This window comes from Carassius gibelio, chromosome A1 (genome assembly GCF_023724105.1).
Source record: "Carassius gibelio isolate Cgi1373 ecotype wild population from Czech Republic chromosome A1, carGib1.2-hapl.c, whole genome shotgun sequence".
Taxonomy (NCBI): domain Eukaryota; kingdom Metazoa; phylum Chordata; class Actinopteri; order Cypriniformes; family Cyprinidae; genus Carassius; species Carassius gibelio.
This window is the reverse complement of record NC_068371.1, coordinates 2,429,719-2,499,814: the sequence shown is the minus strand read 5'-3', so window position 1 is coordinate 2,499,814 and position 70,096 is coordinate 2,429,719. Positions and strand designations below refer to the sequence as shown.

General features: G+C 36.8%; 7 protein-coding genes across 19 annotated transcripts in view; 3 read left to right on the top strand and 4 right to left on the bottom strand.

Moving 5' to 3' along the window:
- The window catches only part of LOC127952187 (guanylate cyclase soluble subunit beta-1), a 17,612-nt gene extending 13,689 nt beyond the window's left edge, over nucleotides 1-3,923 (top strand). The window contains exons 11-13 of the mRNA XM_052550624.1: nucleotides 237-377; nucleotides 2,022-2,176; nucleotides 2,935-3,923. Coding sequence (XP_052406584.1) covers nucleotides 237-377; nucleotides 2,022-2,176; nucleotides 2,935-3,052 — 414 coding nt within the window. The 3' untranslated portion in view covers nucleotides 3,053-3,923. The remainder of the gene's footprint in view (nucleotides 1-236; nucleotides 378-2,021; nucleotides 2,177-2,934) is intronic.
- An 895-nt stretch (nucleotides 3,924-4,818) lies between these two features.
- On the top strand, nucleotides 4,819-6,239 carry LOC127952255 (fatty acid-binding protein, intestinal). The gene is made up of 4 exons (XM_052550672.1): nucleotides 4,819-4,986; nucleotides 5,071-5,243; nucleotides 5,840-5,947; nucleotides 6,030-6,239. Exons 1-4 carry the CDS (start codon nucleotides 4,920-4,922, stop codon nucleotides 6,078-6,080), a joined length of 399 nt encoding a protein of 132 aa, XP_052406632.1. The 5' UTR covers nucleotides 4,819-4,919; the 3' UTR covers nucleotides 6,081-6,239.
- A 4,219-nt stretch (nucleotides 6,240-10,458) lies between these two features.
- LOC127952145 (Kv channel-interacting protein 4) lies at nucleotides 10,459-16,953 on the bottom strand. Its single transcript, XM_052550502.1, has 8 exons — nucleotides 16,754-16,953; nucleotides 13,944-14,068; nucleotides 13,779-13,848; nucleotides 13,392-13,462; nucleotides 13,068-13,175; nucleotides 12,872-12,976; nucleotides 12,094-12,156; nucleotides 10,459-12,017 (listed from the first exon to the last, which is right to left on the bottom strand). Exons 1-8 carry the CDS (start codon nucleotides 16,845-16,847, stop codon nucleotides 11,970-11,972), a joined length of 684 nt encoding a protein of 227 aa, XP_052406462.1. The 5' UTR covers nucleotides 16,848-16,953; the 3' UTR covers nucleotides 10,459-11,969.
- Nucleotides 16,954-19,382: 2,429 nt separating this feature from the next.
- si:ch211-145b13.6 (GPI-linked NAD(P)(+)--arginine ADP-ribosyltransferase 1) lies at nucleotides 19,383-37,612 on the bottom strand. Of its 9 annotated transcripts, none has more exons than XR_008152779.1 (5): nucleotides 31,594-31,690; nucleotides 31,277-31,351; nucleotides 30,418-31,142; nucleotides 30,096-30,296; nucleotides 19,383-19,427 (listed from the first exon to the last, which is right to left on the bottom strand). XR_008152779.1 is itself a non-coding variant. In XM_052549870.1 (5 exons), exons 2-5 carry the CDS (start codon nucleotides 31,322-31,324, stop codon nucleotides 19,520-19,522), a joined length of 882 nt encoding a protein of 293 aa, XP_052405830.1. In that variant the 5' UTR covers nucleotides 31,325-31,351; nucleotides 37,301-37,612; the 3' UTR covers nucleotides 19,383-19,519. The 9 variants fall into 9 exon arrangements, 8 of the variants coding, with proteins under 8 accessions (XP_052405830.1, XP_052405757.1, XP_052406271.1 ...); XM_052549870.1 differs by lacking the exons at nucleotides 30,096-30,296; nucleotides 31,594-31,690 and adding exons at nucleotides 19,756-19,975; nucleotides 37,301-37,612 and having other exon boundaries at nucleotides 19,383-19,628; nucleotides 30,638-31,142; XM_052549797.1 differs by lacking the exon at nucleotides 30,096-30,296 and adding an exon at nucleotides 19,756-19,975 and having other exon boundaries at nucleotides 19,383-19,628; nucleotides 30,638-31,142; nucleotides 31,594-31,688.
- Nucleotides 37,613-38,870: 1,258 nt separating this feature from the next.
- gpank1 (G patch domain and ankyrin repeats 1) lies at nucleotides 38,871-43,479 on the bottom strand. Of its 4 annotated transcripts, none has more exons than XM_052549628.1 (5): nucleotides 43,337-43,479; nucleotides 42,237-42,440; nucleotides 40,900-41,162; nucleotides 39,850-39,965; nucleotides 38,871-39,768 (listed from the first exon to the last, which is right to left on the bottom strand). In XM_052549628.1, exons 2-5 carry the CDS (start codon nucleotides 42,433-42,435, stop codon nucleotides 39,318-39,320), a joined length of 1,029 nt encoding a protein of 342 aa, XP_052405588.1. In that variant the 5' UTR covers nucleotides 42,436-42,440; nucleotides 43,337-43,479; the 3' UTR covers nucleotides 38,871-39,317. The 4 variants fall into 4 exon arrangements, with proteins under 4 accessions (XP_052405588.1, XP_052405516.1, XP_052405431.1 ...); XM_052549556.1 differs by having other exon boundaries at nucleotides 42,237-42,437; nucleotides 43,337-43,474; XM_052549471.1 differs by having other exon boundaries at nucleotides 42,237-42,484; nucleotides 43,337-43,473.
- A 380-nt stretch (nucleotides 43,480-43,859) lies between these two features.
- On the bottom strand, nucleotides 43,860-52,975 carry LOC127951444 (programmed cell death protein 4). The gene is made up of 12 exons (XM_052549352.1): nucleotides 52,760-52,975; nucleotides 52,521-52,595; nucleotides 49,097-49,384; nucleotides 48,911-49,008; nucleotides 47,370-47,483; nucleotides 47,074-47,295; nucleotides 46,780-46,877; nucleotides 46,529-46,643; nucleotides 46,288-46,395; nucleotides 46,098-46,208; nucleotides 44,994-45,133; nucleotides 43,860-44,913 (listed from the first exon to the last, which is right to left on the bottom strand). The coding sequence occupies exons 2-12, from the start codon at nucleotides 52,564-52,566 to the stop codon at nucleotides 44,862-44,864; spliced, it is 1,392 nt and encodes a 463-aa protein (XP_052405312.1). The 5' UTR covers nucleotides 52,567-52,595; nucleotides 52,760-52,975; the 3' UTR covers nucleotides 43,860-44,861.
- Nucleotides 52,976-57,684: 4,709 nt separating this feature from the next.
- Nucleotides 57,685-67,937, top strand: LOC127951317 (max dimerization protein 4). 2 transcript variants are annotated; one of them, XM_052549192.1, is made up of 6 exons: nucleotides 57,685-57,962; nucleotides 58,337-58,436; nucleotides 60,280-60,309; nucleotides 62,431-62,545; nucleotides 63,620-63,779; nucleotides 64,172-67,937. In XM_052549192.1, exons 1-6 carry the CDS (start codon nucleotides 57,899-57,901, stop codon nucleotides 64,327-64,329), a joined length of 627 nt encoding a protein of 208 aa, XP_052405152.1. In that variant the 5' UTR covers nucleotides 57,685-57,898; the 3' UTR covers nucleotides 64,330-67,937. The 2 variants fall into 2 exon arrangements, with proteins under 2 accessions (XP_052405152.1, XP_052405228.1); XM_052549268.1 differs by having other exon boundaries at nucleotides 57,720-57,962; nucleotides 58,340-58,436.
- The last annotated feature ends 2,159 nt before the right edge of the window (nucleotides 67,938-70,096 follow it).

The following is a 70,096-nucleotide window of genomic DNA, read 5'->3' as shown; positions in this document are numbered from 1 at the left end:
TAAATGTTTGCAGATATTTAGGAAACATGCTAAGTTCACATAATTGTTGTGCGTTCCGTGTCATGAATGTTTGTTTTTGTTTTGGTCTGTGTGACTCCGCCCACTGCCAGTTTAACCAATAGGATTTGCATACACCGGGTTGCCAGTTTGTGTAAAAATCAACAGGTTCTTCCAACCCACAGGCACATTAGTTATTTGTAGCGGTCTGTGATCTGAATCTCTGTGTTGTCTGACAGGTGGAGACTGTTGGTGATAAGTACATGACCGTGAGTGGTCTTCCGGAGCCCTGCACCCATCATGCAAAATCCATCGGTCACCTGGCCCTGGACATGATGGAGATCGCCGGACAGGTGAAAGTGGACGAGGATCCTGTGAAGGTGATCACTCTTCTTGACCCAGATACAAGTTTAAACAAATAAGTTTTTGCATGAGGATCTTTTGCTCCAGAATTTTGGTCACAAAATTAGAAAAGTGTTCGCTCAACTCTTATCTTAGCCTGATGACTGTGAGATTGAGTATATGTTACAGAGAACATTACAGCATCGTCACATGAACAAGAATATCCAGTGCTGCTTTACTCATTATCAGGACTGTTATTATGTTAGTTATTATGCACTCAGTTATAAATACACAATTACCAGTATATAATTGAGTATTATATAGAATTCCACACACTGAATTCTGACTGAAACATAAAGGTCTTCACAGCAACCCGTCAAAATAAAAGTCAGTTTAACTTGAAGAAATTTTGACAGAAATGAATGTACATCAGAAAATTTAATTAATGCATTTAGCAGAAGCTTTTCTCCAAAGCAACCTAAAATGCATTCAGGGTAAAAAACATTTCCTAACATGTTCCCCTGGGAATTGAACCCACAACCTTTTGCGCTTCTAACACAATGCTCTACCACTGAGTCACAGTTATTTTTTTCTGGATTTATGATTTAATACAAATTTATTATCCAAAATGGTGTTAATCAGATGAAGGCATAAAACATTAACGTTTAAAATATAATCAAATGAATTGTTAACATTTTAAAACAAATGTAAAAATGGTGTGATTATTATTTTAAAAATAAACAAAGTTTTAATAATTGTATTATTAATAATGAATGAATAATTATTAAATATTAATAAAATAAAATAATATAAAATATATTTTTATTTTTAAATTTAAATTAAAATGTATAATTGTATTGTTATTATTATTATTATTATTATTACTTTAAAATGTACATTCATTTCTGTCAAAGTTTCTTCAAGTTAAACTGACTTTTATTTTGACGGGTTGTTGTGAAGACCTTTAAGTTTCAGTCAGAATTCAGTGTGTGTGTATATATATATATATATATATATATATATATAATGTATATATACTGGTCATTGTGTATTTAAAACTAGATGCATAAATAAATCCTGAATGTTTAGACTTGTTTAATGTGCTGCCTCGTAGCATCAATTAAACAACATATCTTGCATATTTTGTGCACCCACCCACCGTGCTATCCTTCATGAAACACCTCCATCATAAAACACGCTGGTGTGCTTCAGCTGGTGTATTAAAGATGCTTTATGATCTCTAAGAATAGCTCTAGGATGCATCTCAGAGGTGTTCGACGTGACTGCGGTCAGGTCTCAGTAAAGGCTCTTTTGTTTATCCAGACGGCACAGGTGTGTTATTATATGAGCGGATGATGAAGATGTGCCTCTGGAACACTAAGAGCATCTTAAATAGACAGAAGTGACTGTATGGGGTGAATGATATGGACACTTTTACACCAACGCACACACACACACACACACATGTAAAAGTAAGCACAGTCTGGCAAAGGGTTTGCTCTGCTCTGGCACGCACACACGGTGTCATTCAGGGGAGGAATGCTGGAAACACAAATTCAATGAAACAAGAAATAAAAGAAAGACAGATATGATTTGTCTGAATTGTTTAAAACTATATGAATATTAATGGGTTATGTGTGAATGTGTTTCATTGCCCATGTATCTGTTATGTTTTGGAGCAGATCACTATTGGAATCCACACAGGGGAGGTGGTCACAGGGGTCATAGGTCAAAGAATGCCCCGTTACTGCCTGTTTGGAAACACTGTCAACCTGACAAGTCGTACAGAGACCACAGGAGAGAAGGGAAAGATAAATGTGTCAGAGTACACATACAGGTGAGAGGAACCCCAATGATACAAATCTGCACTGAAAAAATACATTTATATATATATATATATATATATATATATATATATATATATATATATATATAAAATAAAAAAAAGGTTATTGGGCTATGTTTTACAAGATATTATTATTCCAGTTTTGCTATTTCAACATTTTACATTTAATTAAATGATCTTCTTAATTGTTTGAAAAGTATACTAGTGATTTCTGAGTGAAAATTATTTCTATACTATTTTTTCCACTCTGTTTGTATTGTGTTTAATTAATATACTGTACTTTTGAAAGGTTACCAGAACACTGTAAAAAAAGTAACCAATAAAAAACTGAAATAAATAATTAAATAAAAATAAAAAATAACATTACAGAGTATTTTTTTAATTATTTATTTATTTTTACCTGATTTAACACATAAAAAATAATTTTGTTGGTATATATATATATATATATATATATATATATATATATATATATATATATATATAGCCAAAGGATATACATTTCAAATTAGAAATACACATTCATAAAAATGTATTTAGATTTTAGATTTAAAAATCTTAGAAGTGCATGATACAACGTCACATTCTTACACTTCTTTATCAACCAAAATGACTATAATATAATATAATATAATATAATATAATATAATATAATATAATATAATATAATATAATATAATATAATATAATATAATATAATATAATATAATATAATATAATACTGTTGTTATTGTGTTGTTTGGGTTCAGGTGTTTGCAGACGGTGGAAAACGCTGATCCTCAGTTTGATTTGGAGTACAGAGGACCTGTGACCATGAAAGGAAAGAAAGAGCCGATGAAAGTGTGGTTTCTGTCACGTAAGACCTGATGGACGCGCCGTCTGCCGTCTCTAGTGCGTTCATGCACTAATGTGTGTTCTCTCTGACATCTCTGAATAGAAACATACTTTGCTTTCTTCATATTCTTCCGCTCTCAGATTAAGGATGTTCTTTAGTGACCCCTGCATATTTAAAATGCCAATTACCTCTGAATCACAGATAATGATAAAAGGGTATTACACAGCTGATGGGAAACAAGCTCTGCACATTTCACACAGAAATATGAAAATGACGGTACATTTGATATTAACGATACTACTCTTGAGAGCCAACTATTGAATTGATTTAATACAGAAACTAATACAGAATAAATACTTCTGGAACATGCTACAGATACTCTATGCAACATGTTTATTTCCATTATTTTTATATTTTATAGCAGAGAATGGGACAGTGTTTCATCACTGAGCAAAAACAGTTATTTCACTTTGTCTGTATTTATTCCTGAAACACCGTTTTAGTTTTAATTGTGCGCATTAATTGAGATTAATAAACGTGCAGATGTTCAGAATCACATGTATTATATTGGAAATAACACTCTATGATTAATTTTGATAGTCGGATGCATGCTGTAAATAATAAAAACACATATATTTACACTCTTACCGTACATCAGAGAATTTGCCAAACATTTACATATAAGCTATTTTATGATCACAATTTAGTATTTGTTATTGTGTTGCTATGATGAGTCGTAAACGACCAGTTTCTGAATATTAACCCTTTGTGGATGGGTTTGTATTGGTGTTTGTCGGTTCATGTGGATCTCACTGATAGAGCTCTGTATTGTAAACCTGTCATGTCACCATGCCTTTATCACAGGTCCTCTGTCATTAAATTAATAAAACATCATAGAAACAATGGGTCTGAGCTACACTTCAGTGGGAAGATAGTTGATATTGATATCACAACCTTTCATGGTTCATAGAAGAACAGTTTTTAGAATCATATTAGAAAAAACATCAGCATCTTAGAATGATTTCTGAAGATCATGTGACACTGAAGACTGGAGGAATGATGCTGAAAATACAGCGGAGCATCACAGAAATACTTACACTTTAACACAGATTCACACAGAAAACAGATGTTTTACATTAGAATAATATTTCACAATTTTAACTGTATTTTTTATAAAATAAATGCAGCATTGATGAGCAGAAGAGACTCTTATTAAATAACTCTTGTTAAGAATTTTAACAAACAGCATCACTCCTAGTTTTGTTAAAATAATTAACATTTGGCATACTCTTCAAAGGCGTGACCACAGCTTTTTGAACGTTTCTAATCCACACATATCATAAACTAGTTTTCAGTATAAATCTCCTCTTATCTTTGCTTTCAATGGGACGATACCAAAGGTCTTCAGAGGTCTCATTATATAGCTCTGTAACGATCAAATAAAGCATTATCAGACATTATCATGTCGCTTTGATGGAAATTTGGCAGGCTTTGTACAGTCATTGGTTTAAATGTTCATTATTAGTGTAATGCATCATCGCTTCTCTCAGTATTTGAGTCAGTGTAAGCAGAAAGAGTGAAAGCTGGTGAGACTTGCAACTAGAGTACAACAGAAGTCAAATTACGCTTGATAAAATGCATGGTTCACACACACCCTGCACACCTCACACAGCAAACCATCAAGAGACCTGAAGCCTCAGTTAATGAAGAAGCGAGGGATGTTGTGATGAACAGGGATGGTCTGGAGGGACGGAAGGAGGGAGGGAGAGATTTATACTCCGTGAGCTTTACTCAGCCACATCAGCATGAAGATAATACTCCGATAAGAGACTCGCACAGGTATAAAAGTCAGACGCGGGGTGAAGTTAGGCCACCGTCAGATCTCAGCAGTCTGTCATCATGGCCTTCAACGGGACCTGGAAAGTGGACCGCAATGAAAACTACGAGAAGTTCATGGAGCAAATGGGTGAGTCCCAGGCATCTTCCTCTCTTTCTGACGCTGTTGAGTGATTCAGAGGGACAGTGTTTATATACTGCATCTCTTCTACAGGCATCAACATGGTTAAGAGGAAGCTAGCGTCTCATGATAACCTGAAGATCACTCTGGAACAGACCGGAGACCAGTTCCACGTGAAAGAATCCAGCACTTTCCGCTCGCTGGAGATTAACTTTACTCTCGGCGTCAACTTTGATTATTCTCAGGCCGACGGCACTGAGCTCACGGTGAGCACAATCCCATCAGATTCCAGAGGCGTTTATATTCTATTATGAACCAATGCAGAACGATTGTAAATATAGTTCTTTTGAGAACTAAATTCCAGATTCTTTGGAGAACCCAGAATGGTTCACTGCTGCAAAAAGCTCTTTTGAGATTCTTTTATTTTTAAGCATGTACACTCTCAGAAAAAAAAAAAAGGTGTAGAAGCTGTCACTGGGGTGATAACCTTTCAAAATGTACACCTTTGTGCCTTGTTAACCCTTTAAGGTACCTTGTACAGTATGTGTAGTTTAAAAGTGCATACTGTTTTTGTAAAGTGCACCACCTCAAACGGTACAATTGTGCACCGTTGAGATACTTTTAAGTTTAAATCAGAAACAAATGTCTTTTGAAAAGATTCTGCCCTAGTCATTGCTTTTGGACCTTTTGTTCTGAGCGTGACGTGAGCAGGTGCAAAGGTTGAGGTGCATGCTCTGAATGATGATACACATTAAGATGTTGTACATTGAATCTTTTGTGTTGAATCGAACTACTTTAGTAACAGCTTGTGTATGAGCCTCGTAAATAAACATCCACCTGACCTTTGACCTTCTGATTGCAGGGGTCCTGGGTCATGGAGGGTGACATGCTAAAGGGGACGTTCACACGCAAGGACAACGGAAAGTCGCTAATAACCACCAGGAAGATCGTCGGTGAAGAGCTTGTACAGGTGAGCTGCTGTGAAGACACATCCTGCAGTAAATGCTGTGAACTTGTATTGCATTTTGATTTTTTTTATTATTTGCTTCCAGACTTATACCTACGAAGGAGTCGAGGCCAAGAGGATTTTCAAGAGGGCTTAAAATAACATCAGCATTCCCAAAAATTACTGAATCTATTGTGTGTTGCAACCGTGGATATTCAACCTTTTAACAGCTGACGGCCCTAAGGTTTACAAAGCATGTACGTATTGCACTGTGAATTTTGATATTTATGGTAATAAAGCCATTTTTACATCCTTTTGCGAACCGTTTCATTTTTATGCAATAAAAATAGGAATTTTCTGAAGTAATAAACACATAGAAGCAGGTTGCATCAGGGACTGAACACTCAAGGTTTATTAAAAAAAAGAGTTAAAAATAACTGCAGAGACATCTCTATAAATATATAGCAGATATAATTTTACATTACTCAGTATTTTGCATGAAAATAAATAGCAGAAAGGCACTCCACATTCTAGGGAGCATGTACAACGGTGCATTTGCAATGAAATTAAAGTCGAGGACACAGTTGCGATCTTTCTCTTCAAGACTAGGAAAACTATTTCTTTAGATCAATATTCAGCATAAAATGGTCATTCCTGTTCACAAGCAGCTAGTGATTCAAGCTAAAGTCTATACTGCCCCCCTGTGGATGGCTCTTAGAAGATACTTGAACATCACAGATACAGAAAGCTTCATCTGAGTCTCAAATACTAGTACACTGGAAATAATACAAGTAATCAACTACTTTAGTTAGTTAACATGAAACAAGCATGAACAATACTTCTAAGGCATTTATTAATCTCAGTTAATTTCAGCCTTTACTAATGCATTATTAAAATCAAAAGTTGTGCTTGTTAACATTATAGTTAATGCACTGTGAATTCCAACCTGTCCTCCAACCAATACGCTTGTATAGGTCGTTTGTCCAAGTCCCTGAAATACGACCCATCAGAGCGTATACTACAATTGCGCTCCTATAGGCAAAAGGTCGTTTTCATATTAATGTTTTGTACTCTTATATTTGCCCTCTGGTTTGCGTTTCGTGTAGCTCAGTTAGTAGATTATTGCGTTATACCTTGATATGTCATCATGCTATCGTGGGTTCGATCCCAGGAATGGACGTGCACGAAAATGTATATGCTCAATAAATCATAATTTAGCATGATTTCTGTGAGGGTTAGGTTTAGGGGTGGGGTTAGGTGTGGTCATTCGAACGAATAAGCCACCTACAGTAGTAAAATATGAAGGAAATACTGTGAGATCGGTGTAAAACGCCCACACATTGAATTTAAATAAACGTGCGTTTTGATTGGTAATGACGTTATACGTCAATTCATGACGACAGACGCAACGCGATACTGTCATTATTTTTAGGCCCGCTAGAGGGCGCTTAACTTTAAAACGTAAATATAGGTCGTAATAAGGTGCTTGCACAAACGACCTATATGGTCGTTTTTTGTTGGAGGACAGGCTCGTGAATTCACATGAACTAACTACTAACACTAACACAAATGAATAAATACTGCAGTAAATGTACTGTTCATTGTTTGTTTACATTCTTTCTCTAAATATGTTTATTGCTACTGTGTGTTATTTAATGCAATAACAGAAACACTTTATTTTAAGGTGTCCTTGTGACACATCCACTAATATAATAATAATTAATTATGCATAATTATATGCAAATAACTTTAAGCCAAACCCTAACCATATAATAAATGCATGTAGTTAATTAATATAACTCAGCACTTGAAATGTATAACTACATTGTAACAAGGACACCTTCAAATAAAATGTAACAGCAATAACTAATAAATGTCATTAGTTAATAGTTGTTACAAAAATGTGCAGTATTACTTAAAAATTGTGCTTTTATAATAAATCATCATATTTTCATGATTTCTGAAGATCATGTGACACTGAAGACTGGAGGAATGATGCTGAAAATACAGCGGAGCATCACAGAAATACATTATATTTTAACACAGATTCACACAGAAAACAAATGCAATGTTGCTCTGCTGAAGTGTGTGTTTCTCTGCGTCGCACTACAGGACGAGTATCTCAGCTTCCTTCTGTGAACCATCAACATACGAGACCCTGAACCGGTCATAAGGGTCAGTTAAAAAAAAAATTAGGTTTATGCATCATCTGAAGGCTGTATAAACAAGCTTTCTGTTGATGCATGGGACAATATTCGGCCGAGAGATGCAACTATTTGAAAATCTGGAATCTGATGGAGCAAGAAAATCTAAATATTGAGAAAATCATCTTTAAAGTTGTTCAAATGAATTCTTAGCAATGCATATTACTAATCAGAAATTAAGTTTTGATATATTTACGGTAGGAAATTTACAAAATATCTTCATGGAACATGATCTTTACTTAATATCCTAATGATTTTTGGCATAAAATAAAAATGTATAATTTTGACCCATACTATATATTTTTGCCTATTGCTACAAATATTCCCCAGAGTTTTTCTGCATCTCTGACACGTGTGTGTGTATGACGGAGGAAAAGACCTGCCAGAATCGCTCAGGCTGCATGCTGTGGGCACATACACACTCACTAAAACACATCCTACTCACTTATTTATAGACATTCATCTCTTTCCTCCCAACCTGCTGAGCTCCATTGTGAGGAGAAAGCCACAGGATACGACACACGCTCGAAGTCTAAGATTATAGAATACATTTGAAAATTATCAATGTTTTTTTTTTTGTGTTTTTTTTCCATTACTTCTGGGAAACAGACATGGATCTGAAATACATGCAGATTTGAAGGACAGGGATATCAAGGACACAATGCCGATCGACTGCAGTGTAATTGAAGCTTCATAAAGCATTGCTTTTCCTCTCTAATCTCTGTGTTTTTGGATGTAATCAGTCTTTAGTGAGGCTAAGTGTTTTAAGCTGCTTCTGTCTCTTTCTCGTACAGGGCTTTTCTCGTGCAGTTTTTGGCATGCTACCGTGGAATTAGTGAGGATTACAGTTACAAAAAACATGACAAACTGTAGATGAATCAGTCTTTGGGAACGATTCCGAACGTCTGTCTCTCTTTTGGGCTTTGATGGAGACTGGTTTCATATGTAGCTGAAACTAAAAGATTATATTTTAAGTTCATGCTACACAGAGCGAAGACAGATGTGATCTCAAATGCTCATCTGTGAAAGGGATATGCATTTCAATTAAAGACAATATGTCCTCTTCAGAATTAGCATTTTGTTCACGAAAGGTGTTATCACGTTTCTTTTCGTCCAGTAATTTTGTGCACCAAATGAAGCACTGACAAACATTCAAACACTGGTCAAGCATTATATTTTGATTTAATATTAAGCAAAAAACATTTATTTCCCCATGACTAAAGCTTTCATACTAAGTAAAAAGATAGTTTATTTATAAAGACTAAATACTTAAATAATATATTTTCTTCAGACATAAACAGAAATGTTACTTATATGAATAGTTTACCCAAAAATGAAAACAAAAGTTCAAAAAGCTCAAGTCCATAGTTTAATGTCTAATGAGACAAAAAGCTGCATGTCTGTAATAAAATTTGCTTCTGGCTTAATCCATAATTCTTAATAACACTTCCTCCAGTATTAAGAATATATGTTTTGTTTATATATAAATATGAACATTTATATATAAAAAAATATTTATGAAATATATATATATACACACACACACACACACGTTAATATATTTAAAATATGTACATGTATGTTTGTGTATTTATATATACATCAGAAATATACACAGCACACACACACATTATAACAAAAACTTTTATTTTGGATGCGATTCATTATTTGACAGAACTTATATATCACAACTATATATATATATATATATAACCAAAAGTACAAGAGGTTATATTCTGGATTCCTGTGTAAGAAACACATTCTATGAAAGGTAACATGACAAATCCTTCAACCTTAATAGAAACTGGCCAATTCATAATTAAAAGGTTAATTATGATGGTTATGAATGTTTAATAAAGGGAAATTATATAAGGTGCATGTCACACTGTTGCTGCAGAAGCTTTGTGACGTTTTTGACGTTTAGACTGCCCTCTTCTGGACGATGCCTGTAAATGCTGTTTAGAGACATTGCCACTTTTGGTTTATGGGAGATCAGGGTTGGTTGATTGGCACAGGATTAATTCTGGGTCATAATTAGATATGATTTAAAAGAAAATTGGAGTAGTTTCACTCTTCAAACTTCTTGATGCTATCTCTGTTATAAAGCGTTAACCCAATGTGTATTTTAATTATACTGACGGAAAATATGCTGCATTTTTCCACGTATGGACTGGTCTTTGTAGGACTTTACCAGAGAGAGAGTAAGGAAGAGTAGCTTGAGTAACATACAAGAAATAAAACTGTGGTGCAAAATACAGGGAAGATACAGAAGAGCAATAAGAGAGACAGAGCTGATGGAAATATTTATTAAAGAGAAGTGCAATAGTTTCTAAATGACAAGAGGAGAGAAGAACAGAAGTAGCAAAGTTCAGAAATATATAAGAACGAGTACAAATAAAAACACTAGGAGTTTTCTGTACACCGGTCCTCTTATGCATTGATCTGCAATAAACACATTTTCTTTTGATCTTTTGATATATTAGTGTTGATTGTGTTCAAAATTCATCCTAACTCCAAAACAAAACACTTTTTCCATCTGCCAAAACAACCCGTTCTGTATATACTGGAGTTTGTAAGTGAATCTCTAGATTAGTGAACACTATTTGCTGTTAACTCATTGTTTATAGCATGCATATCGACTGTTTATTAATACTGTTAAAGCACATATTAATACATGACCACAGATCCACCATACCTACATATAACTACTACAACAACTAACTTAATTACTATCAATAAGCAGCAAATGATGCTGAAAATATAGCTGTGCATCACAGAAATAAATTACACTTTAACAGAGATTGACACAGAAAACAGATGTTTTCGATTGTAAAAATATTTCAGAATTTTACTGTGTTTAATACTTGTTTCTTATTGTTGGAATATAAGTTTGATATCATACAGTAACTGGTTTGTAGTCTGACTTTATCCCCTGAATCTTTCTAAAACTGAGCTGAATTTAAAGAAGAAATTGTGTTTCTGACAGAAATGATAAACATTTGCTTAAATCAAGGCTGATGGCATCTATTATTTTATTATGACACTTACAATAAACAATAATAAACTGCATTAAAAATACTTACAAACTTACAAATGACCGCTATAATTGACAAGAGTTACATCATTCAAATATTGATAGTCACACATAAAATTACCTTCTTGACATTAAAACAGATTTGTTAATCATATATATGTATAATTACTTATTAGCATTCATTAATGCTCATTACTGACCTAGTATTATATCAGTTGTTCAAGCATACTGTAAATCCTAATCTAGAGTTTAGGAAAAGACACTGAGGATTTAATGAATCAAAGAAAGTATGTATTTAGAGAACAGAAATTAGCACCACAAATTATATTTGGGAGTTGTGAAAAGAAGCAAAACTTCATCATCTTTGTTCATGATTAGAGCAGCTTTAGAGGAAAAGCATCTGTGCATCATGCAATTTTATCATTTTTCTGATATTCAGTATAAGCAACATTATTAGGTCGATGCATTAAATGGTGAAATACAAACTAGATTCTTTCTTCCAGCAGCTTTTGAAATAAATACATAAATAATATTTATTTTAACTTTTTTTTAAATGTCAATAAATAAATAAATAAATGCTGGTTGTTGGACAGTGTTGAATGAATACATTATGAATTAAAAGAACACTTTTGCACCATGCATGATAAAAAAATAAAATAAAAAAAGATGTTACTGTACCACTTTAACACTGGATTCACAGTTGCATCACACAATGTCTCCAAATGTCTATCAGGGTTCTACATTCAGCAGTCAGTCCACAAACACAGGTCTGGACAGTCCAGAGGTGTCCGGTGAGAATAAGTGCTGACTAAACAGCATTGTCAAAAATCTTAAGAGACTGCATTATATCCTCATCCTGCAAAACAAAGGAATACTTTATGCATATCCACTTTAGGTAATAACGGTTTCGATTAAGATAAAGTAAGCCTTACTTTTTGGCAGCAGTCCATGAATTCCTCAATAGTTACTACACCATCCTGATTTATGTCCATTTTCTTAGGAGAGAAAAAAAAGTGATTCATCTTTGCTTTCTAATGTATCATGAGGCAATGCATGTAGAAACAGATAGCGATTTTAATGATTTTAATACTGCATTACAAGCCTGATCTTATAACAAATGTGCATAATCAACAATTGGAGAAATGTCCACTGGGTGGCGCCAAAATGCAGGTTTTCAAATTAATGTTTTTTTTTTTGTTTGTTTGTTTTTTGTTTTTAATTAGGTCTAATCCTTAATCAATTCAAATTTAATTCAAATTTACAAATGTAATTTATTTAAGGAACTCATAATGCAGTTTGTGTGTTTCCTGCCATCGGAAGCCATGTTGAAAGTAGAGCTAAATTACACTTTATATATTAGATGATTAACGAAATCATAGAACTGACATGAAAGTAAAACATCTTTTATAAGGCTGCTGTTTTTTTTTAAATAAACTGTGCACAACATAAGTGTTATGACACCATGCAAAAAAAGTTTGCATGGCATTGTGATATTAAAGCTGCTATTAAAAAAAAAAAAATCTAATCAAACAGTTTTGGTCACCAGTTTCCAGTAAAAATCAAGATGCTTCTAGCGACACCCTGTGGACATTTTCACCTGGAAGCTGCTATAATATGATGCAAACAGCAGCTTCTACATATTTTCAAAAAAAAAAAAAACATGCATACACACATTTTCCCATTATAATAAATAGTGCATAAAAGCATTACTTGGAAGAACATTCTGACGTGTTGCCTCACTGCCTCCTCTTTCAGTCGAGGATGGACAGATTTCCCCATCAGATCATAAATAGACTTCAATATATCCAACATCTCCTGAAACAAAAACAGCATTTACAGTGTTTGCATTCAATACATTACAGACTTGTAAATGTAGCTCATCTTGTAGATTAAAATGCTTCCAGACCTCTTTAGTGATCTGTCCGTCGCTGTTGATGTCGTATAGATTGAAAGCCCAGTTCAGCTTCTCTTCAGTAGTGCCTCTCAACAAAACAGAGAGATCACAGACTAACTCCTGCAAAAAAAAAAAAAAAAAATCTAAGTCTTCATACTTACATCGACACTCAATAGATACTGTCATGATCAATTGTTTTATATAAAGGAATCAACATCTGAAAACATTATCTAATGCAAAAGTTTGGATCACATTCACATAATTAATAACACAAACACTATGTGACTTTTTTTCTAATTTTTATCCCAAAACAATTAAGTTAATAAAAATCCTTACCTCAAAACTAAGAGAGCCGTTCTTATCTTTATCAAATGCATTGAAAAGAAACTGAGCATACTTTGATGAATCTAAAAAAAACAATAAATATAATATTATCACTGTTTCTGTGATGTGTAAACATCTAAACATTTTCAAAGCAATATTATGATGGAAGGCTGTTTTATTATGCATTTAAATTGTGCTTTTATTGAATTCTCCCATAACAAAATCAGGATTCAAAATCAGGATTAAATTTTTACACTGGTGGTTTCATCATTATTTTAATGTGATTTCAATGCATTAATTCATTAATATCCTTATGGTCACACTTTTTGGTTTCCTGTTATGAACATTTATTAATATTGTGTGGAAAAAAATGTATAAAACATGATGAAGTCGACCGACCTCCCAGTGGGAAGAACAAGGCGTAGATGTTTTTGAAAGTGTCCTCATTCACGACTCCACTCGGACAGTCCTAGCAAACACATGAGAGACAACACAGCACTGTTGAAGAGACAGGAGCATCTCGGCAGCACGACTGATGGTGTCTGGGTTTAACCGAGCGCTCACGTTCTTGAATCCTCTGAAGAGTAACTGCAGCTCTTGTCTGGAGAAGTGGGTCTGCGACTGCAGCTGCTCCAGATTTTCCGGGTGATAGCGCTCGGTCATGCTCTCTTGTTCTTCGTCCTCATTATCTGCAACACAGCACACACAGCTGCGGATAATCTGTGATTTTAATGCACCCTTCGTTTAACCGTTTTGACTGATTGAACACTATTTAGCAGCTATTATGTGTATGGGGGGTAATATGCATTGCATATACAGCTTAAAGTGTCTTCTGGCCTGTTTCTGTGAAATATTCACGACTGTGTATTAGAGGTCAGGTGAAGACACAGAGGACGTGAATAATACCTCTGTCCCAGATTCTCCTGAAGAACGTTCTGTGCATGGATCCTACAGATCTTAAAAAAGGTCACCTCTAACCTCATTTCTTAACGTCCTTGTCCATGCATGAGAAATATACCACATCTGAGGAAACGTTTTGTTTTGTTTTTGCATGAGAAGAGTAATTGGGATACTAGAATGACCCACTTAGAGATCGGTCAAGATGTTGCTAGTCCTGTGGAGTGGATCTTAAAGATGCATTTGTCTAGTTCTGCATTTATGCATGGAAACATTAATTAATTACAGAAAATACGATTAGATTAAGATTTAATTTAGCATGCATTATACACTCGAAACACTCTAGCCCAGCTGTGTTGAAACAAACACCTCCAGATGTTATCTTTTTACCTTATTGAACATTTCATTTGTTCGTATAAATTAATGTTTTATCACAAAAGCTAGGTACCCTATCATACTAGTACAGTATGTGGTAACACATGAGAATAACTTATTCTTATTCACTAGTATTAACTATGGCTTTTTCCTCAAATTGCACATAAAAAACAAGTCAAAACAACATTATTAACACAAAAACAAAACGGCTTCGGCTCAGATGAAAGAGTATATTGTAAAAGAATGCTGGGTGATTGAAGAAAGCTGTAAAAAGGAGCTATTTTAGTAATCCTTTCATAAAAAATGACCCATTTTGCTTCGTCTTCATTAGAAAACCATATCTGTTAATTTCAGCGGGGCTTATTATAGTGTGATTTCTCTCATTTTTCCACTTATTGTCATAGTGTGTGCTAGGAGAAATGAGGATCACTTTCATAAACGTCTTCTGTGGCCTGTTTCTGGAGTAGAACGAGGAAAAGACTGAATGGCTATTTTTGTCTGATGCTGTTAAGGCAAAGCAGGTGCTAGAGTACATCAATACAGACGAAGCCCAGCAGGAAAACATTAAAGATGAATTAAATAAATCAACTACGTTAAATGTAAACAGCATGCATGAGTGTTCAAGTATAGCAGATAAAACAGAAGCACAAAAACCTTCTCAAATGCAGGAAAAATGAAGCAAAAAATCCAGCAGAGATGTGTCCGACAAAATTACCCGAAAAAGATACCAGTGTCTGCAATACTTAATTCATGGCATTATTAAGGGATCATCAGTGTCTTATGGTCGGCGAAGGATGATGGAGTGTGTAATTATATTTAGTCCCACAAGGATATGAAGCATAGCCAAGGGAAAGATGAAATTAATTAGAAGTCTCATCCACAAAGTTAAGACCATTAATGATTAGCACTGTAATTTCAGTAATAACTCAGACAGAGTGTGGTAAGAGATTCTTTATATTATTATCATTATTATTATCACACCTAAATAATAGAGACAGTGATGACTGAATACAAACACAATCTAATTTACTTACATTGTGTCAATAAATAATGCAACTTTATTGAAGAACAGTGTGTTAAAACTTTGATAGATGGACATTTGTTGTGTTGTGTATGCCTGGATTTCAGTAAAATGTGTAATTAGAGCCGAAGAAGAAAAAGAGGTGTATTTATAATCACAAGACTGTCTGAAAGGGGTTCAAACATCAAACATGTAAAACTTTCTGTGATGTTTCTCACTGCCTAATAGTAATAGTAAAAAAAAAATTAAAAAAAAAATTATATATATATATATATATATATATATATATATATATATATATATATATATATATATATATATATATATATTTTTTTTTTTTTTTTTTTTTTTTTTTTTTTTTTTTTAAGAGATACTTTCACTGCTGGTTTGAGTTGAACAAAAAAATAAATAAATGAATTAATTAATTTGCTCCTATTGTGATTCCCTAATTTAATCTGTCTAACATCATCCGTGATCAGTTTTTATTTTATTTTATTTCTTTATTTATTTTCAAATCTAGCAATATTGGAATTAGATCTGTGCCATTTAGTTATTTATTTATTTTACCATTTTTAGATGATCTATTGTAATTTAAGTGTATAATATTAGATTTTTTTATGTTGCCTGTTGTCATGGTTTTTAAAATAGAAAAATAAATTGTTGCCACTTGGAAAATTTACATTTAATATCAATGCGAAACCAAGGAGGAGTGTACAGTAAGTGATTTGTCGGGTAAGGTGTAAGTCTTACAATTAAACAAATGAAAATGGGACAAAAAACATAAATATTCAGTCACACCATGCTCTCCACAGACACTAATTTGAGAGAAACATCTTGCAATACGAATCCTATCTTTCTTTCTTTTCCCCCCTTTTTCAGAAAATTTTAAATGTAAATGTAGCAACATTTTTACAGTTTATGCTTCTCTATTAATTAATGTAACAGTTTAGGAAGAAAAGCTGCACGTGTTAAAAGATGTAATGAACTTCAGGACAACAAAGCGACAGTGGGATGATGAAAGTCTATGAAGTCATACTTGAGTCTCATCCGGAGCACTGAATCAGATCCAGAAGGACTTTACCTGAGCTCAGAGTTCCTGTGATGAATCGAGTAATGTGCTGAGTGAACTTGATCAGCTGTCGCTTGCATCGTCGCCGTCGGCTGCTCATTTTCATTGACAGAGAAGGAAGGAGATCAGAAGAGAGTTCTCTGGTTTATTATTATTCCAGTGCTCTGTCGGCTTCAGCTGCGCTTCTTCAGTTTCTGCTCAGTGATGTGGATGAAGAGAGATGTGTGAACGCGCGGCAGTTTTACACACACCTGAGAGAATCTCTCTCTCTCTCTCTCTCTCTCTCTCTCTCTCTCTCACACACACACACACACACACACACACACACACACGATTCTTTAAAATGGTTTTCTGACTTCTCTCACTTAGATTTGAGCTGTGAATCTCCATATAGAGCTCTTCCAGCTCCCTCGGGGCTTTATTGAAAGCGTTTCTGTGATATATGGAACGCCGACAGGGTCAAAAGTCTTTGAACGGATGGGATCCAATTGAACTGAAACACTTAACTGTATTTTCCCATATTTTTCAGTGAAACTGTATAATGGGTGTATTTGCAATATGACAGAAATGTTTTCAGAGATCCCAAATAATTGGATATTTTACCATGATTACTCCCTGTCCTTGGTCTTAAAAATGGTTGACATTAATTTAGTGATCAAGCATAGCACCCTTATGGAAATATGATAATATTTTGTAATAATCATTTAAATCTGAGAAAAAAAAATCTAAATATTCTTCTTTTTTTGCAATGAAACAGGATATCAATTCATTCATTCAGAAAATAGTTTAGAATCATCTTTATATAAAGTTTGGTATAAAAATGAAAATACATTTTTTTCTTAACACGAAAATCCTACTGTTTTTACCATTTCATATCTATTCATGTCTTTATTTATTCATTTATTTATTTATTTTTAAAGCTGGCATTATTAAAGTCCTGCTGACCTCTACAGAGGCATGGAAATGAAAATTAATTAAATTTAATTTATAAATTTTCTCTCTTCTATTTTCTTTTTCTATTTTCTTTTTTTATGCTCTTCACAAAAAAAAATTATATTCTGGCAGTCACCTGAAAGTAAACCTTAAAGGAACTTTTTGACGCTCTAGCGGTTAATAAACAGAACTGCTTGCGTCTTGCGGAAGAACATCGTAGCCGGAACTACTTCTCTCTGTTTATGTCTATGAAGAATCACAAAGGTACTGGGTTACTCCGCCGCGGTACCCCCGAAGCAATCTAAAATAGTCCGAATATAAACACTTATTATAGGTGCACCCTAGTGATTCAGGACAAGCTAAAAACACGGTTTGGAAAATGGATTCATGGTGTACTCGCTTATTATATACATTTTTCTACATTTTGAACACAAACAAAGTTACGGACCGCAGCTCTGATTGGTTGTTTTCTTACCAGGAGCGATGGAGTTTCTGCAAATTGCAATAGGACACTGGGAGGAGCCAGAGAAGCTTGATTTTTTCACAGATTATCTGTCTCATATTCTACTGTCAGGACATAATGACAGGTTTAATAAATATGTAAAAAAAATACAAAAGTTACCTACTGCAGCTTTAAGCATATTTCCAATATACTGTAATTTATGGGAATATTAAAATTAATTTATGGATGTTTTTTCAAAGCCTTTGCATTTTCAAGAAACACTGCAGCTTTGTTTTGCAAAAAAAATTATATAAGCCTAGTTTCACATTTTAAATTAATTGTAAATGTTTTTAGGGTTTTAAAGTGGTCTTAAATAGAAGGCCGTGAATATGAATATGAATACTAAAATGAATAAATATGACAACAGAAGGAGGATTTACTAAAAGAAGAGGAATGTAGTGTCTTGAACACGCTCACATCTTAATCTACCACACATTGTGAATAGACGCAGAATGTGAAAAAAAACTTAAAGTGCAGATACCGTGACCACACTACTCTGAAGCACAGATACCGTGACTGCAGCTGTGCTGGTGCGAATCTACCGGAGTGGAAAGTGCTACCCTTAGAAAAAGCTGTGCCACACCTGAAATATTCACAAAATAACATATAAATAAGCAGTGTTTCGTGTGCTGATGATGAAACTGACGACACATCAATCAGAATCTCAAAGAGGTTTTTTTTGTTACAGTGTTATTGATCTCAGTGTTATCTGACTCTTTATTGAGGACAATATAAAGCAGCCATTATATATTAGTAAGTAGGTCTCAAATTAATTGATTGTCCAATTTAGGGATACAGATATACAATGTATGCAACTTATGACAAGGGTGTGACATATGGAAGGCAGATGGGGCCAAAAGTCTTTAAACAGAAGGCGAGAAACTAAACTTGAACTGTAATTTTACCATATTTTTTGTGAAACTGTATCATGAATGTATTTGCATCATGAAATTACAAAGATGACTGCAAGTGATATGAGGTGTGTTGCAATAGTGTCCTCTGGTGGTGTGAGGTGCTTCATATTACACTTTGAGCATCTTTCCAATATACTTCATCATGGGCATGTAAAAATTAATTTATGGATATTTTTTCAAGAAACACTGCAATTTAGTTTTGCTTAAAAAATCTTATTTTAAATAGTCCTACGTTTGTAGGGTTTTAAATTGGTCTTAGAGGATAGATTAAAATAAGAACAGAGAGAATCCATTAAAATGAATAATAAAAGTAATTTATTATTGTGATTAATTCAACCTTATAAGTCAAGAACACTGAATGTGGTAAACATTTATTAAGAGAATGAATGTAACTTTTAATATTCATGCATTTCTGATAATAAACAGAGTTTATCTGAGAATCAGCGTGTAGAAGCACAGCATGAGAAAGGAAGCCGTCAGATTCAGGAAACTGGAACTCAGGAAACTTGACGATGATTCTTTAGATTCTTCTGGTGAGCTTTAGATAGAAAGAGAAAATTCAGATCAGCAGGTTTGTTTTAGATGTGCTCAGTTTATCACAAATTAGTATTGCATACAATCAGACAATCTTTACTGCTCTCTCTCTCTCTCTCTCTCTCTCTTACCTGACAAGGCCACTGCAGTCAGAAGAACTGTGAAAGTGAGAATGCACCAAGATGATCTCTTTAAACTCATCATCATTATTCTTAACAGTTTTGATATTCTTAACTGTGAAAACTTCAGTGGGTGATATTAGTGCATATATTTCCTCTGAACTACACCCATAATCATCAAGATTGATCACAGAACAAGAATTGATGCTGAAAACAGTCCCAGTGTCTTCACCTACACTTGCAGCTTCAGTTGCATCATCATATTCCAGTTTTGCTGGAAAAAAACTCACAAAACGTACTTTCTCTCCAATTCTGGTTATATATCCCTTCCCTGTGCCAGAGTACACTGTACGACATTCCTTGTGGTCTTTGGGATTCATGGCATCTGTCAGCAGGAAGAAAAGAGATTTGAAAGGAAACTTGTCTCTGTAAGTTGATCTGCTCTTGTTGTGGTTCTGAACCGACTTCTTGAAATTTTCATGAAATTTAGAAGAAGCTTCAACATAGTTCTGCAGCGCAGTCATGTGCTCCGGTGTACTCCCAGGAATGGCCTTTTTGCATGTTGTGTTTTCCCACATAGTTTTAAAATCCTTATTGTTGTTGAGCTCTGTCTGCAGCAGACCTCCACTCTTTGTGACCATTTGCAGCATCTCTTCCCGACAGTTGTAGAACGAGTAATCAGCAGCTTCAGGAAACAAGCCCATGTGTGTCGCTACTGCACTTATCTGCACCACAGTCTGAAAACACAATTAAGAACCAGCGGAAAATTTGAAGATAAAAGAATAAGTCAAAGACTCTAAACTTCACAAATTCCTTGAGTTGAACTTACAGTGTACAAGAGCAGCAGGAGAAATGCATGGAACCTCAAGCTTCCCATTGTTTTAGTTTAGCTTTAGACACAGGTCTGGACAAAGACAATAACGTAGTCAAAATCAGATTGGTGAAGACATGTTCATCATATATATAATCCTTTTCAGCCCAAACGGAGCACAAGCACAAATCCATTAAGAAAATTGCATGAAGCACTACAAATCTTGATATCTTAAAAATACCTGTTGTTCGTGATGTATTTAATTTTGTTAGAAACATTCGCCTAAAACAAGTGACTGAAAACTATAACTGAAAAAGGCAGCACTCACCGTCTCAAGATGTCTGGTATTTTTAGGTTCACTTAAGTGAAATGTTCAGAACTGCAGGGTGTTCACACACTGACAAAAACAAGATTACACGAAGTTTGTCACTGTGGTCACGGTATCTGCACTTTACAGTAGCGCGGTCACACTATCTGTGCTTCGAGATCATTGCACGTCTGCTCAGCGATGCGTGGAAGGTTAAGTGTGAGCGTGTTCAAGGAGCCACTGTCTTCTTCTTTTAGTAAATTCTTCAGTTGTCATATTTATTCGTATTCATATTTATTTTATTCTATTTATGTTTATAACAGTTTGTTCTACTATAATTATGTGTTATTAGCAGTTGGCAAATCTAATTAGAGCCAGTTCCAAATTTTGAGTGTATAGTGAAAAAGACAGCATTTCCATGACTTTTGCATGCAATTATTAAAAAATGATACAGTAAAATAAAATGAAAATCACCACAGTGGTACACATAGAGGATTGGGGACACATAGAACAAGAGTCTGGTGGAGATTTCATAAAACAATTTAATTTACATTTTTTATGAATTGTTTATTTTTGTTTTTGTTCTTGATTAAGGTAAATATTGAATGATCACATATGTACTTAATGTGAGGAACTGCAGGCAAAAACACTGTTTTTTCAAGCACCTGTCAATTTTGAGATTTTGGGCTTTTTGGTTTTTCATAAAGTGCTTTTTCAAACTAGTGGAAGGAAAACATCCAAATGACACTGTTAAGTGTTTCTTTTATAGCACTTTATCTGTTTGTGTCAATAGATTTAAATTACAATAGATATTTTTAAAGGCTGTTTTCTCAAAATTAGTTTTTTCTTCAACACTGACCCATAAATCACCACTTCAGTAGCACGCACACACACCAAACTTGACATTTTTATTCCTGTCTATATTCTGAAGGTTTTTACAGAGGGATTTGTTCATATATATTTTCCTTGATTATATACAACATTTTATTCCCCCCAAAATTGTGCAAATATATGGTTTTCTGGCTGTTCAATGTATTTTCTGAATTATGGAATGACAAAAAAAGATAACCAGAATTCCCTCTGTAAAAACATTTGATTCTAATATGTCAAAAAAATTAAACAAAAATTTTGAAACTGACTTCATCTAGTGTTCAGATTTTTGTACTAGACATTTATGCAAATTAGCACATATTTCATTAAATAATGCCTCATTTGCATATTTAAACATAACATTTTTGAAAACTTGTAATACAAAAAATGTTTGCAATAATCAATGTAATCAATCAACTGGGTAAATAAGGTGATAACTATTAGTTATTTTTTTTTTGCCCTATTCACCTGCAGTGTCTCACCTTGAAAAAAAAAAACATGAATCCAACCGATATAGAATAATGTTAACTGTAAGTAGAAAAGAAAACAGTTGTACAAAACATATTCCAAATTATACATTAATTCAGTAGCATTCCACATGAAAATAAATGAAAAAGTACACAGCCAAAAATAAAAAATAAATAAAATAGAAACATAATTATAGTAAAATAAATGGTGAAAACTTAAATAGAAGGCCATGAATATGAATACTAAAATGAATAAATATGACAACAGAAGGAGGATTTACTAAAAGAAGAGGAATGTAGTGTCTTGAACACGCTCACATCTGAATCTACCACTGTAATAATATGAACTTCCTGATCATCGGGAAGAAGGAGGCGGGAACCGGCGCACAATCAAAACTCATTTTAATAATCAAAAGTAAATACAAAACGGCGCACCAGCCCCTCACGGACGACTGGTGCGCACAAATAAAAACCAAAACATAAAATAATGTCCCAGGCCTGGTCCTCTCTCGTCCTTCACGGTCGTCACTCCAGTTTTATATCCTTCCATCTCCTACGTGGGACTCGATACTAGCTGTGGGGCTCAGGTGTAGCTCATCTCCAATCACTACACCTGGCCTCACTCCTCGTTCCCACGCCTCTCGGCCCCGCCCCACTCGCCACAACCACACATTGTGAATAGACGCAGAATGAACTTAAAGCACAGATACCGTGACCACACTACTCTGAATCACAGATACCGTGACTGCAGCTGTGCTGGTGCGAATCTACTGGAGTGGAAAGTGCTACCCTTAGAAAAAGCTGTGCCACACCTGAAATATTCACAAAATAACATATAAATAAGCAGTGTTTCGTGTGCTGATGATGAAACTGACGACACATCAATCAGAATCTCAAAGAGTTTTTTTTTTGTAACAGTGTTATTGATCTCAGTGTTCTCTGGGCAGGAAAGTCATCTGTGTATTTGAATTGTATGTAAGTATTTACAGGTTTTTCAACTGCTTACACACAAAATCTTTATTTGTCACACAGTTTCTGAAAGCTGACACTCAAACAGCAGAAGTACACACCAAATATGTAAAACCATACAGTAATTCTCAGCCTTTGACTCAGTTTTCAATTTCATAAAACACTTTTTGCAAAACATAACACGCAATTCTCTATAACACACACAAATCTAACAGGAATTAATCTTATGGCAAAGGTGTTTGCTAATGTATGCTTTTGAGATGTGTTTGTGTTTTGTGTTGAGATGTGTCTGAGATGTATTGTAATGCAGTGCTTCATTTTGCGAGAGATGAGAGACATTTTGCATTTTGTGTGTGCAATTCTTGAATCTGTGTGAAAAGTTTTGAAAATGTATGTAAGCAGTTAAAAACAAACTGAAAAAATGTATTAACTAGGTTGAAAAGTTTGAAAGATGTAAATGGTTTGGTCAGTTTTATGTTCTAGATATTTGCTAAAGTGTTGCTACTTGGTTGCTAGGATACTTTGGGTGGTTGCTAGGCTGTTGCTGTGCAGTTGTATATCTGATAGAGATTGTTCTGGGTGATTACAGACATTCCCACCTTTGTTAATAACAGAAAATGAAATAGTTTCAGTGCTTTAATATTACTGTATTTCTTTTTCCATTAAATAAAAAAAAAATTGTTGAATGAACATGATTTAATCGAAGCACCCATTATGCATCTAATCAAATTAAGTAAACTTGGACTGCTTTGAACGCATTAGATGAACACAATATACATTTGTAGATTAAACATGATTGAGATATGTCAGTGTAACTTCTTTTTCAACTAACTGAATCAAAATGTCTGTTTTGTGTTAGTCTGATCAAATTTATTCTTATTCACTCAATGTCAGTAAAGCACTTCAATTCAACAAAATTCTTACATCAACTAGTTAATGTCTTCTTCATGTATGGTTTTGGTAGTTTAATGAATATCCATCTTGTAGTTTCCATTAGATTTGTTTTAGATGACAGCACCAAGAAGCAAGACATTACCAGAAATTCAGTAATTTACAAAAAAAAAAAAAAAAAAAAACAGAAACCATACAAACATTTTTTTCATTAGGCTTCAACATGAACCAATATAGTTTAATCCACTTTCTTCACTTTAAGTCCCCTATCCACCAGAGTGTTTGTAACACCAAAGTATAAGAAACATTTACAATACTTTTATGACTTTAACGCCCTTTCTGTATTTAAACTTCTGAAAAATTAAGCCATTTTAACAACACCCTTTTTGGTATTTGTAAAGTGACAAAGTGATAAAAAAAGTGAAAAAGTGAGGTGACAAAGAGTCCAATATGGTGACCCATACTCAGAATTCATGCTCTGCATTTAACACATCCAAAATGCACACACACACACACACACACACACCGTGAACAAACTGTGAACACACACCCAGAGCAGTCGGCAGCCATTCATGCTGACGCGCCCAGGGAAAGATGCAATACTATAAATAAATAAAAAACGTTTTTAGCAGCTTGCTGTGACATCACATGAACATTTTGATAATTCTAAATTACCACTGTACACATGTTGCATTACATCTGAAAATAAGATAATCACTCCCAGAAACTACTCACTTGCTCCAGCACCGTTTAAAGGAACTGTGCCATGAATAACAGTTGTCTAAAAAGAGTTTCTGTCTAACTACAAATGTACCCTAATGTGTATGCTAAGGCCAGAAAACAGAAACCCACAACAAGCCGTAGTCTCCTCATTTAAAAGACTGACTTTAAAAACTGTCCCAAAGAAAATTACCACTACTTGCTGTTGCTACTAAATATCAAGTTTTTTATGTTTATAACTATAGCCTCTGAATAAACCATGCATACTGTGGCGGGGTGAAGAAGGACACGACGAGTAAGTACAGGTGAGTTCCCCAAAGGGAGGATTTTATTAATAAATAAGGTGGCAGAAGGCGGTGAGGTGAGGTGGTCCGGTGCAAGGTGCTCGGCTTCCTCTTTAATCTGTGTGCTGTGGCGGTGTGGGTCCGGTGTGCTCTCCCGTGTCCGGTGTGCTCTCCCGACTCTCGTGGAGACATCTCTCACCTCTGTGTTCGTTCGCTGTGTTTAAAAAGGCAGCACTTGATGATCCGCAGGTGTGGCCGCTCAGCCCGTGACGAGCAGGAGCAGGTGTGACTGCTCGGTTTCCAGGGCGACGCTGATGAGAGCTCAGGACAAGTGTCACACTCCCCCCCAAAGCGTCGTCCTAGTCGTGTGGAGTAGTGGGGAAACTGGGGGAGGGCGGAGAGAGGACCCTGACAGACCTGCGAAAGCAGGCCCAATTCTTGGGAGTCCGTCGGCATTGGCGTGCTCGATGTTGCACGGTGAAGTTGAAGTCCTGGAGCGCCAGGAACCACCGCGTCACTCTCGCGTTCATCTCCTTGGCCGGGGCCATCCACTGCAGGGTGGTTCCGGGTGGCGGGAGGACGTCGTGCTCCCAATTCGTGCCGACCCGACTAAACAGCAGGAAGAGTTCCTGGGCGATGGCTTTGGTAGTGGCCTTTCGGAGGGGGATGGCCTCAGGGTAGCGGGTGGCATAATCCACGATGACCAGGATGTGTTCGTGCAGCGGTCCCACTAAGTCCATCCCGATCCTCTCCGAGGGCACCTCAATGATGGGCAGCGGTATCAGCGGGCTGGGGGGAGGGGTCTGTGGTGAAGTCCGCTGGCAGGTTGGGCAGGCTTGACAGAACCGCCGGACTTCGGCCTCTAGGCCCAGCCAGTGGAACCGGTCACGGAGGCGCTGGACGGTGTTCTGTACTCCTAGGTGTCCTGTCATGGGGTGTGTGTGGGCTATCTCCATGGAAGCAACTCACCATCTCTGGGGTTGTCCGAAGCCAGCAGCACGGGGCGCCGTCGGGTCTTCTGGCTGGGCTTCCGGGATGGGCGGTTCCCGGCCGGGCCGGCAGGCTGAGTGACGGTGGCAAGCAACTAGTCAAATCCCGGCCAGTCTCGCCCGAGGAGGACCGCTACCGGCAGCTCCTTGACAAGTCCGACATCTATTGACCAGGCGCCGGGTGACGCCGCGATGGTAACCCGTCGTGCTGGTACGTCCCGGGTGTCGCCGTGCACACAGATGATGGAGAGCTTCGTTTTGGCTTCAGGCCGCAGGGGCAACACCGCTGTCCTCACGAGGGTGTCCGCACTGCCGGAGTCCAGAAGAGCGAGGATGGGGTGGCCGTTCGCCCGCGGCGCGTTCGCCGTGTGCACGGCGCAGCCTGCCAGCCAATGTCGTGGCGGAGAGCGAGGTGCTTCGGTGGGCATAGGTTCATCTCGAGGGCCGGGAACTGCCGGCCTGCTCACCAGTCGTGGCGTGCGCCGCTCCTGGACCACTCTTCGGGGAAACGGCGGCACTCTCTCCCCAACCTCCCGGTGTTGGGTGGCCTCCGCCAGCTCGATGGCCTCCACCAGCTCGTACGAGTTCGCTGGGTTCCGCATGTCGGCTGCCTGACGTAGCGGGCGGGGAAGGGCCCGCAGGAGGCGATCCACGTTGACACGTTACCTGGTGTGCGTTGGGACCCCTGGCCAGTAACCAGTGCTGCGCAAGACGGGAGAGATTGTCCGCCTGAGCTCGGGCCGGCTGTCATGGATCGAAGGCCCACTCGTTGAAGAGCTGAGCGGCGCTAATCGGTGAGAGCCCCATCCGGCCCATGATTTCCTTCTTCAACTCCTCGTAAGACTCGTTGAGCTCTGGGGGAAGTGTGAAATAAGCCCATTGGGCCTCTCCCGGCAGCAGCGGGGCGATGATCCGGGCCCACTCCGCCTTGGGCCACGCCTCCCGGGTGGCCACGGTCTCAAACATCTGGAGGTATGTGGTAATGTCATCATGGGATGTCATCCACGGCAGCAGCTGCGTGGCTTGGACACGAGGGTCACCTCTGTGTTCGTTCGCTGTGTTTAAAAAGGCAGCACTTGATGATCCGCAGGTGTGGCCGCTCAGCCCGTGACGAGCAGGAGCAGGTGTGACTGCTAGGTTTCCAGGGCGACGCTGATGAGAGCTCGGGACACGTGTCACAATACCTATTCAATCATAACTTTAACTGCAGTTTGTAAGGCCTTTTCAAATATATGGTCAACTGCATGTGCATCATAGACTTAACTTGGCAATTTTTGCATAATGCATTCAATAAGCTGGGTAGCATTTTGAAACTATGTTTTAAAAGACAGAAATGTCTAGTTATTTAACATTTAAAGGTCATGTAGTTAATAGTTTGGCATAGCAAGCATTGAATTGTGACAGAAATGCACCTATTGTTTCGGATATACTAACGAAACTCTTATCGATAAAGAAATAGTATTTAACCAAACACATGTGCTTCTAGTCTGGGAAAATAAGTCTGCTTAGAAACATTGCCACAGTGTCTAATAACTCATGTGTGATGAATCATGGCCTTCTCATGAGAAAGGCTATGTAAAGAGTCCACCCTAACCTCAGTCGCTACACAGTAGCATCGATAATAAGGACATTCTGACTGGAGAACAGGTATATCTTCAAGTTTCTACTCCAGACTGTACCTGTATGCATCACATGATTCTGTATCATATTACAGTATTACTGTACTAACTGTACTATACAAAAATGGGTAGTGCTGTGAAGTATATTTAAAGGAATGCTCTTGTGATGTTACAGTACTGTGTACAGTTTGAAAGCACAGTATGTGAAAAAGAACCTAACCAATGACATCTTATGGTGGCATTTTCTACAGAATGGTTGGACGAACTCCTCAAGGTGGAAGGGAACGGCTCTTCACTTAATAACAAGAGCTTGCCATCATTGAAATGGTGCGAGAAAATAATGCAATCCGACATTGTGAATTGCAAAAACACATAATTGCAGATAGAAATGTATTCAACAAAAGTCTTTAGAATGAAGCAGCTGTACGGAGAGCCATTTGAGAGGAACAGTGTCAGTGTAAGTGACTCTTTATTGAGGACAATATAAAGCAGCCATTATATATTAGTAAGTAGGTCTCACATGAATTGATTGTCCAATTTAGGGATACAGATATACAATGTAGGCAACTTATGGCAAGAGTGTGACATATGGAAGGCAGACAGGGCCAAAAAGTCTTTAAACTAAAGGCGAGAAATTAAACTTAAACTGTAATTTCCCATATTTTTAGTGAAACTGTATCATGAACAGTGTTGGGGGTAACAAGTTACAAAGTAACAGATTACAGTAACTATATTACTTTTTTGGGTAACGAAGTAATGCATTACATTAATAATATTGGTAACTACACTACTTTACTAGACTAAAGGAACGTGCTTTCCTGCGTTACACATGCCGTATTTGCCTGTGTGTAAAGTTCTGGGCCGGTTTTCCTGATAATGATTGATCTTAGCGCTTAAGTGTGTTTTCTACGAGTAATTTTACGATTGTTCGTTATTGTTTGACGTGTGTTTCCCAACATTGCACGTAAAGCAATCGCACAGCTGTGCTTCAAGTGCTACGTAGGAGTCGCTCTCCGTTTGTCAAGTGCTGAAATGTCATCTTACAGACGGTTTCATCGAGCGCACGCGCCTGGCCCTAAGTGAACTTCCGGTCTGTGTTGTGTATATGGATCTGGCTGCGGTGCCGTCTACAAACACAGTTAAAGTTAAGGTGATGAGTAGACTGAAGTTGGGCTCAGGTGGTTGTGATATGGGATGTGTTTCCCATTTATTTATTTATTTTTGGAGACTCGCCACGATTTTAAAACTAAACGATTTTCCAAAAGGCTTTGTTGAATAAACATGAGCAAGTATTGCACGTTTAATAATAATAATAATAATGATTCCTTACATTTATATGTTTAAATATCAAAATGAGACACAGGTGTTTATATATCACTGTATTTCTGAAGGAATGCATGTTATATGTCTGATAAAGCAGTGTTTGTGAACCCAGCGCTGCTTTGTTTACAGCTGTTACCGGGGAAACCTCTATTTCTCACACTTTAAAGCATCTCTTGATTAACATTTCTTCCATGTTTTATTTTTAATAGTAAATCCCATTTGTTTACCAAAAAATAAAGTTTGCTTAATTTTAAAAATTTAAAGGGAAATCTAAATGAATGTTTTATGCCTTCATTTGATAAACGGAAAAATTTAAATACACAACAGAATTTCTGAGGGGGAAAAAAAAATTCATGAGGCTATTTTAAGAAAAATGTAAGAAATGAAGTTGTTTTTATGCATTTAAATAATTACACATGCTAAAAAAAATCAAACATATGGCGAAGAAAAAATAAAACATTTCATAGGGCCATAAACATGTAATTTAAAAAAAAACTTTTAATAAATTGCTGTGAAAATGTATAAGTGTTATGATTTAAATTAATTAGACATGCTTTTTGATTAATGCAATTAAATTTAACCATTAAAAAGTGAAAAAATGGACCCAGAAAAATTTATACGGAATTTGGAAAGAATTCCCTAAAAGAAAATTAAAAAGTAAAGTAATAAGTCAAGTTACTTTTTAAATAAAGTAACTAGTAAAGCAATCTCATTACAATGTACACAAGTAACTAGTAAATAATTAAATTTTTTGAGTAACTACCACAACACTGATCATGAATGTATTTGCATCATGAAATTACAAAGATGACTGCAAGTGATATGAGGTGTGTTGCAATAGTGTCCTCTGGTGGTGTGAGGTGCTTCATATTACACTTTGAGCATCTTTCCAATATACTTCATCATGGGCATGTAAAAATTAATTTATGGATGTTTTTTCAAGAAACACTGAAATTTAGTTTTGCTTAAAAAAAAATCTTATTTTAAATAATCCTACATTTGTAGGGTTTTAATTTGGTTTTAGAGGATATATTAAAATAAGAACAGAGAGAATACATTGAAATTAATAATAAAAGTAATTTATTATTGTGATAAATTCAACCTTATAAGTCAAGAACACTGAATGTGGTAAACATTTATTAAGAGAATGAATGTAACTTTTACTATTCATGCATTTCTGATAATAAACAGAGTTTATCTCAGAATCAGCGTGTAGAAGCACAGCATGAGAAAGGAAGCCGTCAGATTCAGGAAACTGGAACTCAGGAAACTTGACGATGATTCTTTAGATTCTTCTGGTGAGCTTTAGACAGACAGAGAAAATTCAGATCAGCCGGTTTGTTTTAGATGTGCTCAGTTTATCACAAATTAGTATTGCATACAATCAGACAATCTTTACTGCTCTCTCTCTCTCTCTCTCTTACCTGACAAGGCTGCTGCAGTCAGAAGAACTGTGAAAGTGAGAATGCACCAAGGTGATATTTATGTAGTCATAATCATTATTCTTAACAGCTGTGATATCCTTAACTGTGAAAACTTCAGTGGGTGATATTAGTGCATCTATTTTCTCTGAACTACACCCGTAATCATCAAGATTGATCACAGAACAAGAAGTGATGCTGAAAACAGTCCCAGTGTCTTCACCTATACTTGCATCTTCAGTTGCATCAGCAGATTTCAGTTTTGCTGGAAAAAAACTCACAAAACGTACTTTCTCTCCAATTTTGGTTATATATCCCTTCCCTGTGCCAGAGTACACTGTAGGACATTCCTTGTGGTCTGTGAGATTCATGGCATCTGTCAGCAGGAAGAAAAGAGATTTGAAAGGAAACTCATCTCTGTAAGTTGATCTGCTCTTGTTGTGGTTCTGAACCGACTTCTTGAATGTTTTACGAAATTCAGAAGAAGCTTCAACATAGCTCTTCAGCGCAGTCATGTGCTCCGGTGTACTCCCAGGAATGGCCTTTTTGCATGTTGTGTTTTTCCACATAGTTTTAAAATCCTTATTGTTGTTGAGCTCTGTCTGCAGCAGACCTCCACTCTTTGTGACCATTTGCAGCATCTCTTTCCGACAGTTGTAGAACGAGTAATCAGCAGCTTCAGGAAACAAGCCCATGTGTGTCGCTACTGCACTTATCTGCACCACAGTCTGAAAACACAATTAAGAACCAGCAGAAAAATTTGGAGAGAAAAGAAAAAATCAAACACTTCTAAACTTTACAAATTTGATGAGTTCCTTAAGTTAAAAAATTCAAAGTTGTGATGATAAAAGTGAGAACTTACAGTGTACAAGAGCAGCAGGAGAAATGCATGGAACCTCAAGCTTCCCATTGTTTTAGTTTAGCTTTAGACACAGGTCTGGACAAAGACAATAACGTGGACAAAATCAGATTGGTGAAGACATGTTGCCATATATATATATATATATATAAAATCTTTTTCAGCACTCATTGAGCACAAGTATAGCACAGCCCAATTGCATGAAGCACTACATCTTGATATCTTAAAAAGACATGTTGTTCATGATGTATTTAATTTTCTTAGAAGCATTTGCCTGAAACAAGTGACAGAAAACTATAACTTAAAAAGGCAGCACTCACCGTCTCAAGATGTCTGGTATTTATTTTAGAGTCAGTGAAGCGAGAAGAAAGCAAATGGTCAGAACCGCAGTGTGTTCACAGACTGACCAAAAAAAATAAACAATTACAGGAAAGCTTTTTAATGCCAAGCCCTGACATTTCCTTCCTGAATCTGGAATGAGCAAAGCCAGACAGCAAAAGAATCTTATGGTAGAACATTTTTAAAAAGAAGAAAACTGAAACATTAAGAATGTTTGGCAACTATTTTAAATGAGGTAATTGTAATCCATGTGCAGAGATTCATTATGTTCCAGTTTTGTATTATTTGTCGCTAATTTACTGTTGTAAAACTCAGAAATTCAGTGGTCAATGCTAAAATGTGACGGGTTTATTGGAATTTTGATATGTTTACCCTTGAGATGGGTTCACATATTATGTTTGATATCATCTTGTACTACTTCCCATGACCATCAAGCTCAAAAATGCATTATTTAATCACTTTTTTTTAAAGTATGACTCATGCACTCAGAGCTTGGATGAAGAGCTGATTTTTCTAATGTTGTAAAGTGCAAACCTGCTAAACTGTGCCACTGTTAACTGATATTATAATAAAGATTATGGCAACACTACATTTTATTTGTGTGTAATCTTACATAATCAGAGTAGCTTCCCATCAACAACTTAATGTCAAAATACTACTTCAGAGAGAGTTCAGTTTTGTTTGCCAGCATGGAAAGCGGAAGCTTTGGGAGCTTAGAGATTAAAGAACCTCAGATAATTTTATCCCCTAAGAAACAAACAAACATAAACAGGCATCTTGGAGACACCCCACAGAGGAGAGATGCAGGAAATGCCTCTCTCACATATGCATCAGTTCCTTGTCATCCCCTTCCTTCCCCTGACCTGTCCTTCCTCCACATGGTCCACTCAGAATGGTAAATGGTATATTGTTTTACATGAATGCAATCAGATTAACAGTCATGTGTGTTCTTTTTTTATAGTGTCAGGGCGAATGGTCTCAATCTTACAAAAGTAGACTAAAATATCTTGTGTTTTATTAGGATTGGAGCTGAACTTTTCAGGACGGTCGATCGCCAGGAGCTGGGTTGGGGACCCCAGTATAGCTTATATAATTCCTTATCTTAATATCTTAATTATTGCTCTTTAGTTTCTTTGTTTGTATTGTGTGCACACTATGCAGCGCACCCTAGATGAGCATAAGGGCTTTGCACACAGAAAGCTTTTTTCCCTAATGATTTCGATCTTATTATCATGTATGCATTTCGTAAGAATAAAAATAGTTAACAGAATAAACATGTTTTAATTGTATAATGTGCACCAAAGATTTTTTTCAAGATATTGTTTTCGCTGCTAAATTATACAGGCAGCTAGTTTAATTTCATATCTCATTCAAATCTAGTTTTTCCTGTAATTAGTATTAGTATTTAGTGGATTGTGTTTAACAAAGGTTTTTTTATGTATAAAACCCTTAATAATGAAAGCTCTAAAACAGAAAATTGCAATAACCGTGACTATTTCTAGACAATTAATCATCAGCCAAATTTCATAATCATGACAACCCTACTTAAAAGCATGAAAAACTGGTTTCTGTTTATTGAATATTTTTCACATTTTAGTGGATTTAATATAATTTTTGTGTTTGGGGGTTACTGTAAAATAAAGTAACCCAAACAGACAAATAAGCCCATATGTATATCTGTTGTGGCCCATAAGAGACCTACTGTAATAAGTCACTAATCAGGCAGACTCAATTAAACACCAAATTCAAGCTACCTGGTCAATCATCTGCCCATGATGGGACACCATGGAAACTGAGAACTAAATTAGCTGGGTCCCAGTTGGATAGTCCAGATGGGTCCCAGATATCAGCTCATTTGCAATCCCTATAGGCCCCACATGGCTGTGTATGTCAATCATTGCAATTTCAGAATCTTGCATTTATTTAAATCCGACATTTAGAGGTGAGTGAAAACTTGAATGCAATGGCCAAACAGGTGTTCAAGAAATCAACAGATATGTCTGTGATTGGCTACCTTGCTCAATACTACAAAAACAGTAGTACTAATATTACAGTTTTAACTGAGGTTGATTTTGACTGTGTAAGAAAATAGATGTGTGGTCTGCGATCATGAGAACGGTATGAATGCATAATGCATGAGAGAGAGAGAGTTGGCAGTCCTCTAAACAAATAAACAGGAAGTGACCAAATGACATTCCTTTCGCTAATTATCTTTAATGTTACAATGTTAATTATCTTTAATTATCATTACCAAAGGAATGTCATTTTTTCACTTCCTGTCATTTGGCGTGAGACTCATGCACAGATGGTGCCATGTGTGATCATGTTGATCTTAAAGGAACACTCCGACTTTTTGGGACTTTAGCTTATTCACAGTATCCCCCAGAGTTAGATAAGTCCATACATAACTTTTTCATTTCTGTGCGTTCTGTAAGTGTTATTTGACGCACCCACTGTTAGCCTAGCTTAGCACAAAGACTGTATGTAAATGGATAATGGTAGCATAGTAATCCCAATAAGTGACAAAATAATGCAAACATTTTCCTATTTACATGTTGGGATCTGTATAGTCACAGCGTGTACAAATAACAAGGCTATATGAGACAGAGACCATTTTTAATCGTATAAATACTGGGAACTATATTCTCACTAGGCGTAGACTTATCTTACTCCGGGGGATACTGTGAATAAGCTAAAGTGTTCCTTGAATGGGGGCTTCTCTCACTTGAATTGTGATCTGTAAACCCTCACCTTCAAATTAATCTTGTTACCCTTGGCCTGATTAGTGGATAAGACACATACATGCCTTTGGTGTGAGAGACCCGGGGTCGAATCCACTGTGAGACACCAATGTGTCCCTGAGCAAGACACTTAACCGTATACATATATAGCAATTGTAAGTCGCTTTGGATAAAAGCATCAGCTAAATTAATAAATGTAAATGTATCCAAAAACATCTTGGGACAAGTTTTTCACACTGACAGCAGACATTGTAAGACAGTTAGCAACTGTGTTTGATTGTCCGAATAAGCAACGGTAACTACGGGGGCGGGCAGGGCTGGACTGGGACAAAAAAATCAGCCCTGGACTTCATCCAGACCGGCCCACTATGCATGTAAACATACGTGCGCACACACACACACACACACACAAACACACACACACACACACACACTACGTCTATACATACATTAATCTGCATGTAAAATTACCGATTAGAATGTATTACTATCAAAACCAAGAAAAAAATATTAAAATAATAAACAAAGAAAATGCAAATGATTTTATCAGGCTTTATTTTAAATATCTAAAGGTCTTAATTTATGTGCTTTTTATTAATCTAATAGTGCAGCAACATAACATTTTTTGTATTTATATTAATTTACACATATTACCTCTGACCTGTTGGCTGCTTATAGTAGGCTAGTACAAAAACCACTGATCTACAGTAAACGTGATTTATAAAGACCACTGATCTACAATAAAATATAACAGTAATTAAGACAAAGATCATTGTGTAGTGATTTATTTTAAATTGTTCTTAACATAATCAAAGGCCTTTAAAAATCCTTGAAGTACACTGGCTTATATATTCAAACGCAGAGCTTCTTTGTAAATAAGCTGCAATCTCATTTCACAATTCCAATTTCAATACCACAATAAACACTAACTATTAAGTTCAAACATTAATGAAGACAAGTGAACAGTCAGCAATAAAATAAGAAAAAAAAATCATAAATAGCACCATTTTCAGGTACAGATATTGCATATCCAAATATAAAATACTTCACTTAACACACACACACACACATATACAAAAACACATACATACATATACTTTATATATACTTGTTGAAGCTGTTATTCAAGAGCAGTGAGTTATTTCTCTTTGTCTTTTGGTCACATTAATGACACAGACCGACAGCAGGTATAAGGTTTCTCCCTGGCACTTTAAGAGATTTTTTTCTCAATTGATTACAAATTGAAAAAATATATCTCACATAAATTCTGTAAATATATAGAGACAGAGCATGAGCTGGTATTATTAAAAGTAAAAAATAATTAAATGTAATGCAGTTTTCATTATAATGACAATTATTTAATGATAGGTGAAGATTATAAATATGTACTATAGTGTGCACATATTTAGCAAAATACTCCTTTCTTATGGCTATTTTTCAATCTCAACTAACCTGCTATGGTCTTTAAATGGCTTTCTTGAGGTATATGTAACGTTCTGTGACATAACTGTTCTCCTGCTGTTTTGACTGATGACTGATAACTGATCGATATTATTTATGAGGCATATATACATTTCATTTCTGTAAGTTGTACTGTATCTTTAAACAGAAAGTAAGAGATGATCGATTTACTTGAACTGAGGCACTAAAGCGATCTGTCACGTCACATTTTCTAACGCCAAAACGGTATTTTATGAATTTTGTAATAAAATGGACAGAACCTGAGAGCTGAGTATTGTAAATGTAATTTATATAGATCAGTGAGTGGTGGCATATTACAGCTGGAATATCCAAACTTTTTGAAACAAAACAATGCAGTAGCCTCTGTGTATCATTACATTTCTGTCTCACCTCAGCAGTCAAGTCCATCCCTGCTGACGTCTTCACGTAAGCGTATATCTTGACACATTTGGTGGCATCTGCCTCAAGTTCTTGTCGTTTTCTCTCTCTCAACGTTCGGCCCCTCCTTTACGCTTAGATATTTTATCATTTAACATATTGAATTTCGTTGCAGTTGTAAAGCGGCCGCTTTTCAAGGCTAGAACTTGATTCTGATTGGCCAATGAGCAGTGAACACGTCACGTCTCGCAGCCGCATCAGCATCACGCGCATGCGTTGTCTTATCTGTTCTTTATACTGCTTTTTTTATGTTTTAAATAAATTATTGTGACTAACGTAAAAAAAAAAAAAAAAAAAGCATCATGCAGCTTCATGGGAGAGACACATAAGACCGGAATTGTACCATACAACAATATAATTACGAATATATTTGCGATTATTAATGATTTAAAAACAAAATACATAACGCACCGGCCCAACCAGACCGCGGCCCACCGGGAATCTCCCGGTAGTCCCGATGGCCAGTACATGCCTGGGGGCGGGGCTTACCGATAGGTAATTACTTTGTGTGGGTGACATCATGCATTGGCAAACTGAATTTCTGGATCTGTGGCATAACATCATGGGCGTTGTGCCGAAGAAGTTGAAAATTGTTCAAATGCAGGCGTCAGCCAATCAGATTGCCTATGTAAATAACCTAGTTAAGTTGTTAACCAATCGCGTCCATGGATCACGGGAAAAGCGATGTGATTTGCTAGCGTCACTTTGACAAGTTTCAGACGCTGACGGAACAAGCGCTTTTGGTATGTTTGGCATGCCATAGAGCTTTATGAGAAATAGAAACTTGAACTTTAAATTTAAATTTCGGATCTTCAGTATCATGTCTTGTGTAACATCATCACTAGCACACATAAATCAGACTCGCTCACTCACTCAGTCAAAACTGCACTTCTCGAGGTGAACTGGTTTAGTCAAACAGAGGGGAATCCCGCGAGATACGGGAAGTGCTTAAGAGAAGTTTGTGACTACAGTCAAGGTGAAGACGGGTTTAGGATTTGAAAACATTCACAAACTAGTGCCGTGATTCAAACCCATTACTAAAACTTACTGGACATTAAGCAATGGAGGAATGCAATCCTACAGCGGAAGAACAGGTCAAACTGAAGAAAGATCAGAATAAAGCGGAGCAGACGCGCACGGATGTGGCTCCTTGTTTGTGCGGTTACGATTGCTGTGTTTGTTTCCAAGCCTGTGAAGGTCCTGGATGCTCTGATTGTCCCGGATGTGATTTTTCTGGATGCTGTGATTGTTCTGGATGTGATTTTTCTGGATGCTGTGATTGTTCTGGATGCTGTGATTGTTTCTCATGTTGCTGCGAGTGTCTGGGATCAATTTTGGGATGTTTTTGATCGGCAAGTAACCTTTAGAATCCAATTTTTTTTTTTTCAAACATACTCTAACAAAGGGCTGTTTTCTTAATTGGGCTCACGATTGAAAAACTTTAATCCATTTTTATTTCTATACAATCATAATGTGTCTAACATGCTTTCATTTGGATTAAGTCACGAGATGTTACTTTTTTTTTTTAAATGTTACTAATATACAGATATTACTCGTGTATCTTTCAGGGCATGTAGGATTCCTGAATAAATGGATTTCTAAAGATGCAAAAGAAGTCAGAAGAGGATACAGCTCCTGTGAAAAACATCTGATACAAAGCCAACAAACAAACACTGAGAGAACTTCATGGAATGAGTATTAAACTTCACAAAGATATATTGTTATCTGTGTAATTTATAAAAATGCAGATGTAAAATACACAATTTATATATTAAAAATAAACTTCTTCTGCAGTAATGTCTTTAAATACTTGAGAGTGAAAGAAACTAAAATGCAACTGCAAAACAACAAGCCGATTGCTGATCGTTTGATGATGTGGTTTGAAAAATTAAATCAGTTCTTCTTCCTTTTGGAGGATGTTAATCTAAACCAGATTTTGTTCAGTTTGTTCACATTAGACTTTATGCTCTTCACTTCTATTGATGAGATCCTCTGAGCTCGTGAGAGTAGATGAACTCTTACCCAGAACAGATCAAGTCTCACAGCTTTCGTTTTAGTCTCATCTTTCATCTTCATGCCGCTCTCAACCACACATGCTGAAACACACACGTGAGGTTAACCCTTGAAGACCTAGAACAGATTTGGGGCATGTGAAGCACCTGTACTTTTCTCTCTTTCAGGCCTATTCTAGCAGCCAGCATCAAACATCTTTATAAACGAGAACTTAAAGTTTCAGTCTTGCTAATTTAAAGTCACAGTTTTGCTTTTGTTTTCTCTAAGCATGAAAGAACTTGCAAGAATTTTATGAATGACGCAAGCAACAGTTGGGTGTTTTTTTTTTACTGTTTACTCAAACAGAAACTCAAGGTTTGAATTTTTTTTTTTTTCTTTTTTTTTTTTGGAATAAGTTTACATTATTCTGCTTATATCATGATAATATGCCATTGACAAGTTAAAGCCAAGTTAAGTTAATAGGCAAAAATACATTGTATGGGTAAAAAAAAACCTTTTGTTAAAAATCATTATGACATTAAATAAAGATCATGTTCCATGAAGATATTTTGTAAATGTCCTACTTTATATCAAAACTTCATTTTTAAGTCTTTAGGAACTTTAAGTCAATTTTCTCAATATTTATTCTCAGATTCCAGATTTTTAAACGATTGTATCTCGGACAAACATCATCCTGTCCTAACAAACCATACATCAATGTTAAGATTATTTCTTCAGATGGTGCATACATCTCAATTTAGAAAAAACAAATGACTCTTAAGATTAAGGTTTTGTGGTCCGGGGTCACATATATTCAATATATATCCAAAATGCATGTAAAATTGAGACTGATTACATCAAATGACAAAAAAAAAATGTTTAATCATATTTTCTAAACTAATTATATACACTCACAACCCACTGACAGCTTTTTTTTTTTTTTTAAATGTTTCATTCAGTTCGTGTTAACAGTTGTTTCGTCTTCTATATGAAATGTCTTTAAGCAGTCTTTCATGACTGAATGTAATTTGTTTCTTTCAAATGAATTGTATCTGAATCTGAAGTTCATCGGATCAGAAGTCATAGTTAAAGGAAGTTCGGTAGTCTCTTTCCCATCTCTGGTCTCGCTCTTCTTTCCTCTTGAGTTCTTTAGCGCTGAGCGTCGCTCTTTTCTCCTGTCTCAGTCTCTTCTCTTTATGGATGTGTTGCACAGCCTGAGGATCTCTGGGCTGGAAGTGTGTGACTTTGGGCTGCAGGGTCTCTCCGTACCCCAGGCCCGCCTGATCTCTCTTCAGGATCGTGCTGACTGGGTTCTTGCGGCCCGAGTGGGCGGGGCCTAGGCCAGAGGCGGGGTTCCAGCCCAGGCGGAGCATCATTTTATAGCTGGTGCTGGAGGAGGGCAGGCAGTACTGGGGCGTGGCCGGGGGGCGGAGCTTACTGAACTGATGCAGCGTGGACCTGGAGTGTGTTTCAGTGCTGTCTGTGTAACACACCGCACACACATCACACCACTGAGAAGCAGCACTGTGGAAACACACACACACATCGTCATTCTCAGATCTGTTCATATTACAGTAGACATCTGGACACCGAGACACCTCTGACCTCTCCGTATGGTTTGTAGTAGGTATGTGTGGTGCGTCCGAGATCACAAACTGCTCCAGTTCTCTCACTACATCCTGGTGACCCGCCTGCAGAGCCAGATCCCGAGCATCTCTGCCCTGAGAGAGAACAGGATGGAGATACAAAAGAAAGGAAATGACAAATCGGGACCAACATCCTAATACAGGAACAGTGTTTCGACAGGACTGTGTGCTTTCCGCTTTCCGCAGTATTATTTTAGTGTAAAGATGTTCTGAGTAACTGTCCTTGTGTGGTGTGTTCACATTCTCTCTGATATCCGTTCAGTGGCACAGGAGGGCTGCGTAAAGCTAAAACTGTTACTAAATCACAAAATGTGAATGTTAGAAATGTTAGAGTTGAGGGATTAAAAATACGAACTGAATATAAATAAAAACTAAAAATTATACTGAAACGAACCTGAATAAAAACAGAAAGTTATGACAAAAGCACATGCCAAAACTATAACAATAATTATATTGGCATAAAATGGACAGTATTATCATTTAATCCCTTATTATTCATGTTCAATATCTTTTTCTCATACATTATCATCTCCATAGAATGTATTGTGGTTTCCTGTTATTGGTGTAATTGTGCCCTGGAGCACAAAACCAGTCATAAGGGTCTATTTTGTAAAAACAAATTTAATTTATGCATCATCTGACGCTGAATAAATCATCTCTCCAGTGATGTGTGGTTTGTTCGGAGGACAATATTTGTCTGAGATGAAACTATTAGAAAATCTGGAATCTGAGGGAGCAAAAAAATCTAAATATTGAGAAAATCATCTTTAAAGTTGTTCAAATGAAGTTCTTAGCAATGCATATTAATGATCAAAAATGAGGTTGTGATATATTTACGGTAGAAAATTTACTAATTTTCTTCATGGAACATGATCTTTACTTAATATCCTCATGATTTTTGGCATAAGAGAAAAATCAATAATTTTGACCCATACAATGTATTTTTGGCTATTGCTATAAATATCCCCCCGAGACTGAAGACGCGTGTGAGGATCTGTGAGTTACACACCTGTCTGTCCACCACTCCCACCCAAGCAGCTCCGTGACGCAGGAGCAAACCAACGGCCTCCGTCTGTCCTGCTTTACTCGCACACATCACAGCCGTCCAGAAGAAATCATCACGGAAGTTCACGTCACATCCTCGCCGCAGGAGCTCCTTCAGGCCCTGAGTGTCTCCGTCCTGAGCACATCGCAGGAGTCTGTGTCCGTCTCGCTCAGAGCTGCTCACCGCTTCAGCACCACTGCCTTCTCTTCTTCTTCTCCGTTTGGCTCCTCGTGTCAAGAGATAACGGCATTATAAACTAATCTCTGAAGGAATGCGATCACTAAGATAACTAAACACTATTGTCCTTTGCTCAAGAGATTGTTAATGAATGTGGAGCTGACTCTATTTAACAGTGTAAATGCATGCAATTCAATGTAATTTATTTGTGGAACAAACACATCTGTAGCCAAATCTCAAACAGAAAAAGCATCCAGAAATTATTTCATTAACCATCGTAACAAAACTGTTTCTGCTTTCCTTTTATCTTCCTTTGTACAACTTTCTTGCAAATATCTGATTTTGTGTTTCAGAATTCAGACAGGTTTAATTTCATTTGAGATGAAGTGACAAGAGCAATGCCTCGGTTTAAGATTGTATTTCCTCATCCTCCCTCATTCTGCTTGATTTTTAAAGCGAGACCCTACAAGCAAAACCGTTTTTTTTTTTCATTCATCTGGAAACTTTTTTGGGCTTTGTGGCTTTTCTTAAGTCATTTTCAATATATATCAAATATCTAATGTTCATAGTTAATTTGCATGATTTGTTACATTTTTTTCCTGATTTTTTTTTATTGTTTATTTTATTTATTTTCTTGGCTGTTGTCTGTTCTAAAAATGTTTGTATATGTTTATATAATATAACATTTCATCATTAAAAATGATCATTCTGATATTAATATCTGACTTTTATTTGGACCTAATCTATTTCATTAAAATTTTCATTCTTTAAACACTGAGAAGTTTGTATCATTTAATTTATTAACTTTAACTTCATTTTTAATGAATTATTATAAAGAATTCCTTAATGACTTGCAGTGGCACAGTAGCATAGATACTAACATATATATATATTTTAAAATATTATAGTTATATTTTATGTTTTGGTAGAATTTTAATTAATTTAAATATATATTTAAATATATATATATATATATATATATATATATATATATTTGTTTAATGTTTATTAATATTTTTAAGACATGATCTTTATTTATACATATACATTTAAAAGTTGTTGTTGTTTTTTTGATTGTTTGGATCATTGATTTACTCATTTTGTTTCCATGTCTTTATCTCTACCTGCTCCTCGTCTGGCCCGTCTGGATGCTTCTCCTTCTTTGGTCTTTTCTCCGTGGCTCTCTCGAAGCAGGCTTTGGTAAAAGTCTCTGGCCTCTTGTCCAGTAATAGTCTGTCGTTCTTCTCTCGTTGTCTCCGTCCAGCGCTTCTCCTCTTCTTTGGCTCTGGTGAAGTAGACTGGGTTGTTCATCTTGTACTCCATCTCTGCTAAAGAAGAGATCTCTGAGAGATGCTAGAGCATGACCATCAAACTAAAACCAAGAGAAGGAACAAACACAAGCTTTATAAGACTGACAGATCTCATTTCCTGGGCCTGGGTGCATTAACCGCTTAAAATAGTCTTCAAAATTGGTCATCTAATTTATTCTGCAACAGTTTGGGGTCAGTAATATTTGTACTGTTTCTGGAAGAACTCTCTTCTGATCATAAAGGCTGCATTTATTTGATTCGACATACACAGAAAAAACTGTAATATTGTGAAATATTTTTACTATTTAAAATAACTGTTTCCTGTGTGAGTCTCTGTTAAAGTGTAATTTATTTCTGTGATGTGCAGCTTTATTTTCAGCATCTTTACTCCAGTCAGAAATCAGAATAATATGATGATTTACTATTTTTTGTTGCTTCCAAAAAAATTTTGGAACCTGTGATACTTTTTTCAAGATTCTTTGATGAATAAAGTAAAAAAAAAAAAAAAGAATAATAAAATAAAAACATTTTATTTAAAAAATAATTCCTTTCTAACAGTGCATATCTCTATTAACAATTTTACACACACTTGCTGAATAAAATAATTCAGAAAGAATTTCACAATATTACTCTTTTTCTTTTCAAATAAATGCAGCCTTGATAAGCAGAAGACACTTTGAATTATAAAAAATGAACAGCAGTTATGTGTAAAAACTTAAACTGTTCTAAAAAATTATATAAAAATCTGACTAGTATACAGCTTTAGCTTTAGCATTAGCATCTCACAAACCATAGGGATGTACAATAGATAAAAACAGCCTTATAAAACATGTGTAATTACATCAGATCAGTTTGAAAGGAACATAATATGAGATGTTTCAATTATTTTATTGTATTGAATTTAAGAGCTATACCTGCGAGAGTGGATCCAGGAAAAAAGACGCAAAGGACCAAATAAAAACAGACGTAAACGTCGTCGTCTTCTTCTTCTTCGGATGCCGATAGGCGCACGTGATCTACTGCTGCCACCCAGCGGTCATCAGCGCGAACAGCACGAGACAACCACGCCCCCTGATGAGCTATTTTAACCCTGTCCTGACAGTCATAAACAAACTCCTGTGTACTGCGATTTTGTGAAGTAAATACTACGAAAAATATGTAATTTCTAAGTGCAAAAATATTTACCAATAAAACGATTTACAGTATTTTGTATTAAACTTGGTGAGATCAAGTGAAATTTTTGAAAACATTAAAATATCTTTGAACGTGAATGTTAGGTAACAGATTAATGTTGGAGCTATCATTAAGTCTTGCGAATATACTTTAAAAAGCAGAACTGCATTTTAACTTTAATTTGCAAAGAGGTTCATTTTTCCTTTATCTGTGAGGTCAAAGTCTTTTCATATATCAAGAACAAATAATAAACAAACAGGAATGTGAACATGAGCAATATGAATTTTATTTGAATTTTAGTGTCAAATGCTGGACCTGCTGCTTGAAAAAAATATGTTATTGCTTTGAAAAACTGTTTCATGACAAACATAGAAAGAGTGAGCACATGTGCAAAAGCCCTGTTGGTTAAATTAGTCCCTTCCTTCCATTATACTAGAATCAAAAGTGTTGATTGAACCCAGGGCTGATTTACTGAAACTCAAAAAGACTATTTAATGATCATTCAGCCGCACTGACACAATTTAACCAGTTTTCCCAGTCATCAATCAAGTACAAAACATCTATCTGCTATGAGAACGAGAGATTGTGGTCTCAATTTGTGTTTTTCCGAGAGGTGACGATGCTCTCTCCTCCATTCTTTGGCTCCAGGAACAGATCAGAAGTAGATTGATTAGGACATAAATCAGGAAGATCAAACTGCAGAAGAGTCTGTGTTTGTGAACCAGGCAGAACCGTGTCAGTCTGTACATGTGTGATGATTCTATACGCAGTAAAAAGAAAACATGCAATAAAAATGAAAACAAATAGACTTGACCCCATCAAATGTTGTATTTCGGCCCAAGAGTTTGACTAAGCACTTCATTTGAATATAGCACAATTTATTTAATACCTTCTTTTAGCCCTCATTTTGTATGCATTACATTTCAAAAAAGAAAAAAGAAAAAAAAAAATTATTGAGGGAGCACAGTGGACACTAACAAGTGAACACTAACAAGTGAACACTAACAAGTGAACACCTGTGAACATCAACAACCAAAAAACAACTGAAGCTGAAAACATAAAGCAATGTTAATCCCTCAACCCAAACTGTATTTCATGGCCACTGGAAGCTGCTGTTTTTCCTTCGCCACAGCGCTCACGCTGCATGCAGAAACTCACAAACAAAGCCTGTAACAGAAGAGAGAGCAGCTGGAGCTCTTCTGCATGACGATCCTGTTTTCTCGGAGGATGAGAGATGAAGACGGTCAGAACTGATTCCTGGTGCTTCTAGCTCTTCACCAGCCCTCCGTCACCTTCACTCACGAAGCGCTTGCGCCCCCTGTTGACCACAAGAGTACAGCGGTTATACCCCGCTAGTGCTAACAGCAGTCACCCTTCAGAGTCTGTGTGACCTCTGACCTGGTGGGACAGGAGTCTCTCAGCTGCTTGGTGATGACCTGCTCCTGGTGACAGAGGTCCACGAAGGTCTCCATAATGGATTGTGCATGAGGCACATCCAGACTGATCTCCGGCAGCTCGTCGTAAACACGCTGGAAGCCCTGTGTACAACACGCAAACCCTTTACACCTCTGGACTTCTTGACTCACTTTTGACAATTTTGACATTTCCAAAAAATTGATTCATTGGAACAGTACGAAACTTAGCAACTTTTATGCGGTTTGGTACATGAAGATGAGGGCATGATTCAAAATGGCAAAAAAAAAAAGAAAAAAAAAAAGGAAGTTTGGTCTTTGCCATAGGAAATGAATGGAAATGGGGGAAAAACTAATACAAAAAAAAAAGACGAAAAAAAAATACAAATAAATTGTGGTCCTCGGCATAGGAAATGAATGGAAATGGGACAAAAACTACAAAAAATAAATATGAAAATAAGAAATAATAATAATAAAAACTTCTTTGCCATAAGAAATGATTTGAAAGGGACAAAAAAAGAAAATTGTGGTCCTTGTCATAGGAAATTAAAAAATATATATTATAAAAAAAAATATATATTTTTAAAAATAAATCATAAAAAAAAATAAAAAAATGTTGGTCCTCACCATGGGAAACGAAAGCAAATGGGAGGAAAAAAAAGTCTACAAATCAGACATGATGCCGAAAAAACTGCACAGCTAGTATAGTTTTAACCTGAAACACTGCTTTAATAATAATAATAATAATAATCACGTGTCACTCTACAGAAAAAGTATTCAATTTTTATTTATGATTTAACACTATTTCAGCAGCGATGGCTATATTCATTTCAAAATGATTAAATCAAAATCCTTTCGATGTAATGATTACAATATTTTAACCATTTTGTCACTCAAGTTGTCATTTAATCTGGTTAAATTATGTACCGAATGATTTGGGATTCACTTACTGATTTGAAAGCCACAGTTATGAGGAGATCGCTTTAAAACCATTGCATTAAAAATATGGTCAATTAAGATCTCCTGGTTTTTGATGATTTGCTTCTCTCCTAACACTGCTGAAATGATCTGAATCTGAGCGAGCACAAACCCTGTTCATCTGGTCCAGAGTGATGAGGCCGGTTTGCCAGAAGACCTTCAGCAGTTTGACCATCATCTGCAAGGCTGTGTCACCGGTGGACTCCAGAACCATGACCACAGCCTGCACCAACCACAAACAAACATTCATTTCTCAGTTATACACATTTGACAGTAAAGCAGAGTTGGAGTTGGGAAGTGACCTCATAGACCAGCTCGTGATGAAAGTGTGGCACTTCTAGATCTCGCAGACAGTGCTCGGCCTCGGAGAGCTCACCTGACACCAGGTACTCCTTCAGCAGCAGGTTCATCTGGGAAACATCACCAGAAATCACTGTTTGTGGACTGGAATCATGCATTTGAATCTTTGCACACTGCAAACACTCAGCTGTCAATCAAACGAAGGATAAAGTCCTGGATGTGCTGATGGAGAGAGCGTTGTACCTCTTTGATGAGATGTTTGACCGGTCTCTGGCCTCCACCAACTCCCCACACATTATCCAGCCGCATGATCTCTCTCTTCATGGAGAGGAGAACTGCTGCTCGGTCCAGCGCGGCTCTGAGCGTCAGCAGCGCACGAACACATCCACAGAGAGAGAGACAAACACAACACAACTCAACTAAATCAACTGCATGCATCAAGAGATGCTACGTCTACAAATTCACTTCTGGAGCAGCTAGTGACTCTCGCTCACCTGGCGTGATCACAATCTACTTTGCCTTTGTAGCAGTCGAGGAAGCTCATGGGTATAGCGTGGTCAGCAATGGCTCGTGCAATAAACTGACCGAGCATCTGAGGAGAGGAGAGGATGCATGTGTGTTAAAATGATTTTAATGCACGACGTGAAGACAAAGATCCACCCGATGCGAAGTGAGTGCATTAAAATCATTTAACACACAGCTAGCCGTGCATCATCACATTTATAGACAAGAATTATCTTCTGCTCATCAAGCCTGCATTTATTTGCTTGGAGATTTTTCTGCTGTACCTGTGGGGCGTCCGGTGTGTCCAGGATCAGGTCGGGCAGCTCTTTGAGCATCTTGTCGAAGGCACGAGACATGTCAGTCTCCGAGAGCACCTTTCCAGACAGGTCTGAGAGCAGACGGGACGTGAGCTCCCTGTGGCTGGCCTTGCCTTCCAGAGACAGAGACACAGCCAGAGACGAGAACTCAAACTTGTGATGGCCCAGGTTCAGCTCTTTGAGCAGCATCTACCAGAGCAAACGACTGAAGGTTTAGTCTCAGCATCTTCTCCTGTACCTCACACTGATCAGCTGCCGCTCACCTCCACCTCTTTAGTGTCTCCGTGCTCGAAGTACTCCTGTACGATGGGGTTGATGGTCTTCTCCAGCTCCCTCTCGTCCAGCTCTGGCACTACTGTGGCATACACCGTGTCTCCCTGAGCAACAAACAAGGAGAAATGCATGTACTGTACATGAGAGAAAATAAAGAGAGAGGAAGGGAATTGATCTGTTGTGTATCTGTGCATCACTGCAGCATTCAAACAGCAGCTCAAAAATAAAAACCCTGTCATTGTTGACTCACCCACAGCAAACACCAAACCTCGGTCACGATGACTTGATGCAGGACTCAATATTGACATGTCACTGTATTTGACTTGGCTCTTTATTTACAAATGCATGTGCATGTTAAGAACTTTTATACTTTGATTTCCTGATTTAATTAGATTTCATAGAGAACTGGTTTCAAAGAGACACATACTAACAGGAAGTAAGAGCGAACTAAAGCCACATATGAGTGTATCCCATCATGCATCATGTTTTGGAAAAAAATCGTGAGCCTTTTTGCCGAGATCTCACGAGATGTCGCGGAAACCTTTACAGTGCCAAGTTAAATAATAGTAACTGGATATTTGGGGAAACTTATTTCTGCCGCTGAATAAAAACTAAACAGGTGAAATGCGACTTTTTATCTTACAATTATTTTTTATTTTCTTGCAATTGTGAGTTTACGTCTCACAGTTCTGACTTTTTTTTCTCAGAAATGTGGGATAATTTTATTTTTATAAAAGATGCAACTGTAAGAAGACAGTCCCTCTGAACTGGACTTTATTTCTTGCAATCAGAATTGTGCGGAAAGAGTGAGAATTGTGAGAAAAAGTCAAACATTTTAAAAAGTCAAAAAAGTCAGAATTGCGAGAAAAAAAAGTCAATTGCGAGAAAAAAAAGTCAGAATTGCGGAAAAAAAGTCAAAATTGCGAGAAAAAAAAGTCAGAATTGCGAGAAAAAAAAGTCAATTGCGAGAAAAAAAAAGTCTTAATTGCGAGAAAAAGTCAAACACTTTGAAAAGTCAAAATAGCAAGAAGTTAAGAATTATAAAAAAAAGTCAGAATTGGGAGTCAAAAATTTTGAAAAGTCAATTGCGAAAAAAAATAAATTGTGAGAAAGCCGAATTGTGAACTTAATTGTGAGGAAAAAGTAAAAATAGCGAGAAAAAATTAAGAAGAGGCAAGAAAAGTCAGAATTGCGAGAAAAAAAGTCAGAATTAAAAAAAAAGCCAGAATAGCGAAAAAAAAAAGTTGAAAAGTCAGTTGTCAGAAAAAAAATTGTGAGAAGAAAAAAAAAAGTCTGAATTACCTTTGTTTATTTTTATTCAGTGTCAGAAACAGGCTTTCATGGATATTTCGTGTAATTGGGAAGGAAAACAAAGTGCTGCACATTTCACTGGTGCTAAGAGGAGTTGTCAGTTCGAGTGATGTAAAGCTCTTCTTGAAGACTTGGGCCGAACCCAGGAAATACGTCCTGCATGAAGACGAGCGCTGGAGTGTGACTGCATCTACTCAAGCCTCCGCAGGTGTGCTCTTACCTGTGCAGCTTCATCATAGTTAGGGTCATCAGTGTCCGGTTCCTCCAGCTCGTACACCATCCCCGCTGCGCCCCACACACCTTTACCCCCCGCTCCACCTGTTCACAACAACCGGTGAAGAAACGTCAGAAGAGGTGCTCGATACATCTGTCACTGTCATGCATCCATTAAAGAAAGAGTGCAAACCTTTTTTAGGCAGTCCTCTGCCTTTTCCGGTCCGTGACTTTCGGTCATTTACAGCAGCTTTGGCCTTAGGGCTGTGTGGATCGGTCGACGGCTCTCCTGACACCGAGTCCGAGAGAGAGTCTCGGGTGGAATCACGGGACGATGTCTTACGCAGACGCCGCTTAGCCTTGGCTTTCAGCCGGGCCTCGTGCAGGGCCTTTTCCTGAGGAGTCCAGTTCCCGTTCACCTCCAGCTCATTCAGATCCTCGCTGTCCTCCTCGTCCTGCTTCTGCTCGAGCGAGAACACACCTGCACCAGCACACAGACGGTTAAAGAACGGCCTGAGCACAGTCTGAGCTTCTGCCTCTGGATTTTCATCTTGTTTTTCAATGCAGAAGTCAAGAGGCATAACTTGAGATGACGACATATGATGAGTCTTTCTGAGAAACTGATCCCAAATAATGTTACTTTATGAACAAACCAAGGAAAAATATCTGATAAAACCACATTAATTCAATCCACATTTGTTGTACTTGTTTTAAGAACTTAAGACTCATGTCTTCATTTTGCATCTTCTGCAGTAAATGCATCTTGATTTAGACACTTGCACTAAAAGATATTTGTGGCCCTGGAGCAAAAAAAAACAGTCATAAGTGTAATTTTTTAAAATTGGGATATATGCATCATCTGGAAGATAAATCATCTCTCCATTGATGTATGGTTTATTATGACCAAACAATATTTGTCTGAGACACAACTATTTGAAAATCTGGAATCTGAGGGAGCAAAAAAATCTAAATATTGAGAAAAACATCTTTAAAGTTGTTCAAATCAAGTTCTTAGCAATGCATATCTGAGGAATATGACTTAAACTAAACATTCACACTCTTGATATTTCACATGGCATTTTTCAAAGGCATCGTTCAGTCAGTTATCAGTCAGGTTTGGTTTGGTTATGGGGAAATGTTTGTCTTTCCTGCACACGTGCTCAGCTCTCATGTGATAAACCCTGAAAAACAGTGTTCCAGTTTTCAGCCCTAAAGCATCTTAATTCAAGATATTCAAGCTTTTTCACTCCCCTGAGTCTTTCCAAACCCGTCTAATGGATCCCAAAAGAAGAATATTTTTCGGCGGTTTCACTGGATTACACAAAAGCATGAGTAATAAAGTGATGCAGGGGACAGCAGCACAGAGCGATCAGAAAATGCTGACGCTGCATTATTCGATGTGTTGCTGGTGCTCCTGCCAATCAGCGGGAGAACGGGGGTGTGGTAGGTGTGTTTAACCAGCGGTTTAACCGTCAATAACAAAGAACATTGCCTTGATAAGAGGAAGAAAAAAGTCTTATCTGTTTCGGTCAACTATGGCTTATTCACCATTAGACCCGCTTTACAACAACACATACAGTCTGTGTGCAGATGTGCCTCTGGATCACACTATGACTGAATTAAAAATACAGAGATCCACAGTTAGACAGGTATTCATATATCATCTCATTTGTCTACTGCACGCTAAACAGAGCAACACATGTGACATTAAATGCATGTACTGGAGATAAACAAATTAAACCTCAGCAATCAGAAGGAAGTTATAAAGTAGATTAGTTGTAAAGCAATCACTAATTCCTTTATTGTGCATGAGCTATAATAAGTTTATTTTCATGCAAGTAATAAATCAATATCTTCCCTAAATGTATGCAAAAAGTGCATGTGTGTTAGACAAGCTTGCCATGTGGTGACCCCTGATATGTTACTACTATATTTACTACTGCTATTATTGCTACTACGACGAGGGGTATCGTTTTACATATATGTGACTACGCAAGTGACACAATTACATTTACTGTTTGCTGCAAATATGTAGATCATCACAGAATCAGAGGGGCTGAATATATAATTCACTTCATTCACGTGAGTGCATTTATTTATTGACTCTGGCGACATTTCTTGATATTAAAAAACACTGTGCTATGACTGAATGAGAACACGATCATATAAATGAGCTCTCTTGTATCTCTATGTTTGTGTGTAAATTAATTGTTTATTTCTGACAAAAGTTTAAAAACATCAAGAGACAAAAAAAAAAAGACTTCTGAAATTTTCCACATTTAAATTTTTACACAATTACTTAGTTTTTGATTATTTGTATAGATATTTTCTAATTTAAAGATACTAATAATAAAAACAGACATAATCAAGTCCGTCGGTTATATGATTCATATGCTAAAGTCAGATAGTCATCAGATAAAAGCAACTCACTGAAGCAAATTTCTGTGTGTAATCAAAAACTCCAGACAGGTCAATAAACAGTCAATAACAGCATTTTCATGGACTTTGTGTATGAGTTTCTTGTGCAGAGCAGCCAAAATAAGCGAATTCATATCTGTATTCAAATCTGTTTATTAGGCATGCTCTTGAGTGGTTCAGATCATTTCTTTCTATGCTCCAATGATTTGTGGAGTTCCCCAAGGTTCGATTCTTGGTCCAATCCTGTTTTAAATACGTTATTTCTCTCTCTTATATGTACATATATATGCGCAGCTGTGCATGCATGATATATGTAAAGCCTGAAGCTGATATATCACTGTGTTTCTGGTTTTCTGTATTGTATATGCATGCTCGTTTATTTTTCCATCATCTCTGTGGAAATTAATATGTTTGTATGTATGTATTCTAGGTATATCACTGAACTGGATCTATGAACTCATGCATTCGTCAAAGAAAATCACGAGGAACGTCTACAAAACACTCATACTTAAACTCACGTGGCAATAAAAGAAAAAACTAACATCCGGGTATCTCAGGAAGGGGGCGTAGTGTTAAATATAGTTCCGCAACAAAAGACGCTTAATGATTTTATTGCATACTAGATTAAATATACAAACGTGTGATTAGAAAATAAATATATTTAAATGACACGACCGGTCACTGAATATTACTTTGCTCATAATCCATTTTTTCAGCACTAAACACGTTGATTCCTATCTTTTGGTTCCAAGTTGTAGAGTTCACATATCTAAAGAGTTAATTTTTGTAAAATATAAGAAAATAAAAGTGTATTTGACCGCTTTATTTGTACAGAAAAAAGGGGAAATACGACGAAAAAATTACAAGTTTTGCTTTTATTGTTTTAAAGTTTAATCGTGTCGTTATGAGCTCAAATTAACATCCAGTGAAACCCTGGGTTTGATGCAGTAATGCACCGCTGGTTTTAATTAGAGTTTACACCACAGATGCAATAAACGAGCCTCTCTGCCCGAGCACATGGTCGGTGCAACACGACTGCAACTAAAGGCCGTGTCGACTGTCACCTTTATTTATATAGCGCTTTTAACGAAAATGCATGTTAAAACGACTCTGTAAACACCAGCTATGCATTAATTATCCAAATGCAAGCTGAATGCATTAATGCAGTTTTTAGGACAGCCATAGGTTACTGTTCGTACCATCGTTTTGAGGGCCAGTGCTCCATGCTTCAATCTCAGTCGCCATTACTCGCTTGTTTACGGTCCTCCTAAAGCCTGCAGATCACGAAAACAAGTAAGTTTAGTAACCTCATTAACATCAAACGTGCAAAATCACGTGCTTTATATTACCAACACACATCCACGGTGTTTGATCAGTAGAAGCCATTTGACCGTGTTAATGTACGTTTTAGTCCTAAATGCATTGAGCTTAGCCTCACCTTAAACCGAAGGCTCGCTTGTCACTTAAAGTCGAGCAGTAAGGTTGCTGGTAATGTTAACAGTCCTTGAGGAAAATGACAAGATCTGTCAAAAATATCTTCTTTGATTATTAGAGGTCAACACAAATATAGTTTGCATTGGCAGTGCACGTTGCAGGGAAGCAGAAATACCACGGACAGTCAGTGTTTTCAACTTCAGACAGCTCATAGCACGCCTCATGAATATTCATGAGCCTTCGCCCAGTAAGAATGTGGAGTGTTCGGCAGAGGACGAATGAGCGAGGCGTAAGCCTCATGAATATTAATCATTCTGTGTGACTGCGTCGACGGTTTAAAGCAACGTCTGCATCGCAAAATTAATATTCATAAGAGAAGCACTCGCCGTGATGTTTGATTGGTAGTTTGGCAATCTAAACTGGGATTGGTGGATAAAGGGGCGGGATTAAAACAGTTTGTCCAATCACACAGCACAAGACAAGCTAGGAGGAGTTTGACGAGTTTGTTACTTTGGTAAACACATTCTGAAAATACCAATGTGTTGTATATTAAATCACTTACTTAAATAGCTTAAAACTTGACATTTTAGGTCATAATGTGAATTAGTTTGAATTAATTTAAATACCTCAATTCAATTTGTGCTTTATTAGCATGACAATTGTTACAATGTATTGCCAAAGCATATAGTGTTTATATCTAGAACAGATATCTCAGAATATATCTAGATATCTAGAATATATATATATAGTAATAAGCACATATATTTAATAAATAGAAAAAAATGTACATTTTATTATTCCATTAACAATTTCAAAATGAATGTAGTATATGTGTGTGTGGGGGGGGGGGGGGGGGGGGTGTCACTGATTTGTTGACTCCTCCCACTTTTCTGACAGATATCATGTGACAGACAGCCCCTGAGCTCCAGCAGAGGTCGCTGTGACATCATAATAAAAGTGTTTCCTGCAGACTCATGTCTGGTCCAATTTTTACGTAGAGATGTTTTCATTAAGTATATATGTTTTTATTTGTTTGAAATAAGACAGTAAGGATATTATATAGTAATGAAACCTAATAGATTAATCCGCCAGTCAACTTGTCAAACAGTCAAATTATTGATACATTGTTTAATTATGCATCAACTCTAACGGTATATATAATGATATCTGTTTTACCCCTCAGCTCTTTTGCTGAATATGATAAAATGAGTCAACCAATAATGCAATTTTTAAACATTTCTCTTTTAAATACTTTGCATATTGTAAATCATAGTTTGCATCATTTCTGTATAATACACATGGAGGAAGTCGAAACCTTTGATTGGCCTGGTTTCTACAGAAATTAGTCATAGAAACAGAATCTTAAAAGTCATAGCAACAGAAATACCACGAGAACATTGAAGTGTTTTGATGTCTTTATTGAACACACTGAGTAAACATTCAGTGCATGGTGGAAAAAGTGTGTGAGGTCAAAGTAGGCTAAGGACTTCTCCAAAAGTAGAGAAGCATTATGTGAAGCACAAAATAGATCTCAGAGCACCTAAGATAAGAATGGTTTACTTGCATGAAAGCTTACATCGGTGAGAGCCTTGATGTTCATCAGTCCACTGTAAGACTAATAGACTATAAACAGAGAAAGCTGAGTGCTGCTGCTCTTTTAATGAGTCTGCGTCCTGCAAGACCTGCAGAAATCTCTGGAACATGATAATATCTGGTTTACAACCTAAAAACACTAAACAAGAACAACTAACCTCATAGCTGTCCTCATCCCATCTGTGAAGTATGGTTGGAAGGCCACTATGTTTTGGGATAATCAGTGATATAAACACTTTTATGTGTACTAGTAGGCCCTCATGTCCAACAGGGTTTGGGGGATGACCCAGAGCACAGGAGACATTAATAACATAAAAACCTCAACTAGACATCCATCATAGCCGTAGATTTAGGTACTTTCAGAAAATATGACATGTCCAGACCAACATTTGAGGAGATTTCCCTCATGGAGCTCAGAGGAATATTTCTTGTAGTGAAAAAAAAGTAAAACCCCAAAATTCAGTTCATGCATTCTTGCATACAAACAGTACAGATATGACTCATGTGCTTATATCTTGTAGTTCAACAAAAAAATGAAAATGCTATTTGGTACTTACTCCCAACTAATTAACAACCTAGTCTCAACTTACTCTTTCAGAAATAAATGATATAAAGTGTGTGTGTGTGTGTGTGTGTTTGTGTGTGTTCGTATAATGACATGGGTATGACACAGGTATTACAAGGAGAGGGTGACTTATGAGCACATAACCCATGTCCCCATTTTTCAAAACACTTATAAATCATACAGAATGAGTTTTTTTGAGAAAGTAAAAATGCACAAAGTTTCCTGTGAGGGTTAGGGTTAGGTGTAGGGTTGGTGAAGGGACAAACTGACAGTTTGTACAGTATAAAAACCATTACACCTATGGGATGAACACACTTTACACAAAAACAAACGTGTGTGTGTGTGTGTGTGAGTGTGTGTGTGTGTGTGTGTGTGTGTGTGTGAGTGTGTGTGTGCGTGTGTGTGTGTGTGTGTGTACCTACTTAACCACATTTCTGGGGACAAATTTGTAACAAAAGTGAGACAAACCTAACAACATTACCAAAAACCTACATTTTTGGGTACGTCCTCATTTGTAAAACTGGTGTAAAAATAAAGTCAACAAAAAAAAAATGTAATTGTAAAAATGCAGAAAGTTTTCTATGAGAGTTAGGGTTGGGTGTATGCTAAAAAGTGCATGTTTTATATATGTATATACACACACACACACACACATTGTTTTTATTAATAACAACTATTTATTTTGCTTGTAATTATATTAGTAACAGTGGTATATTTTTATTTTGTGATCACATTCATTGGAACAAAAGGCTGTTCAGAGCGTATGGTGATTTGGATCCCTGCGGCCGGATTGATGTTCTCAGGGAACTCTATGCTATCTAACAATACTCATATTAACCAGCCAGACTTGACCTCTTGACCTGGAGTGAGATATTAAATTAATACAAATAAGTGAATTAAATTGTTTGCTTTCTAAATGCATAGTTAATCACATAAAGCTGTTTAAAGATAATTTTTCATTAATAAAATTAAACCAATAATTCTCATACTTTGTGTGTGCGCTCTTCTGTGTTTTCTCCTCTTCTCTCTCTCCGTCTCCTCGGCTGAGCTCAGAATCTCAAACAGAATGTAGGTCAGCAGTCGACTCACCAATTAGAAACAGCTGTGTTTTTGTCCACAGAGTGAGCGGAGGTCAGCCATTTCTACTTTCTGTCTCATTCCTTTTCTGACTTTCCCCCGTCTCTCAGTTCCCAGTCTACAAGAGTAACGTTTACAATCCCTTTTCTCTGATTTATGATCCTGATAACACCCCAGCTCTTTCTACACTAAACACATGTGTTGTTAGAAGGAGTAGGCCGGTTCAACCAAAATGAAACATCTCTCATTATATGTTCAACTTCATTCCATTTACTGAGAACCACAGAAGATGACATGTTTCTGGCCTATAGCTCTTTTAAAATATTTAATCATTTATGGGTGAACTGAACTTTTAATGACAAAATACTAATAATAATAATAAGTTAACATGCTTGTTTTGCTGACTTGTGTTAACAACCCTTAGAATTTTTTTTGTGGCATGCAAACTTAAACGTTTGGTTTTGAACACTTGTTTTTCAAATTCTGCTGAATTGTTAACAAGAACACAAAGTTCTTGCAAGACAAAAAAAATCCAGATTGACGTGATGGCTATCATCATCGGCAGCAAACGTTTTTATAATATTTATACCTCTCATGGAATTACATTATAGCTACTACATTTCCAGTTATTGCAAATAATTAAGAAAAACATATTTATTTTTTTATTTTATTTTTTATATAAAAACACACACAACATTTTACAAAATCTTACACTTACAAAATCAGGGGAAAAAATATTTTAAATAATTAAAATTTTACAAATACTTTTATTAAGTTTTTTATTAAAATAATGAAGTTAACATACTCCTGCTAACTTATGTTAACATTGAGAAATGTGTGTATATATATATATATATATATATATATATATATGTGTGTGTGTGTGTGAGACATGCAACTTTGTTCTAAACACTTGTTTTTAAAATTTCTCACAAGAAAGACATTTTTTTGGAGCATTTAAAACATTTATATCTGTCATGAAATTACATTATAGCAATAAAGTTTCCAGTTATTGCAAACAATTTTGATTTTCTTTTGTTTTATACCCCCAATATCAATAAACACTTACAAAATAAGAAAAATGTATTTAAATATTTTGCATTATGTATAAATTCTTGTTTTGAAGCTCTAAAAAGTAGCCACTTAGAAAAGAAAAGTGCAGAAGGATGACCATGGTGCCACAGCCGACCGCGCCCTGGACTTCTGCTCTATCAAACTTTGCTGGTGTCATTTAATGATAATAATTATGAACTAATTAACACCTTGCTTTGTAAAAGTCAACAAGTGAGTTGCAGAAGTATTTTAATGGGATTGTAGCTCAGAAAACGATCAGAAACCTGACTCTCAAGAACATTTCCTTTTGCTGACTTCTTCCAGAGGCAACTTTGGCAGTCATTAGTTCAGCATACGGGCTTACAGGAAGACACGCCCAGCATCCCCGCCGTCCAATCAGCAGCTCGCATTGTGTTCGTCAGACCAATGAGCGCTTTAGGGGTTGAGTCACACGCACTGTTGCTAGGGCATGGCTGCAACATTGTTACTATCACTGACTAACCAATCATGTGACTTTTCACAATGTGTCAACATCTTTCCTGTGAACTCTCTTTGAAATCTTTGATTGGATACAAATGTTTCCAGGTCCCGCCTTTAATACTTTTTTGATGTTGTGTGATTGGACGAAGAAGCCATCGCTCACTCTCAGCCTTTAGTTTATGTGCAGTCTGCTCTGCATTCACTTTTGAGAGTCTCTACGACTCAGAGCAAAGCTGTTCACATCGAGCTTTTTTTGTTTATTTGTTAATTTAGTTTCCCCCTTTGTTTTGCACCTTTTGTTAAACATTGCACTTTACGTTTTTTTTTGTTTTTTTTTTATTATTATTTTAATTTCTGTATATAGCCTACACCAGGATGGAACTGAATTCTCTTCTTCTTCTTCTTGAGGCAGCTGAGTATTTGGAAAGAAGAGACAGAGGTATATATCCTAATGATGTTTGTGTGGTCAAAGTCTTATATATATATATATATATATAGTTGTTGTTGCACTAGTTCTAAACCTCCCGGCTGAACAAGTGCATTTAATCCAAGCCCAAAAGGACGATGGCATCATAGCTATCGAACTTATAAATATTCAATAATCAGAGATCTCTGGCTTACGTGCATGTCTTTCGTCCCATCCTCTGATAAAAACTGACTTCGTTTCATTTTCCGGGTGTTTGCATGCTTTACATTAAGCTGATAGAAGCATAACAGGTCATATATGAAAACACATCAAGTGCATAACTTTCTAACTTCACCATTTGCGTTGACGTCTGTATTTAATGCTGGTTTTGTTCACTCTCTCACCAGAAGCTGAACACGGTTACGCGTCTGTTTTACCCTTCGACAATGACTTTTCCGGAAAGAAAACGAAATCCTCTTCCATTTCCAGAAAACCCCACAACAACAGGTAAATGCAGTACAGTGGCACTGATAATTAAATCATTCAAAAGATGTTTATTCTTCATGCAATCGCCATTTTTGGTTGTTGGATCTGGCTGTGTATGAATATTGCCACGCGTACAGCGTTAACTCTGCTGCTTTCTCTCTCCACTTCTGTCATCTCTTCAGCGCAGTCACTGTCACGTAGAAGCACCACACTTCTCATTGACCGACAACTTTTTGTTCTTTAGAGACGACTGCAACGACTGGTAGATTTTAAGCATTTATCACATAGGCCCGTGGTGAAGTGGCTTGGAAACTTGGATGAAAATACGCTAGAATGTTATATTTCAAGACTAAAGCTTGCATGCATACAATTTGTCAAACTTTTTTTTCATGCATTCTTGCATACAAACGCTATATGTAGAATAAATGTCCATACTTTAACTTCTCGTTGACTTTAACAAATGCACGCATTAATGTGACACATGTACATGTCATGTCATAGACAGTAGGTGTGGTCAATCTCTCACTGTTGGGTGTGGTGTGAATAGATGCAAGTCAGCTGCTGGTGAGCATTGACCCCTGGATCTGTTTTGCTGCATTAGTCTCCTTTCCTTGCAATGTCAAAGCAAAACAGCAGGAGCCTAGTGTGCAGCCCTTCCCCCTCGTATGCATAGAAAGTACTGACAAAAGGAAAACTGGAATTAGGGCTTTCCAGGACAGCTGTGATGTTTTTATTTTATTTTACCAAAACTTACTTTGGAATACTATTTGTGAAATGCTTTCCTAAATTTCATCAATGTGCTGACACTGTGGACTTTTTCTGACACTAAAAATTCTGCACGAGACTCTCTACTAACATTGTGCCTGTATTTTAATCCTGTACTTTTAACTATCATGTGCGGCAATTTCATCATGCATTATAAGGGAAACATGACATCTTTATTTTTGCAATCCTGAATGATGACGCTAGTGGTGCAGAAACTGCATGCTGCAGCTTTGGCGTACAACAAACAACAATTGATGCAGTGACCCACATATTCTGTTTTTATCTTGCATGCATTACAGTCCTTGGGTTTTGTGTGTTTTTGTTTGGAGGAAATGTAATTGCCCCATCATGCACGCCAGCATTCATACCCTGGACTAAAATAGAAATGTGTTGTAGCATGCTGAATTTCCTCTGCGTCGTTGAGTGTTTATTTTGCTTTACTTACACTGATATCAAACTAGTAGACACAGTGAAGAAATGCAAACCATTGTGTTTTATGTGCAATCTTCAATTCAGCACTGCAACAGCCAAACAGCCAGGGAGCATACATTCATTTATTCATGCATTCGTTACAATTGAAAATGCATTATTTTTGACATTGCACATTATAGGGTTCAGCGATAATTTGTTGAATAAAGTGCCTTTATTGCATTGTTTTACTGTAAAACATTTTATTTATTTATTTTGGAGTGTCTTGTCTTTACATTATATTACGAATTGTTTTTACCCAGAAATCACATTAATAGATGTTTTTTTTTATAATATTGTTAAATTATTTTAATTAACTAATGTTATTAAATTATTCTAAATATTTTTTTTTTCCATGAACATAGCCTTTGATGCTGACATGGCATAACATGATGAATGTTTATACGAATCACCATTAATTAATTAATTATATTATGGATTATAAAAGCATTACTGTTGTTGGCAGTTGTTCGTTGTTCACTCTTGCCCCTTTAATTTCTATTTTAATATAGTGTATTTTTATTTTTTTAGTACTTTTAAAGTAAAAAGTCAGTGTTCTTCTTTCTGATTTATTATTATTATTATTATTATTAGCTGAACTCATCTATGCGTTTGTTTATTTCCTGTTCAGGTCATCACACAATGAGCTGGAAAAACACAGGTAAGAATATTCCTGATATACCCGACATTTATCTTTGAGAGGGCTTTAAGGTCGAGCGTGTTTTCATGTGTGAGATTTGTTTCCCTCGTGCTGATATCTTGGGAGTTTGCTCGTCACATGCTTGAGTTTAAAGAATTGATTACTTCTCCTCTTTGAGAAATATGTTCAGTCATGTCCTTCCTCAGAATGGACCATTAGGAAAAACAGGAAAACCATACAGGCAAGTTTATGACACACTTTTGGAAAGATGAATAGAAATACAAAGGAGAAAACAATGTCATGCAGTTTTCTGGAGCATCATATTTTTAGTTAATGCTTTTAAGTCATAATTAATCAAAGATACGAGAGGCCATGCTATACAGTGAATACAGTCATACTGTGGCTGGATATTGTTGTTCGAAGGATGCACAGCCTTCTTGGTTTGAAAGGTTTTATAATTTATGTTTGTGCATGACACTGAGGTCTGTCTGCCTTATTAAAGCAATGTAAAATTAAAATTATGACAATTCTTTACAGAGAAAGAGAAAATGAATATGTTTGGCACTTCTTAATAATGATAATAATACATTTCATTTGTACAGTTGTATAGGACACTTTACAAAATAATCAAATTGTTCAGAAAATACAGAAGTACACACAAAGTACATCAATCAGTGTCAGATATGAAAACTAAAAGAATTCTAAAAGCTCTATTACATGCACACGCGCGCGCGCACGCACGCACACACACGTGCACGCACGAACGTAAACGCGTACGCACGCAAACACACACGTGCATGCACGCATAAACAGGCACGCACACGCGCATTCACACTCGCACGCACGCACGCTCTCTCTCTCTCTCTCTCTCACACACACACACACACACACAAAGTACAGAACCATACTTTTTATATAGAATATAAATTATACTGTACATTGATCATTAATGTTAGTTCATAGTTCTGTAACCAATAATAACAGATGCAATTTTCACATTTAAAAAAATGTATTATTATTATTTTAATCAATACACTCTAACATAAAAGCATCTTTAGATGGAAACCCATTTCAGGGGCTCCATGCAGAGAGGATCTCTAATCATATCCATTGTGTTTGGATTTTTATTTGTATTCTTTCAGGTGTTTTTGGCTTTTTATGTCAAGCATTCAATAACAACATTTGCCACTCAAGTAAAAGCGTGTTAGAAAGCCCTTTGGCAGGAGTTACTGCTATCAGAGATCTTGCTTCTTTAATTTCTTTCAAACATTCTCCAGCTTTATCAAGGTGCATGGGGATTGTTTTGTGAACAGCTGCAGTGTTATTATACAGATGTTCGGTTGGATTGAGATCTGTAGGTCCACTTGGACATATTTAACCTTTCTAGTTTCAAGTCCAGCTTTGTTTTGTCCTGCCTTTGCTGTGTACTCTGGGTTATCAAAACTATAAAGTATATTCCAAGTTGCAGTGCCCTTCCTCAATTATTGGCACCCATTATGAATTTCAAAGAAATAATGCACATAATAATTCCAGTATGTTCCCACATGAGAGAGGACCTTACTGAGCACAGACTGCAGTGCTGCTTTAATTTAATCTAAGTGCATGTTTTAATAAATGCTTTCCGCGTCAGAGACCCACAGTAAAAGGTGATTTTGAGAGCTTCAGTGATTATTCTGTGATTGGAGCATTCTATTGCTCTGTCTGCTTTCGGTGTGCAGTTTATTAACAGTTAATAAACTCCTTATTTGCTGCTCATTAATAATAGTTAGTAGGTAGTTAGGTATGGGGTTTAGGATCTAAAATATGCTCATGCAGAATAAGGCTCTTAATGAGTACTAATAAACAGCCAATATGCAAGTAATATGCATGCTAATAAGCAGTTAGTTAATAGCGAGACTTGTTTTTATGCTCCGATAGCAACATTACACACTAGCTAAAGCTGAAATGGTGAAAAAAGGCATAATGTGAGCAGTCCTCTTACATGCAGCTGCAATCACCATCTCATTAATCTAGTTAATCTTAGTCACGACTGCACCGCATCAAACCTGCAAGCTTTGTGTCGGCAGACCACAGCATCCTGAATCAGAAGATCTAAATTTATCCCAGGCTAATTCTTCACTGCAGCCTGTTCTTTATTTGCAGACGTGCCAAACTGCGCTTGTACCTGGAGCAGCTGAAACGGCTCGTGCCTTTGGGTCCTGACAGCTCCCGTCACACCACACTGAGTCTGCTCAAACGAGCCAAGATGCACATCAAGGTACGAACGAATCAGCGTGTTTCTGTGTGAGAGCAGCTGGAAGCAGTGTCAGTCAGAGAGGAAGTTCGTCAGGGACTGTCTACGGGAAGATTACGTCACTCTCAGATGACTCCACAGATACTGACATCATTTACTCCGGCTTAAAATGATGTTTTGAATTAAGATTCATGTTAATATTTTTGGGTGGGATGAAGAAAACGTTTTTGGGTGATACTATTGTCCTCGTTAAACGAATGAAATTCTGTGTAAAGACTTACGTTGTTAGAAAAGATTTCTACATGGACTAAATGCTGTTCATTTTTAACTTCTTATTCATCAAAGAATCCTGAAAAAGTATCACAGGCTCCAAAAACATCTGTTTCCAACACAAGGATCTTGTGAAATGCTGAAAATTCAGCTTTGATCACAGGATTAAATTAAATGTCAAAGTATATTAGAATAGAAAACCATAATTTGTTTTTATATAGCCTTTTTTAATCCAATGTTTAATCATAAAACATTAAAGATCTTACTGATCCCAAACTTTTAAACGGCAGGGTTTATTAAAGCTTAGCAGGAACAGTTTGTTTCCCAACATTCTTTAAAATCTCTTTTGTGTTCAGCGGAAGAAACAAGCTCAAATGAAGGGTGAGCAAATGATGACAGGACTTACATTTTATGGAGAATTATCCCAAGATCTTTTAAAAGATAATACTTGTGCATTAACATGTTTTGAAGCGTACACCCAATGATATCTTGAGCATCACTTAATTTAAACTTTCTTTAAATAGGCCTAGTACTTTTCGAAAGAGCTAGAGTTTTCTTTTCTTTATCACAGGCACTTCTATAAGTCCCTGATTCATTTATCTCTGAACACAGGGAAGTGTTCCGCCGCTGGTTTCTTTTCTGTTAGTTCGTGTTTGAGCACAGCTGTGGGGTTTCCTGCGTGCTGCAAAGATTTGTGTTTGTCAATGTGACCGTTTGCCTTTTCCAGCTCAGAAGGAACAGCTCTTGCACGCTCACGCTGACTGTTCGATGACGCAGGTCATGAAGTGTGGTGTCTGTGGTTTGATCAGTGGAACATGTGTTCTGCAGAAGCTGGAGGAACAGGACAGGAAGGCTCTGAACATGAAGGAGCAGCTGCAGAGAGAACACCGCTACCTCAAACGGCGTCTGGAGCAGCTGTCTGTGCAGGGCTTGGAGCGCGTTCGCACGGACAGCATGGGCTCCACCATCTACACCGACTCTGAGCAAGGTACAGCACAGCTGACAGATCACCAGCTAAGAGACGTGAAACGAGTTCTGAAGCAGAGCTGTTATAACACAGCTGTAAACCACAGCTTCACCAGCCTCAGTGCTTTTATAAACCGGTTATTCCATAAACCTAGTAAGGTTTCACAAAATAAAACGTATTCTTCCGCCAAACAATGTAGTTCCCCAGAAACAGTTGTGGTTGTTACAAAGTGGTTGCCGAGCAACACACCGAAGTAAACAAAGGTGTGTGTGTTACTTTGTAAAACAGCTGCGAACACATCTCAGCCAATCAGAACTATCCACTTTATAAATCAGGCTTATCATAAGACTGAATATTCCTTTATTGGTCAGATCACTGCTGATGAGTTTTAATTTCTCTGTGTGTGTGTACAGAAGTGGACGTGGACATCGAGGGGATGGAGTTCACAGCAGGTGAAGGTGAGAGCGTGCACAGTGTTAGTGATGGAGAAGACCACTACAGCCTGCAGAGCAGCTCCAGCGATGGAGGACACCATCCACACTCCTGCAGACTACAGGCTCACATCTGCTAGACGAGTGTGACCTCCCCATCATACACATCAGCCGTCCTCACAGCTGGCAGGATGCACCTGGCTGATTTACACTCCTCGGGAAACTCGCAACTCTTGCTATGCTTTATATCAAACCCTCCCCAACACCACAAATACACAGACGAGCAGTATGTGGTTTAGAAAGAACATGTGTGTGGTAATGCAGTTTTAACTCGTCTCTTCTGATGTCAGACAGCCTCTTAACTCCAAGGGAATTGGCTTGCTTATGTGATTCTACTGTGGATTTCTGGCCGCGTTTACACTTGCAGAAAATCAGATTTGTTTATAACTAACATCAGAATTCTTCGCACATTTATAAACACAAAAATCAATTTTATCGCCGCCGTTCTGATTTACATGATCAGATTACTTTTTTCAAGTAACTAGTACATTAAGAGTTTTTTTTCTATTTAAAACAAATAAAGAGGCTCAGCCCATGTGAAATAAAGTAACACAAAAGTAACGCATTACATTCCATAAACTGTAACTAAGTAACACAATTAGTTACTTTCCCCGACACTGCTTCATCTGAGCCACTCCAAACATTCAGGAAGCTGTCCTGTGATTTCATGAATTAAAATAGGTTCTACTGAACTCTAAATAGTATTTTTGAACAGCAACGTGATCATTATTCTATTGTGAATGTAAACGCTGTGTCGTGTCTTATATGATTATAAACAAAAGGGGAAAAAACATATATGATCAAAAGATCAGATCAGTGCATTAATGTAAACGCTGCCACAAAACAAACAAAGGTGCGGAGTAAATCTATGCTATCTAGGTAGGCAGCTCACTAGGTTTGTGAATCAGTTCATCTTGCATCATGGGTTTGAAGAGGATTCTTGTGTGGTTCCTAAGAAAAGTGCAAGTTGTAGCATCATGCACACTAATAGACTAACGGAGCAGGAGCGAGAGGACAAAACTAAAGGGCACTTCTAGGAATCCGTGGATTCTATTTCAGCATTTACCTCTGTGTAGAAGTCTTTATCTAAAACTATCAGTAGTAAATGATGTAGCAGTAAACTTGGAAAGCTGATGAACTGATTCTGGCACAAGTCTGAAAGACGTGAGAAGATGAACAGAGCTGTTTTGTTTCAGTTGTGTGTATTACACTCAAACCGACAAGTTAAAACTGCATGACCGGCCGTGCATGTAAAGTTACTGTCAGAAAATCATACTGATGCTTTTCTTCATTTCCCCGTAACGTACTCGCATAATTCCTGACGCCTTTATTCTTCAGCAGTATATATATGCAGTGCATTGTGCAATACTCCATGTATGAATGAAGAAGGTTCTTAATGCTGGGAATCCCAGCTCTTCTGAGACCCAAATAAAAAGAAACAGAAAAATATACATATATATATTTGAAAAAAGGAAGAAAAAAACAAGTGTAGTTTATATTTTCTGTAGTGCTTTTGTAGTATATTTTCCAAATAGAAGAGTATATGAGAATGACAGGAAGTGAGGCCAGACTAATGTTTGGGAGAGCTCTGTCACGCTGTGCCTTGACTCGTCTTAGCCTTGTTTCTGTGATCCATCCCTCCGAACCAGCACGACCTGCCAGCTTCCATCCTCAGAACAGATTGATGAGGAACATGACTTAGTCACCTCTGACCTTCATCAAAACTACTTTGTTCTGTCATGCATCATCCTGAACAACACTGGTCATCTTCTCCTGTGGCAGCTCGTCTCACCTAAACAACTCTGCTCTTGAGGCTCTTTCCATTTTTATTACCCTGTCTTGTTATTATCATCCTCATTTCTAAGATGTGTTTTGTATTTCAAACAATGAATCGGAAGACCTTGGGAGAAGAGCATTGGAATCAATCATTAATGGCAGCTGGAGTCTCCCAGAGGTAGATCCTGTTCTTTAGTGTTAAAGTATCTGATCTTCTGCCTATAAACGCAAAGAGACCGCAATAAGAGTCTTGTGTTTGCAAAAGTGTGCGGTGTTGTATTAGAAAGCAGCACTGTTTCACAATTATGGTGCATATTGTGACCAACGCGTTTTTTTGTTTGTTTTTGTTTTATTCTCTCCATTCTATGCAAACACTTAAAGGATTATGGAAGCCCATTTCTGCCACAGAAAAACGCAAAAAATAATAATTTTAACCAAATTGTTTTTTAATAAACTCAGAATTCTCAGAATTGTTTTATCAGAGTTGTCAGTGAAAACTTAACTCAGAGTTTACTTCTTGTAATTTATTTTGTGTTTTGTTTCCACCATGTAATAAAACATTTAAATTGAGTCTTTTTATGTCACAATTCGGATTTCTTTTTTCTTGCAATTGTGAGTTTATGTCTCACAACAATGACATTTCTTCTGAGAATTGCACGTTTTTATATATTATTTTATGCATTATAATATTCTGTCTTTTTATTTTGTGGCAGAAACTGGCTTCCAAAAAAAGTTATATTTTTATTTTTTTTATATTGTTTTATTCTGTTTAGTTTTATATATATATATATATATATATATATATATATATAATATTTTTTTTTTTTTTTTAAGCTACATTTTAATGAAGAGTTTACATTAATGTCATGGAAATGCCAGACTGTTGTAGCAAAACTATTCTTTTTTCGGTGTGTGCTGATCAAGTGTCTTGTTAAATCAAGAACCCTCTTGCACAGAACCTCCCATTAACACGCTTTGATTGAGAGTTCAGAGAATTGATCAAATCTCTACGAGACTGTAGCTTTCATTGGGATTATCACAGAAGTCACACGCCAAACACGTGAAATCAAGCTCAAGCCAGTTTCCAGTGTGATGAAAGAAATACTTTGTGACAGACACAGGACTATTCAGTGGCTGCAGGGTTTTCCAAAAGCTTTAAAACACTAAAATGAGGGTCAGATATAATTAATCGGAAAGTGCAAGGTGTCCAAGAATCTGAAATGTGTGTTCCATCACTCAGCACAAAACAAAAAGATTAAATGAAACTTTGTGTTTGCTGGGCCATGCAGAATTTTTGATTGTGAATATTAAATTCAATGCAGCAGGAAAAGTAGACCAGAGTGAACAAGAAAAAAATATATAACTTTATAAAAATTCCTTTTACGTTTGTTGTATAAAAGCACCAGAAGAGAGAAAGAGAAAGATTCCCGCCATATAAATTCTATTAGATAAAGACTTTTATTTTTCTATCCGCTCCCAATGTTGTGAGGCATCAGATTTCTATCTTTGTATGAATATAGATTTATGACCTATATTTTCTGCTCACTTTCCTCTCCCCTGCTTGTATTAGTTCTGTGTTAATGGAGCAGTTTGTGGACAGGTCTGTGTGCGGCGTAGCTTACAGAACGCTTGCGTTTTAGCATGAGAGAAACTTGCGGAAAGAGAAAACTGAGAAAGGGAGGGTTCTGTGCCGGAGACCTGTGAACAGATGTCCTTTTAGAAAACAAGTTATATGCATTCAGATGTTGTATAATATTGTAAAGGTGTGTTTTTTTTCATTATGTGTGTGCGTGTGTGTGTACATACTCATATTTACCTGGTGCTGGCTATGTTAGAGCCCACACTCTGAGGTATTATGTATTCTTGTATTGTAATATAATTGATCAATGTTAATAAAATGTTTTATACTGTACATACTGGCTCGGCTTGCTGCTTCTTTGTAATTATTTGTGAAGTTTACTAGCAATTTATAAGTGGAATTTGTTTAAAAGTGAACTTTTTTCATACAAAGTGTTTTAAAGTTTGGGGCATATTAATGAACTAAATAAAATGGTACAGTATAGTGGTCAAGTTGTTCCACCTTTTACTCCAGAGTTGACCGTAAAATGTCTACAAAAGGACACAAGCGCTGTCACACCACGACCACAACTGCTTAACATTGTCAAGTCAAGTCACCTTTATTTATATAGTGCTTTAAACAAAATACATTGCATCAAAGCAACTGAACAACATTCATTAGGAAAACAGTGTCTCAATAATGCAGAATGCAGTTCATCATTGAATTTAGTGATGTCGTCATTTCAGCTCAGTTTAAATAGTGTCTGTGCATTTATTTGCAATCAAGTCAATGATATCGCTGTAGATGAAGGTGACCCCAACTAAGCAAGCCAGAGGCGACAGCGGCAAGGAACCGAAACTCCATCGGTGACAGAATGGAGAAAAAACCAGGCTCAGTTGGGGTCAGTTCTCCTCTGACCAGACGAAACCAGTAGTTCAATTCCAGGCTGCAGCAAAGTCAGATTGTGCAGAAGAATCATCTGTTTCCTGTGGTCTTGTCCTGGTGCTCCTCTGAGACAAGGTCTTTACAGGGGATCTGTATCTGGGCTCTAGTTGTCCTGGTCTCCGCTGTCTTTCAGGGATGTAGAGGTCCTTTCTAGGTGCTGATCCACCATCTGGTCTGGATACGTACTGGATCCGGGTGACTGCAGTGACCCTCTGATCTGGACACAGACTGGATCTGGTGGCTACGGTGACCTCGGAATAAGAGAGAAACAGACAAATATTACTGTAGATGCCATTCTTCTAATGATGTAGCAAGTACATCGGGTGTTATGTGAAGTGTTCCCGGTTCCGGTTTGCCGAATTAATGCAGCCTAAAGATCCTTCAACGAATTTGGATGGAGCACTCCCTACAAAAATGTTTCATCCTGCAAAAAACAAACTATTAAAATTTACTTAAATCGAATAACTTATTTGGAAAAGAAATGAATCATACATACCGACAGTTGGTCAGCAAGACAAGTTGAATGGTGATCACAGAATGTATCTTAGCAGTTTGCTCAATGACTTGTCTGAATTATATACACACCATCGCGAAGTCGCGAACAAGATCTGATTCCAACTGCAATAAGTAAATAACATCATTTGATATGCACGAGTTCACAGGTCACAATTGCCAAACAATTAAAAACATATCTTTTAGGCGGAAGCCCACACACGGAGCTTGCAATGATGTATCCCAGGTGGCTTACTCACAGCAATTATATTACACATACCTGGTTCTGATTGGCTGACATTTTAAATGCAGGGGAGGGAATTTACCCAATCTGCCACATATGCATTCCGTTAGTTTTTCAAATTGGTGTGTTTCACCGAGACTGATGATATCTCCCAAGGGTAACATGTAAAGCGTGAAGAGAAACAGCCCTAGTACTGAGCCTTGAGGTACTCCATACTGCACTTTTGATCGATATGATAAATCTTCATCTGCCATTTTGAATTATGTTCTAAAATGCTGTATTTTACGAATTCATTAGCGTATTGTTATGAAACTAATTACAAAAATCTTCGGCTCCATACCCGCATGGAACTCAAAAATCGTTGATCCTAGATCGTTGGTCTGATTTTCACCAAATTTGGCTTGGATCATCTTCAGACCAAGCTGGCAAATAGATATGGATTTCGTCTTGATACATTAAACAGTTTTCGTTTAGCGCATGAATGAATTTGCTGGAAAGATGCCAAACTGCATCTGAGGGCTGTATCTCTCCAAGTCTCTCACTTTGTGTCTGCCATTGTCACATCACACTGATCATGGCACGTCAATTTGGTAACAGCTTCACCTATTGGCCAAGAGTAATAAACTATTAATTAACCTTTAATTATGAAATTTACAAAAATGCTAATAACTTTTAAATGCATAAGGCTATAGTAATAAAACTTGGGTTGTGCCTATAACATACACCAATTTTCACTTAGGAAATCTGAACTCCCTGTCAGCCTTTTTGACTTATGTTAAAAACATACTTTTTCTAACTCCTCCTCAACTGTAGGTCCGATTTTCAGTAAAAT

Excerpts from the sequence above, each read along its gene's own strand:
- LOC127951444 (XM_052549352.1), bottom strand. The coding sequence starts at position 52,566 with ATGGCGACTGAGATTGAAGCATGGAGCACTGGCCCTCAAAACGATG. Across the intron at positions 46,878-47,073 it reads ACACACCGGACGCCCCACAG|ATGCTCGGTCAGTTTATTGC; the intron begins GTACAGCAGAAA and ends TCCTCTCCTCAG. Across the intron at positions 44,914-44,993 it reads AGAGACTCCTGTCCCACCAG|GGGGCGCAAGCGCTTCGTGA; the intron begins GTCAGAGGTCAC and ends TGTGGTCAACAG.
- LOC127952255 (XM_052550672.1), top strand. The coding sequence starts at position 4,920 with ATGGCCTTCAACGGGACCTGGAAAGTGGACCGCAATGAAAACTACGAG. Across the intron at positions 4,987-5,070 it reads GAAGTTCATGGAGCAAATGG|GCATCAACATGGTTAAGAGG; the intron begins GTGAGTCCCAGG and ends TCTCTTCTACAG. Across the intron at positions 5,244-5,839 it reads CCGACGGCACTGAGCTCACG|GGGTCCTGGGTCATGGAGGG; the intron begins GTGAGCACAATC and ends TTCTGATTGCAG.
- LOC127952145 (XM_052550502.1), bottom strand. The coding sequence starts at position 16,847 with ATGAAAATGAGCAGCCGACGGCGACGATGCAAGCGACAGCTGATCAAG. Across the intron at positions 14,069-16,753 it reads CACAGGAACTCTGAGCTCAG|ATAATGAGGACGAAGAACAA; the intron begins GTAAAGTCCTTC and ends GCTGTGTTGCAG. Across the intron at positions 12,018-12,093 it reads TCATGGACTGCTGCCAAAAA|GATGAGGATATAATGCAGTC; the intron begins GTAAGGCTTACT and ends TTTGTTTTGCAG.
- si:ch211-145b13.6 (XM_052549870.1), bottom strand. The coding sequence starts at position 31,324 with ATGGGAAGCTTGAGGTTCCATGCATTTCTCCTGCTGCTCTTGTACACT. Across the intron at positions 31,143-31,276 it reads TCCTGCTGCTCTTGTACACT|ACTGTGGTGCAGATAAGTGC; the intron begins GTAAGTTCTCAC and ends TTGTGTTTTCAG. Across the intron at positions 19,976-30,637 it reads AACTGAAGATGCAAGTATAG|GTGAAGACACTGGGACTGTT; the intron begins GTGAAGACACTG and ends CTGCAAGTGTAG.
- LOC127951317 (XM_052549192.1), top strand. The coding sequence starts at position 57,899 with ATGGAACTGAATTCTCTTCTTCTTCTTCTTGAGGCAGCTGAGTATTTG. Across the intron at positions 60,310-62,430 it reads AATGAGCTGGAAAAACACAG|ACGTGCCAAACTGCGCTTGT; the intron begins GTAAGAATATTC and ends CTTTATTTGCAG. Across the intron at positions 63,780-64,171 it reads CTACACCGACTCTGAGCAAG|AAGTGGACGTGGACATCGAG; the intron begins GTACAGCACAGC and ends GTGTGTGTACAG.
- gpank1 (XM_052549628.1), bottom strand. The coding sequence starts at position 42,435 with ATGGAGTACAAGATGAACAACCCAGTCTACTTCACCAGAGCCAAAGAA. Across the intron at positions 41,163-42,236 it reads ACGGGCCAGACGAGGAGCAG|GAGCCAAACGGAGAAGAAGA; the intron begins GTAGAGATAAAG and ends TCTTGACACGAG. Across the intron at positions 39,769-39,849 it reads ACTACAAACCATACGGAGAG|TGCTGCTTCTCAGTGGTGTG; the intron begins GTCAGAGGTGTC and ends GTGTTTCCACAG.